We start from the raw sequence: 72,089 nt of genomic DNA on the forward strand, positions 1-72,089 counted from the left end.
TAAATAAATTCGCAAGCTCTGAAAAATGAATCACTGTTTCTGTGTTTTATTTCCCCACTCTAGTTCTAGAAGCACCGTAGAAACTTGCCCCATACTGGTTGATACAATTCTACAGTATACACATCTGAGTTTAGTCATTGGATATGGCAGAAAAAAAACAGAACAGGCAACTTAATACATTCATTTAATTGCAAACTGATGCACTCCTATGCAGTGTTCATGGATAATGATGCAAGTGTAAAGCAGATCTGGGTGACCTTTAAAAAACAAGGCCATATGTAGCAGAACCATTTCCTGCCCCAGACATGAACACCATGGTTCAGACCTGCCAGAGAGACCATTAGTGTTTTATTCAAGGTGCTGTTGCTGCTTTAAGTCACAATATGAACCCTCTTAGCAGATTTGGTTTCTGCCATTTCAAAGGAAGGACGTTTGCAAGGTCATGGCTCACCTTCTCCCTTTACCCTCCCTACCTTAAGACTCATTGAGGTTCTACACTGTCACATTTAATGTGGTATGTGTGTGTCTCATTTCTCAGATGTGTATTATATAAAATTATATTTCTATCTTATTTGAGGACTTGATGGGCTGTCTAAAGCAGTTCTCGCTGCACATTTTCATGTGCCGTTTTGTTGGATGCCTTTTGTGGTTTGATGCTTGTGTGTGATTTTTGTGTGTGACTTTTTTTTAACAGTTATAGAATTGCCTAATTTATGACACCATTATGGATGCTATTTTCAAACGACTGCTTAAATTCCCAACTCCCAAGTGGTCAGTATTTTACAGCAAACATCAATGGTTCTGAAGAAATAGGTGTGGCATTACAGTTGCTTCCTGTCTCAACCATCTCTAAATGACAAGGATAAGACTTTTAAAAGTTTGAAATGCTACACTGCCTGATTCAGGAGCAGCCCAAAATGAAACCAATATGCTCCTATAAATGAAAACATTTGATTTACAACATTGTGGTTGAATCTGGATCCTCACCACACATCTCCCACAAGTTTGCAGACAACGTATTCATTTCCAAAAGAAGGAGGGAGGACTAATTTGGTTTGGCCTGTCTGTAGGTGAAAAACGGCCACTTAATGGATGTCCTATAATGGTCATAGTGCGCAAATGACTGCTGAGAACACAATGAGTCAGCAATTCTGCATAGCTATTTACCACATTAAATACCACAGTCCCACTGAGCCCATAGATGAGGCCGGGTTCTGAAAGCAGAGATTCCAGAGCTTGGTGGAAAGTTACTGGCCCCTGGATCTAGGGTTTGCTCAAACGCAGTCTTGGATAATAAGTCTGAATGGCTGCTACAATCACATGGTGAACCCAACCGAGGGGAAGCTTCTGGTCTGGCACAGTTCACGGGCTATTGACCTCAGACAACTGAATTTCTTGAATTTCTGCGATCAACTAGATCTTAAAAAATAAATAAATAAATAAATAAAAGAAGCTTTTGGAACTTCTTAGGTTTGTGCTCAGGCTAAAGAACACAAAATGCTTGCATGTGATGTTACATAAACAACAATTATGAAACACTTTCTTACCTGTTGGAAAGTCCTTTTAGTAAACAGTTGGGTTTTTCGGGTATAATATGAGAAGCGATGTTTGATTTGTATTACAAGACATGCATAGAGTTTGAGGTAACCCACATTTTCCAAGAGAGTACATGAACTGTCTCAGAGATTTAACACTAATATCAGCCAAAGTGGTCGTTCCTCAGGATTCACAGCTAAGTCATTTTAAGGAAAACATTTCTACACTTCATATGCCTACTTGCAGCTGTGTTTCAGGAATACCTTTAAAACTTTCTAGAGTATTCTAACACCAGATCATGGTTTTTGCAAGTTGGATATTTTAAGACTTGCCTAACAATGACATATCTCACCAGTATTAGTTTCATGCAGAAACTCCATTGCAGGAAGGAAAAGGGGGCATAATCCTGTTTACATGGGGACAAAGTGCTGCTGGTTGTTGTCCCCTGGGAACCACAGGATGTTTAGAAGACACAAATGAAACCATACCATACCAAATGAACAGAGAAAATACAGCCTGACCCGAAATGCCTCGAGCCCTTTTCGAGTGTGGTTACAGGTGTCAAAACATATTTCAACACACTCTTCCAGCTTCTTGTGATATCTACAGGTGACTTGGAGGGGGTTATGTCTAGCATGTGCCTGTGAATGGTGTGTTCTACCACACTGCCTTGGAGAAGGAACAGAGAGGTGTTAGAACACAGTGGATTTGAGTTAAATCATTCTTGGCTTGCCTGTGACCCTGGACCATGTTTTTTTTCATTGGATTGTTATGACGAGGTGAGCGAGTGCATTTGGCACGCTCCTCTGGTAAACTGCCATTCCTCATCAGGGCAGTAGCTATGACTGAGGCACATGTGCTTCAGATGAAGTTAAACAGAGAACTACAGTACGCTGTCTAGTAGTGTGCAGGCATAAAACATGTGGAGACGATTTACAAAACAATCCCATTTCATATGTTTTAACAGGTCTGTGGGACTGACTGCAGTTAGCCTTGAGCTAAACATGAGTGATGTTCACCTTAATGAAAAAAAGAGAGAGGAAAATGATTTGTGTTATCCAGTTTAGTTAAAGCGGACAACATATCACAATTCAAGCAGAGATGGCACAAAACTGTTCCGGCCATGGGTTCATGAACGAGATTTGCCAAATCAGTCTTGTGAATGTCAGGCAAATCATATTTCTCATGAGACGTTGGGATAAGAAAATTCCTGCCAAAGACCTCCTACTTCTGAAGCCTTGCTTGTTCTCCTTAAAGGTTCAGAGCTTGCCGTGAAGATTAGACTACAATCCATATTGAACCCCTACATAGTTGATTATTACCGTACAACTTAATATTCGGTTGAGATACTGAACCCAAAGGCAGTTGAAAGAGGTCAAAAGATACATTTGTGGTGCTGTTATATGTTAGGGTTTAGTTGTGGTCCTCCAAGTTTGTGCATTTGGTTCTGTGTGTACATAAGATACAATCTTATCTTATACAGTCAGTGGGTGACTAGCTCTCCCTGCTGGTGGTTCGTCAGTAGTGAACAGAGCTTTGGTTAAGCAACAGTAACTGACTGCAGAGATGACTGCAGAACACCACACCCCATAAATCATGCTGTGTGTATGTGCCTTTCCCAAAACAAAAACCTTTAATAGTGAATGTCCGTGTAACTTGTCATTTTATGTGTTAGTATTAACATGAGCTCTAGCCTTTGTGGTCAAAGGTTCTGAAGGTGAAATGTTTTTTCCCCAAATGCACCCAATAGGATTTTGCGATAGAAATCCTAAAGCTGTTTATTGTGCATGTGCAAAAAATAAACAGATTATAATAAACAGTATTAAGTCTAAAGAATGGTGCTAAGAATAAATAGCAGTTGCAGGTGATGTGATCTGTTACTCACTGAGTCTTTTGAAGTTTACTTGACTTCTTCTTATCAGATGTCTGGCAAGGGCAGACTAAAGCCTCTATTGCTCTATTCTCCACCCTTCTCACACTGAGCATCAAACGACTCCCATAAGCCTTTTCAGTGTGAAACAAGTTTATTAATGAGAATCCAGGTTCTTTTTTTTTTCATTACAACAGCAGGAAAAGACAAAACTACTTAACTAATGTGCAAAACAATTCTTGTTTGGAGAATACAGCAGCAAGGTTTTCCTATAGCAAAAACAAAAGCTAATACCTGACAAGAAGACATGGCATCCAAGCAGCCTTCACAGTGGTCTTCATACGAGATGAGTTCAACAGGACTTAACACTGACCTTTAAACAAATACGTGAAACCTTGAGGGGCTTTGACATGCTAACTGCGTGGATGAAAGCTTGCAGTGAGTAGTGACTGAACACAAATGCAAATAATCCACATATTACCTTCATCTGATTGTCAGAATACAATTAACAGAAAAACAAATAATGACTGCCATTCAGCTATATGACACTGATCACTGGTATTGTTTACAAAGTACAAGAACAGATCAGAAAATGCTTCTTTTCTTACTTGTTTAAGTCTAAACTACTTTATAGTGTATGACAAAAGACATGGATACATAAATTCATTGTGGGACAATACAAACCCCTATACCTTATAGGATTTTGAAGGGGCTGAGACATGATTGGTTCAAGAGAATAGGGAGATTGCTGTCCAACAGTCCAAAAAAGAAGGTCTTTCTCCCATTCAAGACAATCTTCCATGATACAGTTTTATAAGTTTTCTTTGCAGCACTGTCCCCTGGGATTAAAACATTTGCGTATGTACAAGTACACCTAGTTCAAGTGTGACACCTGGTTGGGCACGTCTAATCGGAGAAGACCATGTTAGCACTTTTTAGGGTCCCATTCTATAAAACACAAACACATAATATTTCAGACCTCTTCAGAGCCTAATGAAGGGGAACGCTCCATAAGCCTTCTCCAAAAGGGAACCTTGAAGGGAACTGCTGTTTCCAGTGAAAGCTCCTGGCTGTGTCCCTGGAAAGAGTCTGTGGAGTGAACAGCTGGTAGTCCAGTCCGGGCCTGAACTCTTCTTCCCTCTGTGAACCGCCCCAGTAAACACACACTCTCGCCTAAGGCCATAGGGAGGAGAACCAGTGCAGGCCCAGAGGGTGCGAGAAGGATGCAGAGGAGTGTTGAAGGAAAAAGGCGCCATTTATTTATTTATTTAATTTTGTAAAGATGCCTTTAGGGGGGAGTCTGTGCAGTGGAGCATCCTTAGGACCATTACAGTTGAAGTATCTTTAGCTGAATGTTCATTAGAGTTCATTTCCTCCCCGGGCGTGTGAGGGGGGAGAGACAACACTGTCAGTTCCACGTCCATCATCATCATCATCATCATGTACACCCCACATCATGTTTCCGTCTTGGTCCTGGGCATGTGGAGAGCCCTCACAGCCTTGGTCCCGCTTTTAGGCTCCGGCTCGGTGCTCTCCGAGGCGCTGTCCTTCGATCCGGCCTTTTTCTGGGCACCAAGAGAACATCATGCATCATGGTCATTGGCTCACAGTGTGTTTTCAGCCAGGAGCTTAAGAACACATACAGGAAAGGAATGACACCCACGGACATGCAAAGGGAGAATCATACCCAGCTTGGGAAGAGGCTCGGAGTATTCTATTTAAATAATACACACATGCTTTAAAAGCAGTCCGTGCTTGTTTTTTTTTTCTCTTTGTGCAAATGTTGTGTCATCTACTGCACACAACTGAAATAAAGAATAGAATCCCAAATAGAATCTCTCTCCAGTGCTCCAGTGTGGAGTTGAGAGGGGAGTGAAAGATACTGGGGCTCGGAGGAGGGGCTTGGAGGGGGAGGTAACTGACCTGTGAGGGGGTGTGGCTTGAGCCTGGGACATCGGCGGTGCGGGTGACAGGAAGGGGAGGGACAAGGTCTGTCCTAGAGCTTTACACGTGAGACAGCGTGGGGGGGGGTGGGGACCAAAACAAAACAAACAGACACAGAATGAAAACAAAAACAATCACAGAAATGAAGAGAGATTCCGAACACAGCGACGACTGCAAACGTGAGGGAGCAAATTCTACGGTAACATCCAGCCAGCTAGAGGGAGAACAGAGGACTTTCTCAGATGACTCACTTGACCTCGGAGAGCACGGACCGTTCGCCGTCTGAACAGTGGGAACGGCGGTATTGACGGTAACTCCTTGGGGAATGTGAGTGACGGAACTTGATCGGGTCACCTTGGGTTCTGCAGTGGAACACACAAATGCACACACACACACACACACACACACACACACACACACACACACACACACACACACACACACACACACACACACACACACACACACACACACACACACACACACACACAAACACACACACACACACAATATATCAGTCTCTCATTGAAAGTGCACACATTTCATTGACAGTCAGGTCTCAAACATCTCTCCATTCTATACCGTGTCCATACAGAAGCCCCAAAGATTCGAACAGAATCATCTTGTGGAACCTCAGATTTCCATAAGGCCTGGAGGGAAGGACTCTGTAGACGCAGCAGCCTAAATAATTAATGATGTCGTGGAACACCTTTGTCTGGGGGAGAATATTAAGTGAGGTGGGGTGGGGAGATGTGGCCCTGACCCAGTTTAGACTATGCAGATCAGGCACACTGGTTTAATCTGAAGAGCAGGGTTCCAGGACTGTGACAAAGTGCACTCTACTTTTGTTTTATTGGTCAGAAGGCGATTCAACGATCCCACAGTGATTTAAGACTGAATCAGTGATAAATAAATGATAGGAATAAATCACCCCGGAACTCACTATCCTGTTAAGTGTAAATTACGACAAAACCAAGGCACTTACTTCACGTTTACTAAAATACACACAATAAAAAACTACAGAAGAACTACTAACCCAGAACTTCTAACCCAGAACTACTAACCCAGAACTACTAACCCAGAGGACACATTAATCCTGACTATGTCACTGGTGCTGCTATCTCTCACACGGTGTTCTGTGACAATTTTTTCTGGGTGATACAAAATATAAACTGCAACAGTTTGCTTGTTGCTTGAAGAGGACCTATCGTGTTCATTTTCAAAGTTATACATTTTATTGTTGGGGTCTACTGGAATAGATTTACATATATTATATATGAATATTCCAAAAATACATTTTTGAGATTTTCTACATTTCTATTCGCCCTATATCTGCTCTGAGTCTGTTCCAACATCACTTTAACAGTTCTAGTCCTGGGAAGAGGAGAGCGAGGAGAAAGAGACTAAGACAGGGACACTCACTCTACTTTTTTATAAGGGATCTCCTTCAGCTGGTCTTCTGAAAGGCCAGATGGATCCACCAGCTCCTTCCTGTACAGACACAAAGGCCACATCAGAAACATAATCATAGCAAGTACTCTTTAAAAGTATCATTCCTTCATGACACTAAAATGACACACTGCAGGATTTCATAAAAGCACAATGGCTTGCATAGCAATGAAGATGATATCCATGTTATGATATCAGATATACTGTAAATATTCATGTCTCAAGTGCTAAGAGGAAATAGAAACATTGCGTACTTGATGTGTTTCCACAACTGTTCCTTTGCCTGCACATCCGGACTTCTCCTGCAAACAAACATAAACATCACCTTTAAACAGGTTTTAATAAACACAGCAGAACAGGGCAGATATGTTCTTGAGGCCTTGTGCTACTCTCTGTGGCTACACTCTTCCTTATTGTTGAAGTCCTCTCTACCGTAGTCTTGAAAAAAGAACACTGAAAATGCCTTTTATTATTATAAACTGTATCTTATCAGTAGTATTGCTCTGTTGTCGAAGGGGCTCCAGCCTAATGATGATGATGATGTTGAGGAGGAGGAGGAGGAGGAGGGATGGGAGGAGGAGAAAGAGTGTTATGCGTACGATCGTGAGCGGTGTCTGGAGCGGCGGTGGTTTGGCTCGTTGTTGGACTTCTCCTTCTGACGGCGCTGCACTGCCTCCCACTGGGGCCCTGAGTCCACCATCTCATTCTCCTGGCGGGACCTACAATACGCACGCACGCAAACACAGACACAGACACACACAGATGCACACACACACAGACATACACACAGACACACACACAGATGTGGCATTTAGACCATTTCCATAAACTAAGGTGCAAAATGCCGTTGAATAATTGTGGTGCAGAATGGGGAATTCCAGTCTTTGAACAGTAAACATGAATCTTGGGAAGCTGTTCTTCCCTGTGACACCTTTAAGTCTTCCTGGAATCTTTATGGCCAGAAGCGGAACCCACCCCCACCCCACCCAACCCCCCGGCATGTCTTCTGTAGCCCCTCATTCTTCAGTGACATCACTCACCAGTTCCTCTTTTTACGGTGTTCCTTGTTGGAATTCTCAGACTCACTGCCACTGCTGGTGTTGCCACGGGAACGCGACCTAAAGGTCAATCAAAGGGGGTTAAAAGTTTAAGAAAGAGCAAAGAGAGACAACTGACACCTGCTGTGTGTGTGTGTGTGTGAGAGAGAGTGTGTCTATGTGTGTGTGTGTGTGTGTGAGTGTGTGTATGTGCGTGTGCATGTGTGTTGAAGACCCCGACAGGATGTGATTGAGATGGCGGACTGTGTGTACTTGGTTAACTAAAAAACGAGACAGACAGTAAGAAGCTTTAGAATAGTTTTGTTATATTTGTTGTTATATTAGGAAATAATATTGCCCTAAAAACCAGTAGCCTTGTAAATACCCTCACAAAAGCTTCCCCACAGGTTCTATCAAACTCTCCAAATAAAACATCTAAGAGCATCACCCTTTATACACAGGAAATAACGGCATCAGCGCCTCAAGCCTTGTAGAATGAATAGTACAGTAAGCACAACCAGCCCCAAGGACAAGTGTGAGAACAGTTAGCGTACCTTCTCCTGTGCTGCTTGCTCTCCGGGTCTTCGTTGCTTTGGCCCCTCCTGTAGAGGAGACATTAGGCAAGAGGCGATTGAGGTCAGGGGTGGTTAAGTGAGGTGGTGACCTGAAGGTGACCGGCGGGGTAGGGGTGAGATTGGCGTTTAATAGCAGGCGTCTGCATGCATATGATCTGCGCTTTAGGAGGGGAGAGGGCGCACCTCTGCTTTCTGGGGCATTATCAGTATTTATTTATTCATAGAGCTCTTTCATCACATAGTCCCAACAGGGTATCTCTCTCTCTCTTTTCTTTCTTTCGTTCTCTCTCTCTCTCTTAAGTAGCTGGAGACTGAAACAGACATACACATATTCATGTATGGCTCTTATCCCTACTCTGTCCAGTCAGTTTGACTCATCATCTTAGTATGGTGCTCCCAGTTTAAATCATCATCTTAGTATGGTGCTCCCAGTTTAAATCATCATCTTAGTATGGTGCTCCCAGTTTAAATCATCATCTTAGTATGGTGCTCCCAGTTTAAATCATCATTTTAGTATGGTGCTCCCAGTTTAAATCATCTTAGTATGGTGCTCCCAGTTTAAATCATCTTAGTATGGTGCTCCCAGTTTAAATCATCATCTTAGTATGGTGCTCCCAGTTTAAATCATCATCTTAGTATGGTGCTCCCAGTTTAAATCATCTTAGTATGGTGCTCCCAGTTTAAATCATCATCTTAGTATGGTGCTCCTAGTTTAAATCATCATCTTAGTATGGTGCTCCCAGTTTAAATCATCTTAGTATGGTGCTCCCAGTTTAAATCATCATCTTAGTATGGTGCTCCCAGTTTAAATCATCTTATTATGGTGCTCCCAGTTTAAATCATCATCTTAGAATGGTGCTCCCAGTTCAAATCGAACTAGACTCAGTGTTTGCTAGCAGAGCTAACAGAACATTTTGATTGACCTTCAATCCTTATCTAAATTGCCCTCATAACAATCAAGGCAGGGGAAATTCTGTTTCTCTGTGGAAACGGCAGTCTAGAAGGACTCTCGCTTTCTGGAAACATATTTTAAGGAATCAGTCGAGAAAGACAGTTTTAACTCGATATACAGTACATCTTCAAAGAAATACATTTAAATGCATTTCCTATTTATTAAAACTAACTGCAACACACTGTTTTCCCACATACCCTAAGGAGGATCTCACTCTCATTGTCATACATTATCAAAACATCTGTCTTGACAGATCCTCATCCTAGTAAAACTCAGCAGAAGCCATCTGTCTTTTGTTGTTTTTAGTTTGTAATTTGAATTATTTATTCTCTGTATTTCTCACTTTATATTAATGGCAAATGTTTGCAGATAACACATGGAATCCGCCTTTGGAACAATGGGGCATTGGCTCCAATATCCATCATATGTGTTTGCTCTGTAAGTTCACAGAGTGCACGGGAGACACGGGTGAGTAGTTAAGACATTTCAGTGTCATTTAAAATCACAGTATATTACTTCATGTAATTGTTTGATATTGGCATTTGCAGTAGCTATGGACCCCATTACAAGATGTCAAATGGACATAACTACACAAATAGTTACAGATCATTATGATTCAATTAAGGCAGTGTAGCGTAGTGGACAACTCCAATGATCTGAGATGAAGATGAGGTGCAATTATCTTGTTTTCCTTGCCACCACTAGGTGGAAACAGTCTCTCATAGATAGTGGGCAGGGGGACACTTGGAGCAGTGTTGCTGAGGTTAGTGTGTCGCTCACTTCATGCCCAAGGAGAGACTCTGAGGAGGACAGCACAGAAACTGAGCCACCCAAGATAAGTAGGGACAAGGCACACACACACAAACACACACACACACACACACACAGACACACACACACACACACACACACACACACACACAGACACAGACACACACACAGACACACACACACACACACACACACACACACACACGTACACACGTACACACGTACACACAGATAAATGCACATAAATACATACACACACAAGCACAGAGATAAACAGATCCATTTGCATATGCGGACACAGGCACACCCTCAAGCCCACATGAGAATACGCACCTGCGTCTGGAAGAGTGATTGGGCTCGTTCTCACTACCGCCCGAAGGGGTGCGTCTGCGGGCATTGGGGAATTTTGGGGACTTATTACGCTCATTAGCGGAATTATACAGACCACTGTGGGAAAGATACAACGAAAAAAAATGAACACCCATATAAAACACTACGGAATTGCCACAGCACAGCCACACAAACACACACACACACACACACACACACACACACACACACACTCACACACACATACGCAGACAGACAGACAGCCACACACACACACGCAAACAGACAGACAGACAGACACACACACACAGCTGATATAGTGGGATATTAGGAATCAGTGGTGAATGATTGAGAACTGGAATTAAAGCGTTACACATCTTCAAAGCTGTTTTACTGTAACTTAACTGTGTTACAGTGCTTGGAATAGAGCAATTTATGTTGCTCAACGTACAGGAATGCAACTTTAAAACACAACAACAGTATTTATGTCTTGCACTCTACAGCAAAACAAAGTACACTATCATTATCAGGATTAAACACAGAGATTCTAGTTCTTTCTTTCACCTCAGCACCTGCTAATCGTACACACGTCAACTCTTCACAGCTACCTGGCACCTCAGTCTGATGGGACTGGAGCATGGTTCGGCACACTCTTCTTTCAATAATTTATCCCCGTGATGGGCTGTATTGGTTGCATTGCTTGTGTCCTCCTAACAGGTCCCTTTAAACAAAAGCGTCTACCAAATGAATCGAATGTAAATACTGAGATGATGCCTGTGTTTTAATCAGACGGCTCAAGTAGGCCAGGCCTCAATGCTATTTTAATATGAATGTGAATAAAGCTTTCTAGGGCTGGTTCATTATCATCTGATCATGCCTGCTGCCTGATCATGCCTGCTGCCTGACCATGCCTGCTGCCTGACCATGCCTGCTGCCTGTGTAAACATTGTGAAGTGAGCAGACATAAGTAAACGGTGTGCTCTGCTCATCAGACGGCCCTCCTGCTGCTCTCCTGGGAGACTGGCACAGGCCTTGATCTCGCTGTGGCTTACAGGTTTTAGACCTTGTCAATCAGAGGGCTTTGAATGCCATTGTTCATTTCTTGAGCGAGGGCGGAGAGTAAATCCAGTTAATACCTGGGATTGAACCCGTCTCACCTCTCTCTCTCTCTCTTGCACGCCCTCTCTCTCAGGCTGCGGGGGTCTCCAGCCAGGAATAATCGATCAGTGCTTAGAGAGCGCAGCCAGACAGGTGTAATCAGTCCAGTATTTGGAGCTAGGGGAATTCAGTAGAGATGCGCTCCCTGACTCTCTGCTTCCCTCAACATAGAGGCTGGTATCACGCTATCAGCTAATGGCTAACATCATTTACACCCACATATTATTAATACGTCCACTGGTCAGTGATAGAAGAGGATTGGAGGTGCTAGTTTGGCAGACCGTGGTGTGAAAAAGGGGACTGCATTTGTGTTTGAGTTGTCGGCCTCGGTGAACAGGTTATGAGTCAGCGGTTACCTCTGTGGAGCGTTCTCGTCCCACGGAGCACCGTCTTTCCCACGAGACTCTTCTGGTTGGTTCTCGACCTTGTTAGCTTTAGAGCTGAAGAGAAAATACATATGGTAAATGACAGAACGTTTTTAGAATGTATATTTAAACATAGCCATACTTTTAATTATTTTCCCCCTCCCTCTTGCTCTCTCTGTCACACACACACACATAAAAACACACCTACCTACATGTTCTCACCCCGACACACACGCACACACAGACACACACACACACACACAGACACACACACAGACACACACGCACACGCACACGCACACGCACACGCACACGCACACGCACACGCACACGCACACACACACACACACACACACACACACACACACACATGCACCGCACACATCAAAAGAGGAAATCTCTATGGTGTCAGTGGACTCCACCTCACCTCTTCAGTGGGCAGGGAACTGTGGTTTTAGCAGTTAGCTCACTCCCAGTGTGCTCTGCTTTCGAGGCAGGCGGGCTCCCATTGGTCAGTTCTGGCAAGGCACAAAAAAAACAAAACACTTCTTGAATCTTCCATATCATCACTATGTGCCTCCATCACAGAGAATTCACTTGGTCTCGGCATTCTGTATCTCTTCCCCTGTCCATCTGGATCCGCTACTCGTCATCGTTAGGTGTCACCTCTGTCACTCTCCATTGTTTGTGAGTGATGGCTGTTTCAGAGCTCTTTCCATGACTAAGTGAAGAGGCATTTGGCTGAAACAATGAGAGGATGGACCAGGTGGGTGGGTCAGGCAGAGACAGCCCCACTGTGGCTACCTTTAAGAGACCTGCCAATACGCCTTGATGCCAGACACAGACTCCTGTGTATGTGTGTGTGTGTGTGTGTGTGTGTGTGTGTGGGGGGGCTGTTGTTATGGCAGAGGGAGGGTGTTAATAAAAATACATAAAAACTGGGGGTACGCAGGTGGGCCACATGCACACTTCCTAAGATATGCACACATGCACATATACACACACACACACACACACACACACACACACACACACACACACACACACACACACACACACACACACACACACACACACACACACACACACCTTTAAGGGACAATGTACCTGGATAAATATATCTAGTCAGACTATTAAGAATATAATACTATGGATATTACATCTAGTGATAGATAAACAAATAAAGACAAATTATGCAGCGAATAAAAAAGATATAAACTAGATTTGAGGGCACAGCTACTCATTTGAAAAACATCTTCTCCAAAAGAGTTGTACCCATCCTTTTCGCTTCTCTCTGTTCCAGCATGTTTGAACTCCTCAGATGCTGAAATGATCAACCCCCTCCAAGTTCAATCAAGGTCAGTCAGCACATAAATGGAGAAGACCTATAGGCTAATGTGCAGCAATGTGAGAGGCCGGGAGTAATACAGCTTCAGATAAAGGCACCGACTGATCATAATTGCTCTAACTTTTGGCTGAAGAGCACAGGTCTGTTTCTTTCGCTCGCAGGACACCTGCCAGGACATTTAAAGAGCAAAAAAAGCCAGTCTGGATAGCCCTGAAGACATGTAACGATAGTGTCGGTATGTTGTGACAACATTGCTTTGTTTCCATGCCAGTGATGGAAGCTGACTATGTTAGTGGATGCCTGCGGAGGTGCAAACTACTGAGGTGAGAGTAATTTGGACAGTGCTATGTAATTAGCGGGAAGGGTTCAGTTCCAAACATGGGAGGCACCTGAGCTCAGAGCACCTGTGCGTGGGACGCTTTGAATCATGCTGGCACTCAGTGTTAACATATTTTGTATAATGTGAGCTATAAGACCTGAAAATGAATCCTTGTACAGTGAGCATTATGCCCATGGTAGGTCACCCCTGTAAGTCTTCTCTGTTCTGTCTTCTCTGGGCATTCATTTTCTACACATCCCCTCCATAAATGGAGCCTGGTTTTAATCTTTCATGCCGCTTTCTAGTACAAAATATATCTACCTCAACTGTCTATAGGTACAGGTAAAACCATTTGATATGGACACAGTTTTTTCGCAATGCCGATTTAAGCCTCTTCCTTCCAAGATGAGAAACCTTCCTTTAGGAAGTAGAACCAGTATGGGGAATGGAACTACTTCCTACTAATACAAGTATACTAAAATTGACCACTAAATAGGAGGAAGTGAAGACATGTGAATCTGCAATGAACAGGTGGTAACAGCGAGCTATAAGAGCTACGCTTATATGGTTCAGTAGGAACTTATTTATTTTATTTCAGCAATACAAAGAATGACTATGTTTAAACTGTAATTAAAACACAAAAGATGAATTTGACTTTGACACACCAGAGGATTGTAAGGGCCAACCAGCAGCTGTTTAACACTGTTTCTAGGTTACAGAGCTTGGAGACAAGACAAAAAATGCTTGACCTGGACTTGAAAAGGGCTGACAGCTTTAAGGGACTGGTAACAGTGAAAAATATCCCCTACCCTATTTCAAGATTGCTTCTTAAAAAAAAAAAAAAAAATCCTGAATATTTCTGGTTTTCCCCAGAGTCATGTTTGATTCCATGGAGAGTGAAAGAGGCAGCCTGGAATGACAAAAAGCTTGGCTAAAAAGTATCAAAAATATGACTGCTGTGTTTTCATATTCCTACTTTTGGATCGAGGGAGCGAAGGTTGTCATTTTGGATCGAGGGAGCTGGGGTTGTCATTTTGGATCGAGGGAGCTGGGGTTGTCATTTTGGATCGAGGGAGCTGGGGTTGTCATTTTGGACTGACTTGCAAGTTTCCGCCAAAGGTAGCTCAAACAAACACACCCAATGATGTAATTGTACATACTTAATGCAGGCTCAACGTGTACCAAGAAGGGTTAGGGTTAGCTAGCTGTGAAACACACAGGAATCAGTACAGAGGATAGAAAGTCAGCCGTTGCCACATTTCAACTCATGTAGCATGTAGCAAGCAGCAAAGGACTCATACAGACATATCTGGATGGATACATAAAGCTCAATACACTTGTTTGGCCTCTCAGCTGGGTGCTAAGCGAGTAGGCAGTTCTGGATGAGATTTAAGTATGTCACCATGACTTACCAGCTGCCTGCTGGGCTCTCTTGGGGTAGGTCTTACTGCGGCTCCGGGCCACTTGCTGGTCTGCCCGGGGCAGGCTGGCAGTCTGCTCCCTCCCCATCTGCACTGCTGTCTTCCCACTAAGAACACAGGCAGTCAGCTTCAGTCATTTTGTTGTTGTTGTTTACATTGTTTGCATTCTTAATCAACAAGGAGGTGCACAGCATTTTTCCTATGAGAGGTCAACCTTTTTGAGGGGACAGCAATTGACTTGCTTGGCTGTTTGTTCACAGATTATTCAACATTAAACACAACAGACAACATTCAACACAACCGAGAACATTCAACACAACTGACAGCATTCAACACAACCGACAACATTCAACACAACCGACAGCATTCAACACAACCGACAGCATTCAACACAACAGACAACATTCAACACAACCAACAACATTCAACACAACCGACAACTTGAAAAGACAGGTCTGACATGTGAGGTGATCACAGGCCAAACGAGCAGCACAGCTAGAATGAGAGCACAGGGATCCTTCCAGCGCAGCACACTCTGACAGGCAAGCGAGTACAAACAAACCCAGAGACTCACTCCAGTGAGCAAGTACTAAGGTGTCCTCCATTCTTTTAGTCTGTCTGACACACTGAATAAACTGAGAACCTTGGACAGTCTAAAGCAGTGGTCGGCAAATAGTGGCCCGCGGGCCAATTTCTGCCCGCCATCTATTCTGTCTGGCCCGCGAGATGACGTTAATTTGATGTAAAAAAAAATATATATATTAAATTTTTTTTCAACCCCATATTTTTTTAAAGAAAAAAAAAAGGCAATCCCATCAATTTCGAAACATTTATTGAGGTATAGATGATAGTCCTAAAGTGACAAAACAACAGGTGGAACATCTGTGCAGTTATCCATGACGCACAGGTCGGAACGGTATTGGCACGCGAGTGCGCGTAATCTTGGGCAAAAAAAAAACCCAAAAGTGTCCTGTCTCTGTTAGGTTCATGGAACTACCTGTTACAGGACCCTTTTTTATGTGTAGTAATGCACTGCGTAAAATACCGTTTACCGTGATCCTGTGTATAACTAAAACTATCAGTAAAGAGTTTATATCTATATTCACCTGCGTGGTTATTCATCTTGTTATAAGTGTAGAAACATAACAATTGGCGACGAGACTGGACTGAATCCATATGTGCAGTGAAAGTATCACGAAGAAAGAAATTGTCGAAATTTTTACCGTCTGTTTTTGCCTACCCTGTGGATGCTAAGCTGAATCAATGGACCAGCAAAGCTATCGTCAACCACGACCGGAGGAGGGAAACAGGACGCATGGAATGAACGAAACAGTGAGTGACAAAGTAAACTACTAAAAGAAGAAAACTTGGACATTGGCTACTGTAAGTTGAAAGAAAAAAAATTGTAACAAGATGGCTGGATGTGTAGGGCAAATGGACAGTTTTGATAGTACTGTGGAAGACTGGGCTTCATACATTGAACGACTTGAGCAGTATTGTGTTGCAAACAAAATAGAGAACGACAGAAAAGTAGCCGTGCTGTTGAGTGTCATGGGTGCAAAAACGTACAATTTGCTGCGCAACTTGTTGGCGACAGATAAACCAGCTTCAAAGGGTTCTTTGTAGGTCCTGCATTCTGAATCAATTTTTCTTTTCAAGGCTTTCGACAACGACATTTTGCATCGATAACTAGCATAGCAATGTTCAGCTAATCATTTTTACACGTCATCTAAAAGAATATTTGTATACGGCAGGTTGCTAGGCAAGCGCCTGTTTCATGAGAGAAGACACGAGATGCAGCAGGCGGCATAAAAACAGCGAACATAAGCAAATAAACGTTTTATTGGAATTAAATTATAATATAATAAAATAAATAATAATTTAAATAGTAGACACCCCCCCCCCCCCCCCCCCCCAAAAAAAAAGCTATGGCCCGCGATGCCATTGTCTGAAAAAAAATTGGCCCGTGTCCAAATGTAATTGCCGACCCCTGGTCTAAAGGCTAAAAAAAATGCCATCACAGAGTTCAGCATGCTCATCTGGAATGCAACGCAACGTTTCACAGTAAAAAAAAAAACAAAAGGGGTAAAAAAGAATATCCTGTTATTCTTCAATTATTCAGGCATTCCAGTGTAAGGGTGATGTTGTCAGCATACTCCTTCAGCTCCTGGGCCACAGCATAAGAAACTCAAATATTAATGCGCTGGCTTAGTTTACCACGAGGCCCACGCTTCCCTCTCATCTCCTCCAAACAGTTGGTTGCACAGTCAGATTAAAATCTATGACATCAAGATTTATAACAGTGTCATTGGGGACATGGATTTTGGTTCTGATCAATATAAAAATGTAAAAATTGACCCAGATTTTCAAACAGATTTTTGCTTTGTTCTCACCATCACTGTTTGTCTGGTGAAAAAACTCACCTGTAACGATGCTTGGAGCCGAGCGCGCTAAATTTAGAAAGCTTTCTCGTCAGTGTATTGGAGTCATTTTCTGGCATTCTGGAAAACAATATTTGGTTTTAATAACAAACAATTAAGTTTTGTGATTTAAATCATGTTTTTGTTTTAATAAGTAGAGGTACATGATGCACAATGTATACCTCAGTCCAACAGAAACAGGTTCTTTATACATTCCTTTAAAAGTAAAAGCTCTAAGGAACTAATCTGCGGGAGAATAGATGTAATGGTACAAAAATAATCCTCGAAGGAGTTCTCCAAAGGATCCATCGTCAGAGGGTTTTACGCAAACCCTTCAAGGGTCCTTAAGAGATAAATGATAAACCCTAAAGATTCTAGATTACTCCTTCTCTTCTCAACAACCGTAAATGTCAGAGATGGCAAACTCATGATAGCATATGCCTCTTCTCACTCCCCACGGTGTACTAGACGTCGCTCTTCACTGGGTAAAAGTGTTTCTGTATAACAGTCTTATTTTTGGCGCCTCCGCCTCAGAAGCTGTATTTTAATGAAGCTCGTTACTACAAAAAACAGCTTTTGCTGTGTTCTTCTTAGAATCCCACAGTTCAAAAGCTCTGGTAGGAAAAGCCAGGACTTACTAATGCACAAAAGAGGCACAAAAAAGACAACTGATCAAAGAGGATTCTGAGACTCAGGTGTGCTACTTAAAATACTTAGTGCTACTCTAGTTCTAGAGCCATGCAATCATTCCACATCAAGTACACAGAATGTGTTGAAACGTATGGTGTTGCATGGAAATATACAGCGCTGTCGTTTGAAGCCCTTACTGCCTCATGGTCTGACCTTAGCAGTCCATTGATACAATTTTCAATTTGAGAGTTGGTGCTATTTATCCTCCTATGGTAGGATACAGCAGTGTTCACTGGCAGAAAGGAGAATGATAGTAGACGGTTCACTTGTACATGAGGGAATTCTGCTTTATGCAGGGAGACCAGCACTACAGGCAATGCTGGTTAAAAGTCATCACAGATGTGCCTCAAATGTATCCAGTTAAGGTAAATCAAAATGACCTCAGTCAAGGCTGCCTCCCAGCATAGCCTGAATGAAACCAACATTGTTGACTGACTGCACAGTCCACTGACCACCGCTCTGCAACCAGAACAGCTTAGTGCATTAACGAGCTAAAGCTTCTCGAGGCTGGTGCTTTCCCCGCAAGGTGTGTATGTTACTGAATCACATTTTCAATCGGCATCTGCCAACCGCTGACCTTCATGACAGGAATTTCTGAAATTCTATGCACCTTAAAAATTGAAAATACCTCAAAATGTGCTCAAGTCTTTTCAATCAGTGCCTGCACAGTAGAGAATATGGACAGAAGCAAGAATGGCAGTTGCAAATGAATAGTCTACACACAAATCCTAAACTTCAATGAAACCTGTTAGCCTTACAATATGCCTGTTAATATTTTTTACAATGTATGCAATGTAATTTGTTTGATAAACTACTTTCAGTAAATACTATCTTTATAGAGGGAATTGTTGAATGACTGAATTCAACATTTAGCTTGAAGGCTCCAGCTGATGCGCCTGTTTCTTTGACACAATAACTTTAGCAGAACCAGCCTGGTGCCAGCGACTGCTGGAGCTCCTCTTTGTGTATCTAATGGACACCTCTCCAAGAGAATGGTTGCCCCTTGGTTTCCTGTCCCTCCCACCCCAGCCTGCCTTCCTGCATCCTGCTCCAGGACCTGAAGGCTGGTGGGTTCACACGAGGATTACCGCCCCCCAATCAGCAGGCGAGCTCCGGTCCACCACGGCCTCTTAGGCTCTTTGGGGCACGGCTCGCTAAAGCCCCTTCTGATTAAACCAACACCAGGGTCGGCCCGGGGGAAAGTACTGCTTGGGCGAGCCTTGTGAGATTTGGGATTTACACTGCAGCCTGTCGAACTCTTTGAGGGGAGATATGGAGAGAGAGAGAGAGAGAGAGAGAGAGAGAGAGAGAGAGAGAGAGAGAGAGAGAGAGAGAGAGAGAGAGAGAGAGAGAGAGACAGGGAAGGCCAGTAGCACATTTACGAGTCAAGGATTTACTTTGGTGGGGCCGAGTGTCATAATTAGACAGAAATTAGAAAGTTAGAGCATAATATGTCAGACAACAAAGTAGGGATCGGAGGTTTCCTGAAATAACCTGCTAGCTCTACTCTGCAATTTTACTGTAGTGTTCCAAATTACACTTCATCAAACTTTACTTTACGTCACAGGACTATTCATATAAAACATGTTTACCTGTGTTTCTACGCTGTTTACAAGTGTTACTGTAAGTGTATCGTGTAAGTGCAGTACAGTAATTCTACAAGTAGGCCCACTTTATGTATTGGTTAATTGGTCTGATTAGGAATGAATAGGGATCCAGTGCCTGAATATTTTGATATGCTGGAATTTAATCAAGTGAAGAGCGGCAGATTCCTCAATGGAGCTTCAATGGAATTTGACTGCAGCAGTGCCAGGTTAAATACTTCAGGCCAGCTGTGTGTACTTGACATAGTTTTGTTCATTGTAGATTTGGACATGTAGATTTGGACGTGTAATTATGCTGGGAGAAGAATAGCATTTTACCTGAAGAAGGTGTGGTGCTCTACACAACATTTCCAAAGGTTTTTACAGGCCGTCTTAGTGGGAGACTCAAAGACAAAGGACGTTTCACTGCACTGGGAACAGAAAAAAACAGAGTGATCTGGATTAATCTTAAGGCACCATTTTATTTTCCATGATGCTTGGTAATTTTTCACGTAAAGGACCTTTGTATGATCAGCTAAGCCTATTCATTTAATGCTAAACCAGAAAATAATGCAAATTATGCAACTTTTATTCCTGTGGGCTTATGCATGCATGGGAAACTGAAAAGCTTTGAATGTTATTTCTTTACAATTCAAAGTTTGAAAGAGACAGATACTTGATCTCTGTGTGGGATGCTAAGCTGTAGTCTGTGTGCACATAAACACATGCATCTTGTTTGTGGTTCATGGATTTCCTATCCTCTGGAGGTTAATCTCTTCAGCCGTGAGGGGCGCCCACCACACATGATCAATAGCGGATTCCTTATTGACCTTTGGGCTTCGCAGCTAACAGGCTGCTAACAGACCTCTCTCCGGCATTTCCCACACATTGTGATAATGAACAGGAAACTAATGAAAGTCGTATGTCATGTATGTCATCTCAGGTCTTTCACACAAGCACACACAGACACACACAGACACAGAGACACAGAGACACACAGACACACACACACTCTCACACACACACACACACACACACACACACACACACACACACACACACACACACACACACACACACACACACACACACACACTCACACAGCAGGAGCTGTAGAAGCAACACAAGGTACATTATCACACTGCTGTGTTGTGTTCTGCTTGAGTGAGTTTTGATGTTGTAAGACTGAACACACAACACTGCACCTCTCTGGCTGATACACCAGAGACGTGCTTTAACTCTAACCCCCTCCTGCCAACACACACACACACACACACACACACACACACACACACACACACACATACACACACACACACACACACACACACACACACACACACACACACACACACACAGGAATGAATGACCTGCTTCATGCCGTGACTCACACTTCTCTTCTAGGATTTAGGTGTACTCTTTTGCAAAAGATAGTAAAAGTCACCCAAGGAGAAAAGAAGGACTCACATCTTTTCCGACGACACGGAGCTCAAATTGTGTTTCCTTAAAATAGACCTTTGTGATCCTTGGCCTGTAAACAAACACAACACACAAGGTATGACAGGTGCATTCTGCTATGGGAGCATGAAATGAAATATTTACTGCCCTGAAGGTCAAGTCCTTCCCTACAGCAAACCCACTTCCTGCTCCATAGCCCCACCTTGTGAGCTTGGTATTTCTCAACAGTCTCTATCTTAGAGACCTGTATCTCAGAAACAATACCCCATGAATTACAGTAAAAAAAGAGTTGTATGTATGATTAGCTGCAAATACAGTATGAATGTAGAGAGATGACACTGATTCAACAGCAGCATCTTAATATATACCCAGTCTCTCTCTGACGTGAACTGAAATCTAAATTTCCACGGTATGTGTTGCCAACTTCACACCTACCAGAAATACTTCCCAACTTGTGTTTTATTCTTGTACACGACCACTCCGACTGGAGTCAACCCCAGGAAATACTCCGAGTGGCTCTCTCCCTGAAAAGCAAAAACAAAGATAACCACAGAATCTTTAACTACAGAAAATAAACCATTTTACATGATGGCAACAATGTGATTGAAGGAGAAAAACTGCTACATGTGTTTCTGCTACATGTTTATCCCAGAATAATATATATTCATCATGTGAAAATACTTACAAATACTGGATGAAGATCAACTCCATACATTTCCAGTGTTTTGGCAATGGCTAAATAATTGAGTTCTGCTTCGGCAGGAACCTGACCCCTGAGAAAGAGAGGTGATCTCATTACTAGCCATGCAGAGATGGCATCTGGTGAACCAATGCATGCACACTGAAACACACACACACACACACACACACACACACACACATACGTGCATGCACACACACAAACACATATACTCACACAAACACATACTCACACACACACACACACACACACACACACACACACACACACACACACACACACAGATCTTTTCTTGCCTGGAGAGTTGCTTTCTACAATCACTGGCTGATTGGATGAGTCTAATGTCTAGTCCGCATTCAAAGCTTTGGTGTAATGCATCTGTGCCACCTGTGTCTTTGCCTCTATCCCCAAGCATGCTCATAATCCTCTCCCTGACCCTTTGGGATTCTTCCTACACCAGGGTAAACATGTCCTATTCACCAGGGGTGAAAAATGGAAAGAGGGCGCTCAGAGTTCTTTTTTATTTAACCAAGGTCTTAATCATTAACTCTCAAAAGCCATCAACTTTCTTTTCTATGTAAACATGGTGAATTCCTAGAATTCCTTTCAAGAACAGACTCAACTGACGGACGGTCTTCAGGTGGGGGGAACATTACTGAGTGACAGAAAGAGTGACAGTAGAGAAGAGCTAGATAGGGATCACGGGTTTCTTTTGCTCTGCTCTTAAGAGACTTAAGAGACTGATCCTGCACCCTGATTACTTTTCCCTTTTCCAAAGCACACAAGTAACATTGATACCGTGCCACCATCGTGACACAAATGTGTGTCGTTTTTTTTTTATAAACATGACAGACAGCTGCGCGCTCTGTGGCAAAAATTACAGATCAGCATGCAGTTAAGCATCTCTAGGTACGCATTGCATTCCTCCTCTTCCTCCTCCTATCCTGATCCATCTATCCTCTGCCCTTCCCTATAGGAGAAAACAACAACAAACAACCATTATTCACTCGTTTCCCCACTTCCATTACCAACTCCCTGCAGACGGCTGCCTGCGCAGGAGTGCCGGGGAAAGAGATGATTGCGAGGCGTCCTGTAACAGACGAAGAGACGAGAGGAGTGTGAGCGCTGGCGGGTTATTTATGATGGTCCCTGGAGAGGCTGCAGATCTCCTGGAGCCAGAGGCTGAGCTCGGTGGGAGACGGAGTCTGAGTGTAAAACGATACTGGCTGTGAGGCTGCAAACCAGTGATGGTCTGGGGATGAATCCGGCCGGCTCGGATTCAAAGCCTGAAGGTGTTTCTGTTCAGCTCTGTACAGTTACAATCAGTGGTAACATCTGGGGCGGGACACCTTCCTGATTCTGTAACCTACATTAGCGACATATTGAAAATGCTCACAAGCTCCGTGAGGAGCAGAGATCAGCTGTCTGTTGGTTTATCCCTTCTATCCTGATAGGCCAGTGGAGGGAGAGGAAACAACGTAGAGAGGTGATGGTGACAAGGTACACAACAAGGCAAAGCACAGATCTGAGGCTCTGGTTCCTGATGCCAGTAACATCACGTTTCTCTGACTGAGATGGTTCTCAATGGCCTCCCCCATTCCCATACTATGATTAATTGCAGTCACTCACACCTCAGTTTGCTTCCTGGTGTCTGTGCACATCCAGTGTGGGGACCTTTCCTTTGTGACCATGATAAGATTACCATTTTGGATATTCTGCTGGCCAACTTCTGGTGGTCACAGCAGCTGCTTGATCATGAATCTTACAATCACCCATAAAGAACATATACAGTGACCATTCCTCGTTCTCACTGGCTTTTTTTCCTCATCTAGCCTATCTGTGTCCCTCCCCTCACTCTGCCATCCATCTTGGCTTCTGTGAGCTTGGCACCTTTCATATCTATCTGTTTTTCTGCTGCCTCACCATGCTTTCCTCGTATGAAACATTCAGACCCCACATCACCACACACACCAACCCAATCCATCCACGTGTCTGTCATCCTAGGATGCTCTCTGTCTCATCCCCCTCCTTTCCCTCTCTCTCCTGTCTTGCTAGCATTTCCAATTTGTGCGGTGATCCCCTCCCTGACTCAACCGTTCTGGCCTGGTCCCCCTAATTTAAAAAACAGGCACCTATCCACTCCTTCACAGCCTTTCCCATCCATCAACCCCTCCATCCCTGAGTGAGAGAGTGTTTTGAGGGGAGCTGGCAGAAGTATGAAGCTATTCCAGCTGATCCCCAATCAGTTCCAGGACAGCTCTCTCCATGACATCACTGGCACCTCCACATGTGAGTTTAACTAATGAAGCAATCCTGAGGCAGGTTTCAGACTTCATACCAGGGCAGTGACATACATTCAAGTAATGACTCTGAGCCCGGGAGTGGATAGAAGGGTGGATGGAAACACTTAGGTAATGACTCAAATCAGACACACTTGTGACTTAACTGGACAGAGACGAGTGAGAAGAAAGGAAAATGAGCTTGACATATTGACACGGTCAGCGAAACATTGGGCTATTTTACTGATTACTCTGATGTCTTATGGATGTGATAATGTGCTTAAAAAAATGCAGCAAGTTGAGAACTAAAAGGGCATTTCTAACTATTATGTTTAACCTGCATAACTCATTAGTGGTGGGTGTATGTATCCCAAAAGCTGAAAAAGATGCTTGATCTGAAAAGTAAATGACAGATGACTTTCAGTAAGTTGCGGACAGTTCTGCGGTTCATCTGTAGCTTCAGGCATGAGGTGTACACTATCAAATTTCAGACGCTGAGCATGAAAGGGAATCTAAAACATCAGGTCTGAGATGTCTACTGAAACTACTGAATTGTGTTAATCATTACTTAAGGAGTGCAACCAGCCTCCGAAAAACAGGAGTATTCTTTCAGATCATTCACTCCCTCTCTTGCTCTCATGCTCCTTTTCCCTGTCACTCTCTCTCTCTCGCTATCTCTCACTTCGACTCCTTCGTTCCCCGTCTCTGTTTCTCTACTTCTCTACTTTCTCTGTTTCTCTCCCCCTCTCACTCTCTGCCCTACTTCCTGCTTGTCAGTCCTGTCTCTTCTGAGGCCCGTCCCCGTCCCTGTCCCCGTCCCTGCGCCTCACTCAGAAGTGTGCCAGACAGGTGAGGGAGACGGCCCAGGACAAAGCCGCCAGCGCCTGACAAGATCCTTTCAAGAGAGCTCGCCTGACGTCTCCCATTACAAAGGTGTGGAGTGCAGCCAGGGGGAAAGAATCCGTATTATCTTTACACAGTATTCCCGAGTCAGTGCAGTATTCCCATGGCTCAGAGGATCCATCTTAGCCCTTAATCTACAGAGAGATCTCCACATAAAGGCTGTGAAGGCACCATGTGCACTCCTGGTCCTGCTCATCCTTAATGGTCCACTGCTAATGCACAGTGGGTCGACAGATGTGTAGGGCAAAGTGAAATATGCATCTGTCTAATGTAATTTTGATGGTAGAGAGCAGACTTTCTTTTACTGTAGGAGAGAGGCACTGCTTCATATGTGAAAGTGGAGTTATGTGTTACTGTCCTGACTGGAGAAGGAGAGGTGAATGTAGACAGCTAGACAGCGGCACGTCTCCCGGGGCTTGTTTCAGCAGCAGCCCTAATCTGTAATCTGTCGCTGGAGTGAGATTAGGGATTAGGGATCGTCAGAAAACGAGCGGAGCAGAAGGTTTTTCTTTCTTACGTTATAGTTTTGTGTACTTGCTCCACAGCGTCTTCCAGCTCCTTCTTCTGGTCAGGGACGAAGCGGTACTCCGACACGTAACCTGCCAGGTGCTTGTAGGGGTCGTAGTCTCCCAGTTCAGCTATGGGGTGAGTGAACGCACAAACACACACACACACACACACACACACACACACACACACACACACACACACACACACACACACACACAAACACACACACACACACACACACACAAACAGCACATGGCAGAAGTTTCAGAGGTTGCTGGGTCACACTTTCATAGACATAATTGTATATTGTAAATGTATCATGTTTTTATTTGCAAAAGTGCATTCAAGGGCACTTTCTCAACAATCACTGAAATCCCTACATGCATATCAATCACTCAACTAGCGTAAAGACCAGAAAATGTAATATCTCAAAAACAAAATGTATACTGTTTACCACCTATAATAATGTCCTTCTTACATGGCATCATCTCATTCTTAATATGTACAGAGTACGACCTTGGTAGATGGCAGTGTGCGTTAACGCTGGTAGGCTCTTACCCTGAATGGCGAGGGCAGATAGCTGAGTGCTGACGTCTAAGGGGCAGGGGAGGCGGCCTTGCAGGACATCCTGTTTCACCTGGAGGAAGAACTGGTATCTGAAGGGGAAAAGAAACGGCACATGAAAGGTCTCATACACACACACACACACACACACACGGGCAAAAAGCAAAAGCTGACAGACCAAATCTAACGTAGAAGCCTATTGTTACCGAACATGCGTTATACACTACAACATATGCTTTATATACAGTACATAACACAACAGCTCCTGACCACTGTGTGTAATAACCTGACTGTTTAAGTGAAACACACACCTGGTGATCTCCTCCTTGAGTTTGCAGGGGTCTTCAGCATAAAACTTGACACCAAAGTAAAGAGTATAGGGAGGCCCTGCTGTAGCAAGAGGAACAGACACATGTTACTAGTTACTGCTTTCTAACCTAATATCCATCCACCCATCCATCTATATATCCATCCATCCATCCATTCATCGATCTATCACGCCATCAAACATTTCAAATAAAATTGAAGGATCTAATAATAAAGCCCCACTAAAAATGTAGCCAAAAGAGGGTAGTTCTTACTTACTTGTAATTAGGTCTTTATGTTCAGCCAGCGTTTTAGAGGAATCCAGCCAGTACTATAAAACACAAAGAAACACAAATAATCATCAAAACGCTTAAACTACTGGCACTGGGCAAGCATTGTGAGGAGATTTACATAGCAATACAACAGGTGCAATGCAGCCCATAAACCTCTTCTCCCGACAGGCTCCGCCAGTGCGGGTGGAGGAGGAGACAAGGCCTTTTATTTCCTTCAGTAGCCTAATCCCTGGTGGAGAACGGGTAGGTGCAGCCATGCTCACAGTCACAATAATGTGTGGCCCATTAAACAGCCCCCTCCTCCTCCTCCTCCTTCTTCTCTACTTCCTATGATGGGCCTGCTCCAAATTTTGTGCGAGAGTCATTACATTTGGCATCCATAAAACATGGAGCTTTAACAGGTCACAGCATGTGGCCCAGTAAAAGACAAAAAAAAAAAGAAAGACATTTCCCACTAGCTTGTAATACATGTAGTTTCCTTCTCTGGGGTAATGTGATTGGTGAAAAATGTGAAGTGTTGAAGTGTGCCAGTTTGCCTGTGCAATGTCTCAGAGACATAACTTTACAATGCCTGCTCCTTCTAACAGTTGTCATAGTTTACAATGAATGGGATCATGGAATTTCTCAATTCCATGGTCTTTCACAGACAAAGAAGTTATGACAATGATCCTCCACGAACCCCAATTTTGACGACAGGAATCATTTGTGACGTTCATCCCCCAAAACTTGACAGTTTCTCCATTTCCCCTTGTGCTATCAGAGATAATAACTTCAGGCCACTAGCCTGCCCCTCCTACACACCAGGAGAAACTAGTCAGCTTTAAATACCATTTGCCTCCCTCTGGGGAGGGAGTCAGTGATAATAATGTTGCCATAATCATCGCAACTAAGCTCAAGTATTCACATGTAGAAAAAAAAACCCTGCACCACCATGACAGCTTTGAGTGAATTCTGTGTTGCCTGCTGGAGGTTCCTCTGCTCCTCCCACAGCACAGTAGAGAGGAAAGCTAAATTTAAAATCGGATGTTGTATATTTCACAGAAACGTTTCCCTGCTAACAGATGCGGCAGGGCCTGTGGTGTTGCTCCCTCTTGCAAACAAACAAACAGCAACAACAAAACAACAACAACAACAACTCACTGTGCTGTTTTCCTTTTCCTGCACTTTTAATAACCAACACAAACAGGATGCTGACATCCTGCTAACATTACGTATGCAAACATTAAAGAATCCACAGACTTCTCAAAGGCATGCCACACACAATCAAGATTCAGAGCCTCTCCTTCTCTCCTGCTCACTCTCTTTCTCTCTCTCTCTGTTTTTTTTTCTCTCTCTCTCTCTCTCTCTCTCACTCTATCTCCCCCTTCTCTCTCCCCTGTCTTGTCTGACTGGAGGGGAGAAGCTGAGTTGGCACCTAGGTTCTGCATATTTCTGTCATAAATTAAAAGGCATACTTCCTCATGCATGTCTTTGGCTCAAAGTGCTGTTTAAAATGCAATTCATGTGTTTTGTATTTTCAAGAACTGAACAAAGGGAAGGAAAGTCAACCGTGGAGATGCTTGTGAAAAACAAGACTCTTGCAGATTGTGGGTGGCTGTCTGCAACGCTTTGAGGCGCTGCAGTAATTATTCAGTTACAGAGTTTTACCGGAGTCCTCTCTTGTGCCGTCAGTTCTACTTACAGGAGTACTTCTATATGTTTGAAGAACCCTTCAATTTAAATCTAAAATAGCTAATCCTGATTAAGCTTTTAAGGCTCATGGAGGTTCATGGAAGCTTTTTCCTGTAAGGACAAGCCAAAGAGCTCATAACTTGTTGTAGCTAGCACTTCTTAGCTCTGCAAGATAATCCTAGGATGAACTACTATACAACAATGGAGAAAACTGAAGTTTAGAACAACTTTTAGGCAAGTTAGGGGGCGACAGTGGTACAGGGGGTAGAGGAGTCGTTTAGTAATTGGAAGGTGGCTAGTTCGATTCCCCAATCCTCCTTACCAAGTGTGTAAGTGTCCTTGAGCAAGACACTGAACCCCTAAACTGCTCCTGATGTATAAATGCAATGTCCTTGTAAGTCGCTTTGGATAAAAGCGTCTGCTAAATGACTAAATGTAAATGTAAGTGTGGCCAGTGAAATACTGGGACATGTGTGTTTGTGGGATTCAATTCCTCTCTGGAGACCCTCCACATAGGGTTTAGAGTGCTGACTAATACTGGTCTACAGGGAGGGTGATTACGGCTGGTCATGACTCGATTAGAATAATTTAATTGAATTGCTGGATCTTATCTAATTTGCCATAATCACAGCGGTGCAGCTGGTGTTCTAGATCTAGACAATGCAAATTAATGCAAATAGGGGCAAGAGGTTAGAGAACACCTACTAGACACCACCTAGATCTCAACAAGGAACAAAAGAAGCTGATTCTTTTACAGGACTATGAAACCATCTTCACTGTTAAAGTTGATAACTGCTTTTTTTTTGTTTGTCCAAAAGCATCATTTTTTTTTCACTCGCTTTCAGTCCTTCTCATCAGACCCACACATTGTCACAGATGGACAAACATCTGGAGGGGGAAATAGCAGGCCTACGATAGGGATTGCTTCATCAGCAGTGTTGAAGAATTTATAGTGCACTATAACTCAACTACAGAAACAAAGACCTCAATTTACAAGTGCTCCATTCATGCTCTGTGCCAAAGCGCTCAGAGGAGAGTGTCATGGGGAGGAGCAGAGATTACCTTGAGGGTATTTTAAACCCGCTCAACACAAACACGATAAAGGCACAGATGATATTATTTTATTGACATCCTTGTGCTGACTGAGAGGAGGATGAGGGGAGAGTGAGCGTTTAAAGTATGATGAGCAGTATGATAAGACTATAAAGGTTTGGAGTGGGCCTGAAAAACAACGGCAGAGCGATTTGCAGGGTGTCTATCGATCAAGATTCACACTACTTTATGAATTCAAATGCATTATACACTGTTACTGTGGCAAACTGTGTTACATTCATATCTGGCAAAACAGTTCAGTTAGAACTGTTCTTGCAACAAAAGAGTATAGTTTTCTCAGCTGCTTGACCTCATTTTTGAGTTACTTTGAACAAAAGCTTTTGCTCGCAGATACATGTAAAATGGACTTGATATAGATGGTCTGAGCTTTTAAAAGGGTAAACCACAGCTTTGACATTTGATTCTAATGTGATCCTTATTATAGTGGTGAATCATAAAGAAAATAGAGATGAGCATGCGTAACACCGTAGGTGATGTCATCTATCAGACCCATTCACTGTTGAAAAATGAGGTGTGATTTTTTTCATCTGTGAGACATGAATGCATACTGTTCCATCTCTCTTTTGTTGCTACGGACCCATTTTCCTTTAAGTGCTGTTCCCTTCCCGTCTCCTCTTAGTCCTTTACAGTGAGTGTCATCTCTGCCATAAATCCAAACAGAGCCGACAAGCCCCAGAAGGTTCTGCTTCAGACTACGCCCATCTGTGTTACCGTCAGAGGGAGTGGGGGATGCTGGGATATCACGGCTCTGCTGTTATGTGGGGCTGTAGATTGCCTCATCCCATCCCAACCTCCCATCCCAAATTGAGCCCAGAGGCAAATGTAATTATATTCTTGCATCCTCCCAAAGCACCTTCTGCTAAGAGGGAGAGCGGCAATGACCCCCTGCTCTACATCATCTCTGGCCAAAAAAAGAGCTTTTCTCAAAAATCCATCCAACACATCAAATCCGCTGTCATAATTTAGTCGGCAGTCCCCTTTTCCCTGTCAGATTGTCAGTGCGCATCACAGCACCATCACTCTCTTTGAGGTAATTACTGCAGTATTGAGCTTGATGCTTCCTCTGCTCACAGGGCGGGAAGAGTGCAGGCATGGTTCCCATGGTGCCCTAACGCAATAGAGGCACTAATGAACAGAACTGACATGACTGCTCAAGATTGGGATCTATGCTGGATGTGTCCAAGGTGAAGAGAGAGGTTTCACTGTTATCGTAAAATACTATCATAAAAAAAAACACTCAAATACGCTGATGCCCCTCAAGTACGATTCCTTATCCACAACATTTCATGTGGTCTATTATAACACTGTCATAATGTAACGCTATGATAATGCTCTTCATAACTTGGGTCTATAAAAATCTTGGGTCCTTAAAAAAGGCGTAAAAAAGATTTATGCTTTTTGTGGGACTCACCGTTTGGTGGCTCCGGTCACAGTAGCGCAGGCCAAAGTAGTCAGTCTCTGCCAGGTTCACATGGCTGAGCACCACATCCAGAACCACAGACCCCTTGGTGGACTTCTATGGGACAGAGATGGAGAATGGGGGAGACATCAGTGTCATTACTGTCTACAAACAAACGGCAACGGCAACATGAATGTGCTGGAACATTTTGCATCATATTGGGATGAGGACAAGTTAAACAAATACACATTGGGGCAGCTTAGCATTTCACTGATGTGCCAAATTGAATGAAGGACAATTGAAATACTTAAATACAGACAACTGCCACTCTTCAACGGCGTAATGCTAAAATCCTTTTTTTAAATGTTGTAAGGAACATAATAAATATAAGCAACAGATCAGCCTCTGATAAACTACTTACACAATATAGTACAAAATAAAAACCTTATTTTAGATAAGCCGTGAGCGTGTATGGCACCCATAAGTCCTCAGGCTATACATAGTTTTAAACATTTATTACATCACAATCCTGCACCACCCGTCAATCACTGTGCAACCTTGTTCAGAATTTTTCAGTCAGGTGGAACACTGAGGACGTTTCACATTTTAAGATCTTAAACCCAATCCCGTCAGGGAACGGGGTTCCAGCACCTAATTGTGCTGCCTGAATATGAACAGATCCCTCAGTTAACCGGAGTATTGCTCCAGGACACAGGATAGAGGAAGCGGGGAAGGCGCAGTGTACTTGACATTGATAGGATCTGACATCCCAACCACATCTCTATGATCACTCTGGTTGTCACTCTTGTGATAAAACTCTACGCCCAAGGAGAAAATTGCCATGCACTCTGCACATACATATCTTTCTGTCAGCTTCCTCTTGCTTTCAATTAACACCACACAGCTCCAGAGAGAGGGAGTCCACACTCTCTCGAGTGAAAAAGTGAGTTCTCTTTCAGGTGTACAACGAAGCTTGCCCTTGGCAGATGCAGACAGACTTCTGTGTATCTGTTTGGACTTGGCAGCCAGGGAATGCAATCTGTGGCTTTGTGATAAGCTATGTTACTGTATACAGCATTTAGTGCTTCACCACAAAACCAGACATCAAATGAGCCACACACACACACACACACACACACACACACACACACACACACACACACACACACACACACACACACACACACACACACACACACACACACACACACACACACACACACACACTGTGATTTGTACCTGCTGTGGCACGAGCATACATGCAGAGTACACACCTCACTCTCACTTTCAGTGTATTACACAGTCTGGTTATTTTCCTTACAGAAAAACCTTTAAGGGCTGAATTCCTGTTGAACGTTGAACTCTGAGCCTCTTCAGCTTGTGGTGCACTGCATTGAGCTGAAGAACACTTTTGGTTGTTAGCATTTAAGGTAAGTTAATCTATTGAAGAACTATTTCTGCCAAGAGAGGGTTTCATGTAAAACCACACAGAATACAAATAATTCTTTGCTACAGCAAGAAAGGTATTCATAGGTGAAAACTTGATGTACCTGTAAACAGGTAAAATCAAATGAAGACACTTAAATGATGAATCTCTTCAAACCAATGAGTGATTATGAATTGAGTGAGAGACTTCCTTAGAATTGCTGCCACGTACTGAGACAGGCAGACTGGTTATAGGGAAAACGATTGTGTCAGTGATAGAGCCTTCCCTCTTTGGCCTGTGACATGATTGCAGTCTCTGCAGTTTTCATCTGGACTGTTCTGACCCTTCCACCCTAAGCTTGATTAAAGGGGATGATAGATCTACTGTCATCCACTGCAGAGAGGGACACATTTTTTCTCTTCTTATTCCCCCAGTTGGTGTGCGAGGTATGGCTTCTTTGAGTTCCTCGGTGATAACAAGTGTGCCGTGACTGACAATGTTCACACAGGTCAGTGGTAGAGGGAAACTTTTAATTCATCGAACATAAGCCTCTCTGATCCTTATCATAACACTAGCAGAAGGGGAAAGGATGCCGTGTTGAAACATCTTAATTTAAATGGCAGTGAATTGGGCTCATCTTTCCGCACCTCGTTAATCATGTCACAAAGAGCCGCCCATCTTTTAAAATGGTTGGGAAATGTAAAAACAGGGAATGATCTTCAGGAGAGCTTTCGGGTGAGGCCTGGATGATAATTATGGCAGGCACTATGCACCTGAGTGCTGAGTGACAGAGTAATAAAACAAGCTAGGCACAAATCCAATTGACAGGAAGAGGCAGAACTATTGAGGCATTTCGTCTTGGTAACAGAACCAAATACTTCCATCTGGATGAAGCAGTGGGAGTCTCTAAAACACATTAAGCAGAGATGCATGGGACTTGTAGTAGAACACAGGATTTTCAGTTACAAGGCAGAGCAAATACCCTTCAATTTTTCCCTTGCATGCACATCTTGTCTAAACAGCACACCACCGATGATCCTGCTCTGTCTTGGCTATGGTGAGGGCAGCGACTACATTAAGCAAAAGAGGCCGAGAGGGACGGACGACTGAGCAATGTGTCACGAAGCGTGCTCTTGATAGTTTATTCCGTTTGACAGTTTCTTTTCACTTGCATGTGGACCTGACCTTTTCACCCACCCGTGACATGAGATCCGTTGAAGACGTGTTTCTATGATGAAACATTTTCTTAGTCTCGTACGTTGCTGTGCCAGCGAGTGCCAACCCCCATCCCTCCCTCACGTCGGCCCACAACTCCAGAACTGTCCTTTGCCCTGTGTCCCCAGATTCCTCTCTCTCAGAGCACTGTGCCCAAGTCTATAGGCACTAACTAGGCTAGGGGAAAGCTACGGGCACGTCCGCTCATATTCTGGTGCTGCTAAGCGCTGCTCGCCTCCGCACCAGGAGCCGGCCCACATGTCATTAGAGTGGCGCGGCAGAGACGTGAAAGAGGCGCCTTTTCAGGTGACTCCTACTGCGGCGTGCAGGAGCCACCCGCTTGGAGTGGGCATTGGTGCAGGATGCCGAGGGAGAAGGGATCGGCTTTGCGTTCGGGCAATATGACTCCAACGTCAGGCTGCAGGAGAAAGAGATGTGGCAGCTATCTTTGGAACCCTGGATTCAGCTGCAGAATGTGTCTGCTTAACCAGGTGAGGCCTAAAACAGGCATCATTCTGGAAGCATATGTTTTAACTGTCTTGGTCTTGCTTGTTGTGTTATCGTTCACATTATTGCTGCCTTCTAGACAACGCTGAGTAAACCAGGTTCATTCACTGTGGCAAGTACAAAGCTTCAGGCTTACAATTCTCTCACAAGCCTACAAACATTAGCACCCCCCCCCCCCCCCCTCCACCCCTTCAAAATTGTGTGGCTAAAGGGAGAATGACATAATTGTGCTGAATAGGTGCTACAAGCGCTGACAGCTGACACTGGCATGACACACGGCTGAAAGCGTGACAGGAACCTCTCCGAAAAGCCTCTGATGGAAACCTGACCTCCGCTGAGCTCGCCACTACCCTGAGGGGGCTTGCCTTCGCCGCGCAGGTTCACACGCACTCGGCTCCTCCAAAAGCCTATAAACAGGGTGGCCATCAGAGTTAGTGAGGTTCAGGTTACACTCTGGAATCACGCAGAAGGATCTGGGGGTGGGGGGCTACTACTCCCTGAGGTCTGTGGGTAACCTGGAGCCAGGCTGTGTTACGTCCTGTGCTGTCCTCCTGATGCAACTCAGCTAAAGCTACCTACAGTGTATCCCTTGTATCTGCACACACTCGTTTGGGTCACATTTGACTGGGATTTATTCACTACTTTTGCTTTACTTTAAAACGGTTTCACAGGTTTCACACTTTTACATATCCCCATATGTCAGAGTGAAAGATTCAGCCTGAACAACTGCTTTATGTTTTGCCAGTACTGGTGATAGTGAATATATTGTCCTTCAACCTTTGTTAACATTAGCCTTTGTTTGTACAGATTAAACAGAATCCTGGTGCTAAAATGATATAAAAAGGCCCCACTCATTAGAGGAGCATTAATACTGGGGACAAGCGTGACACATGTAATGTGTAATGTGGCGTTTAATGTGGTGGATGATGTCTGGGATTGGGAGACACAATCTCGGCTGATGGTGTCCTGACAAGCTAAAACCAAAAGGACAATCAGTGAGAAAGACTGTGTCCTCTGACAAACACCAATCACCTAATCAGGTCAGGTGTCTGCCCAGACCCCTAGAGAGACAGGGAGCAGCTGCTAGAGCATCAGAGCAGGGGGGGAGAGAGAGGAAGAGAGAGGAAGAGGGGACAACAAGTTTATGGATGATGTGTTGATATTGTGAATGTGTCAGATAAAGGCAGCTGGAGAAGAGAGATTAGAAAGAAACATCCTGTTTCTAAAAAAAACCTTGAATCTCTCTCTGCCTCTGTTCTTGTCAACTGTCAATTCAGTTCAATTCAAGAAGTTTATTGGCATGACTCACACACACACACACACACGCACACGCACACGCACACGCACACGCACACGCACACGCACACGCACACGCACACGCACACGCACACGCACACGCACACACACTCTGTTGCCTACTGAGTGGTAGTATATTCTTTGTTGTGACCGCCTCCAGAAAAATCCCCTCAGGTGACTCAGTCTGAAGCTGCCTCCAGCGGTGCCAGTCTCAGATACGGAGAAACCCCACCTACGTAACACCGTTGGTATGAGCGCACACAAGATACTGGAGAGACAGGGGAACGTGAGCACCTTTGGGTCTAGTTGGCAGTGTCTGGGCGCGTTCCCTTGAAGGGCTACTCCTCCCAAGAACATGCTCTCCACATTCCTCTCCTATCACCCCCACTGATAAGGCTTCTGAGCTGGTCAGGGTGGGTTTGCAAGAATAACACCAGGAAACATAACATGAAGAGGAAACGTCTCTTCTAATGGAGTCCAGAGCTCTACTTACCTCTTGACATCCCCAATGGCTATCACCTCAGACATTCTAAGTCTACTCTGTAGTCTCTGTAGTGTATTTTTATTAGTGTATCTTTTATTATTTATATATGTTTATGATGACATTTTGATACCATATCGATTAGACATTATTTAATTACACAAACGCAACTGCTGCAGTGTGATGAATATTCTAACCTAAGGGTTTGCAAAAGGGAAATTGGTAAATTAACCAGACTTGGCTCGTATTCAAACACAAATCGTCTAGTATATAAAGTGTGCCAATGAGTGCTCCTGTAGAATAGATTTGGGCATAATTGAAAAGAGCTAATCAAAAGCATCGTTGCCCATGTGGCCAAAGTTTATTACACTGTTCAAATCTCATTTCCCATTAGGACAATTACGCTATTCACTATTGGCCCGCACACTATATCAATATTGACTTGTGAGAACTAAGATGGATTCCTATTGATTTATAGCCCCTGGCCTTCAGGCCAATGAGCCGCAGCCATGGGGACTAATGGGAGCACTATAATAAGTGTGTGAAGATCTTCAGGATTACCCCCTAGAGTGGCATCTAAGATAAAGGAATGACACATTTTACAACATTCCTCTATGTATTTGTGTGTGTGTGTGTTAGTTTGTGTGAGTGTGTCTGTCTGTCTACACTCAAGTGAAAGAGAGTTTTAATTTGCATTTGAGTGTGACTGTATAAATATACATTTCTTTGTGTGCATCTTTGCATGTCTATGTGTGCCTCTACATATGAGTGTGAGTCTGTACATGTGTATTTTTTCCATGTGAATGCACTTATGTGCATGTTTCTCTGTGTGTGTGCGTCTTTTTAAATGTTTTTGGGGTAGGGGAGTGAAAGTGCTTGCTGTTCTTTGAGACGTATTACTCCCCCTGACATGCCCTCTCTGTCCCCATGGCAACAGGGTCATCACATGACGATCTGGCCATCTGCTGCACTCTGAGTTTTCTAGCCTGATGATGGCTGCTGCTGCTGTTGCTGCGCTGTGTGTGTGTGTGTGTGTGTGTGTGTGTGTGTGTGTGTGTGTGTGTGTGTGTGTGTGTTTGTGTGTGTGTGTGTATGTGTCTGTGTGTGTGTGTATGTGTATGTGGGTGGACAGGCAAGCAGGCAAGAGGACATGGTTGTGTATGACTCAGTGTGGCCTGTGTGTTGCGTGCATATGGGCGGGATGATATGATGCGCTGGATAAAACCCAGAAGCTCTCTCCGGCCAAAGCACATCAACCATCTGGGGCTTTGGGGGTCCATATCAGTCGACAGCCCCCCTCGTCCCAGATGGAACCTTCACATCATCACCACGGAAACCTTTCCCGCCCCTCTCATCCCGTTCTGAAACAAAGGGCTTGAAGGACGTGGTGTTTCTGTAAAACAGATAGCGAACACACACAAAGCACCTCCAGCGCCTCTTCAGTGGCACCGCTCCCTCCAGGGAGAAGGAGGAGGAGGAGGAGAGCAGGTTATATTTCACGCTGGCCTTATTCCTCCACGGTTCCCTTCATCTCCCTGCAGCACCAGAGGAGACTCATCCAGATGCTTCAGTCGCCCATCGAGCTTCCAACCCAGATGCTTCCAGTTGCTATAGTTACATAGCGATAAACTCTCACAATGTGGGACCTCATCCCCCCCCCCCCCCGACTAAATGAGCCTCCGGTTTACTAGGGTCTCCCCATAATGAAATAAGCAGGGACAAAGGGAGGCCAGGTTTCTGACACAGCCCATCTGTCTGAAGGCACTGTCTGTGTCGAGCCACACGCACTCTCCCTTTCTACCATTAAAGCTGCTGTTTGCACCTGAACATCCAAGTGGTAATTCTCTGACAGCAATTAACCAATTAAAACAACCACTTGCTGACTGATTGCTTTGTTGACGTTGATTTATTCATAACGGACACATTTTTTCGTAATTACTGAGAAAAAATTGCTGAGGCCCTAACCTCAACCCTCGTCTTGAACTGCAGAATTTAAGGGCTTAAATGGTACAAGAGAGACGTTTTCAATAATGACTTACATTACTGCTTCAGCAAGAATTCTGTCAGCATAGCAATGTAGAAGTAGAGCTGGGATCAGGGACTCACACGGCTTAAGGGAGAAACATGTATGACCACACAACAAAAATCAGCCCCATTCTGAGGCATGAGATGTAAACCTGGGCACATTATTTCCACTTGGGCCACAGGCAAGGACAGACAAAAGGCTGGCTGAAGCGGACAACCTCCTCCCCGAAGGCGCTCACTCACGGAACTGAATCAAACCAGCCGCGGGGCCACGCTGTAATTTATATAAAAACAACTTCGCTTTATGGTTCAGAGGAGAGATGTACTCCACGGATGCCTGAATCAAAGAGAGAGGCGGGCTGCAATACAAATCCACTCAGCGCCCAGGGTACACACATTTCACAGATAACAAAAAAATGCACACTCACGCGCTGGGAAAATACATCAACCCAAAGCCTGGAGGAGCGGGCATAAATAGAAGCAGAATGCTGACTTTGAGCCAAAACAATGAAAAAACTTCTCTCCCAGATACATTTAAATAGAAAGTGACCTTGTGTAAGTATCATATCGGTCAAAATCTACCAGTGGCAGAAACCATTTAGCCATGCGTCGCTGTTGAGCTCTGGGTTTGGAGTAGAAAACTGCACTTGGGAAATTAATATTTCATAGCCATTTCACTAATGCACTGATGAGTGGGGGCTTCTAATGTTTCATGGTCTAAGTGCCAGTCAGAAGAAAAATGTCTTTGACATATTGTACCTTTAACAGAACAGAGAGGAACCATTATAGAGGCCATTAGTGATGACGTCACCAACGTAACATAACATACAACATAAGACAGAGATTGCTGATCTTGACGAATATAAAAGACGGATCTGAAAATATTCACATTCATAAATCTCAAAAAGAAGTGGTGTATAAACTCCTTGCAGAGGCACTGACATACATACCGGTAAGATGGCTGAGTAAAGTCTAGTAAAGTCTAGACATGGATGTAATGCCATGCAGCAGACACTGTGCCTTTCTGGTCTCTGCACAGCATTCTGTTCACGATAAAACATCCGTATTTTGACCGAGCATGAATTCAGCAACTTGTAAGGGCTCACTGGGGGTCCTACAGCACCAATACATTATAGATGCATATGGATTTGGTGTTTTATTTGGTGTGCACAATATTGGAGTGTTCAATCAAGCTGTCTGGCTGCTAATTGCTCCCTAATGAGAAAATCACTCACAGCTACTACTGAGAGATTTCTCCCAGAACTTGCTAGATTTGTTGATAAAACTGCGGTTTGTGGTTTTGACTCATGGCATTCCGTTTTTCAAAACAAAAGCCCTGATCAGAGGGGTGAAAAGAAAAAGGAAAGGATATTCGGTAGGAAATAAGAGTGGAATGTGGAGGCGGTAAGTCGCGCCATGCGTGTGCATTTAAAGAATGTGCCGCGTATCACAACAGTGTAATCAATGTTAATGCCAGCCTTTGAAAGGGAAGATTACATCCCTAAAGACAGCCAGCCATGCAGAGATTATTGCAGTATTCTTTATCCCATCCCCCTATCGAGTCCCGCTAAAGCCCCTCTCCATCCAGTTCAAGCTCCGGAGGGAGCGAGTAACACTGTGCACACCTCCCCACAGCCCCTCCATCAATAACCTTTTATGAACACATCCTGCACAGGGAAATTAATGATCGTTTCAGCGTGATATGATTGTGTATGGCAGTCATTTGGAATCTGATTTTCATAAAGTTGCTGGTGATGCCAACAGACTGTTCATTAAGGAAGTGAGGGGACCTATAAATAACCTTGTTTTGGCAGATCAATAACACTCTGAATGGATTACATGAGAGGCCCAAAAGGCCACGGAATGGCTGTAATAAAAGTGGCATTTAAAACTAGCATTAGTGAATAATTCACATGTGAACTAATTGCCTGATGTGTTTTGATATTTGGTGCTGGTATAGGGGTGGTCTGACACCACAGGAGAGCTAATGGTTTCAGTCACATTCAATAAAAATTCTGATGTGTTTATATGTACATACCGTAGGTTGATTCAATAGCTCAAGTTTTACGAGTGGGAGGACAATTAAGACTCTTTCTCTCTAAGGTCCACTGTCTGTTAACTCACCTCCAGTCTCTCCCTCTCAGAGCAAAGTGGTAAACTGAGTCAAGGCAGAGACAGCTCTGATGGAAGACAAGTGGTGTTTGTTTTCATGATGACAGGTAGTTGGTATTTCCTGGGGTATGAGAGCAGAGATATTCTCAGGGAGTACACAACTAATCCTCTGTGATCTGTTACAAAGGCAGGTCTGGGGAATGTAGTGCCTGTCTCCAGCAGGTCCTTCAAACCAAACTCTTAAATCTCTCCCTCTCCCTGTCTGTCTGTCTCTCTCTCTCTCTCTCAAGCACACACACACCCTCTCTCTCTCTCTCTCGTACACCCCCCCCCCACACACACACACACACACACTCACACACATACACACACAAAGACACACTCACACACACAAACACTCACACATGAATGGACTCCGGCATACACTGCAAGACAAAGTCCGGTGACCTTTTTTGCCCCTGGATTTATGACTGGGTCAAAACATGACATGACTGAAAAAACACTTGTGGTGCATGGTGACCAACACACACTGTCAATAAAAACACATACAAAATGTTACTGATGTAAAAGTCCATTTGAGGGTATGTGGATAACTAAAGGTTGTTTAATAAATGATAAATGGGTGGATGAAGAAGGAGGGGCCACAGCTGAGTGAGAGCTGATGACCGTGAAGCCTTTAACGTGCCGTCATGGGCGATCCTTTCCACCCCATCACACCCTCACTGCAGCGGGATTCCTGGCCCTTTGTGTGCGCGGCCAGCGCTTGCGGGCAGCCAGCCGTAGGCACACACCCAAACCCAACACTGCCCTCAGCCCCACTCAAGAAGAGAGGTGGGGTGGGGTGGGGCGAGAGAGAGTGAGAAAGAGAGGGGAGTGGGATCAGGAGTAGAGTGAGAAGAGAGAAAAGGTTTGGATGAGCGTGGGAGGGACACATAGACGGAGAAGCTGGAAAGAGTGTGAATAGAGTTAGAAAGATAGGAGGAGCTGGAAAGAGAGGGGGAGCTGCGAAAAAGTTTTTAAGGACAGGATTCAGGAAAATGAGAGGGAGAAATGAGGGGTGGTAAGAGAATGGGAGGAGCGAGGAGAGAAAGCGAGAGAGTAAAGAGATTTGGGGCTGAACGGTAATCTGTAATCTTTAATCCCCTAATTTTCCTCTATGTTCACCTTCTCATTACACTCCTCATCACCACACCCTGATGACATCACAGCAAAGGCAGTGGCTACTTAACCAGATGCTTGAAATTACACTTGCCGTTTTTTCCAGATATTTCACTATTTCTCAAATCAAATGAAACAGTGCTTTTTTTCACAACTCCTGTTTAGAGTACAAATTTAACTTGGTGTATTTTATCAGCAATATTTGATTGCACTATTTTAGAAGCTTTGTCTTATATACATAAAGACTGAAACAGTTTGTACAACCGCACATGCCCATGCAGATGGTCACCAGCTGACATAAAGTGTCTGTCTCGTTCCCTGACACCGTGGTTGACCCCACAAAAGCATACCTCACATACCTGCACACCTGCAAACTACCACATTATACCCATTACAGACTGACTCATACTCTTCAGAAAAGAATGTTTGAACTTTGGCTAGCTTTTGGACTTGAAAACAAACCCACCAGTTGACCGTCTACTTATATTTGTTTGTTTCCTCGATAAGAATCTTGCTTTAACTGCTTGACAAGGAAGTGGACAAAAGGTTAATGGTTAAAACTGCTGTGGTTGTGTGTCCATGTTTATTGGAATACTGTACATAGAACCACTGTACACTGCAAAATAGCTGCCTAAAATAAAAACAGACTCTCTCGAGGGTCTCCTCTGTAATACAAAATACAATACATTTATTTCATAGCACAATTTGCGGTTTGGGGTCTCTAAAGATTGTTGTATTTGTGTTTGTTGTATTCAGCAGCTTCAATGGGGGTTTCAGGCCCAGGGCTCTGTAAAGTGAACTTGAGACTATAATATTGTTTTGGCGCTATATAAATAAAATTTAACTGAACTGAATTGAATTGAATTTTGATTAGAGATGGGAAGACAAACTGAGAAGAAATCTGGATCCAGGTGCCTGGAGTAAAGCAGTGGGTTAGAACTGACTATTTTATGACTCTGACCCTGAACCAAGTTCTCTCTCTCTCTCTCTCTGCCACTTCTCTCTTCCCCTAAGCTATGTGCTGAAGGCCTCATGCAGGAAGATCTTAGCACTGGGATGAATTCCATACTCATTCTCTGTGCTTCGCCCCTCTCTCTGAAGACGACCAACCTGTGGTAAGGACTGAGTTATGGCAGTAAGAGAGACCTGAGAACTCACAAGGAAACAAATCATGGTGCTGGGGCACAGGCTGTCAAGTGTGCACACACACACGCACACAGATACTCACACACGCACAGATACACACACACACACGCACAGATATGCACACGGCAAACAAATCCACTGACATTTGTGTTGTTAATTATTAGAGAGTCAAGAGGCCAGAGTCTCTGTAGACTTTACAAAAATACTGACACACTCACTGACCCCAACACACACATACAGTATACACACTCACACCAACACACACATACACTCCCAGTCAGAGCCAATATCTTTGGGTCATCTTGTTGTGGCCGTCCAAACACGTGAGCATTTCTGTTCAATCATGCAAAATCCCACACAGCCCTGTGGGAAAACTCAATGGAGCCTTTGTGTGTGTGTGTGTGTGTGTGTGTGTGTGTGTGTGTGTGTGTGTGTGTGTGTGTGTGTGTGTGTGTGTGTGTGTGTGTGTGAAAGAGTGTGTGTTTGTGTATTTGTGTGGGTGTGCATGTGTGTGTAGGAGTTAGATAGCCTCCTCTTCTGCTACTTGTGACCACATACTCCCAAATTCCCCATTTGCTCATCACTGTTGGTACAATGACAAACAGTACTAATGTCCATCAAACGGAAGAAACAAACAATAGGGATCCTGGAGCCCATTTTCTTGGACCCTCTATATCTGAACCTACTGATGAAAGACATGCTGGAGCTGGAATAAAACAGAACAAAAAGGGTATGTGTGTGTGGATGTTGGTGTGGGTGTGAGTGTATGTGTGTGTGGCTGTGTGGGTGTGTCATGTGTTTGGAGGGGGACAGCTGTACTGCTCTGTCAGGAGTGAAAAAAATCACCAAGGTTACACTCTGAGGTATGCCTCTTTTCATGTCACTTCCTGTCTTAAAACAGACACAAAGAAAAAGAGAGGAATTTAAAAAGTGTTTCCCTAGAGACATCTATACGCCCTATTCAAATGTTTTTAACCCCATGACCTCTGCTTCACCGCTGGACAAAGAACAACAATCCCAAGCACATTCAATGTCCTTTTCATCTGTTTATTTCCAACTTCTGTATGTCAGAGGTTCTGGCTGAGGTTGCAGCACCTCTCAGCCAATAAGCACCAAAGACGTGTTGCGTCATTAAAGCACTAAATCTTATCTAATTGGCACTGAAGCAGGCAGTGCAAATAAGATCACAAGCGGGATTAATTCTCACTTGTTTATTCAACTTCACCCAACAACTGTAAGAACTCCTGGGAAAATTCTAATGCCCTCTGAAATCCCTCCTACTGTACCAGCTGACGTTGCATTCCCCTTGGCCGTTAATTTCTTTGAATGACACATGGGGTTACACCTCTAAAATCTATGTGGTGGAACCCTGGTTGTTGTTTTATATAAAAAAATGCATTTCATTGATGTTTAAGTTCCACAGAAACTATCACAGTGATTATACAGATAAGAGAACACAACATCCATTAGACAATTTTAACAGCAAGATTTATGTCTGCTTGTCTGACCATCAGATAGGCTCAGATTTTGAAACGTGTGTTCTTGTTAAGCAGATGGACGTTTGTTCTTAAACATGTTGTACTTGGGTACTGTATTCTAGTGGGAGCATCTTTAAAGATGAAATCAGTAATGCCTACAAGGTGTTTAGCTTGTCTTAGACTCTTCAAACGACCAAGTTGAAGAACACCCTAAAAAGAAAGAGTGAAGAACACCTTGTAGTAGCTTGTCTCTCACAACCTCAGCCACACACCCTCAATTGGCATGGAGCTGCCCTGAGCTCAGAAGTGGCCCAGTGGCCCACCTGCACTGCCACGGTCTCCTCTGTAACCATTAAAAACAGATGAGCAACTTGATCTCTCCCGCCTGCAGTACTAGGGGCACAATGCCTCACAACGAAGAATCTCAGAGGTTTTCCCCCTTTGTGTTGGTGTGTGTGTGCGTGTGTGTATAAACAAAGGGTGTGTTTATAAATAATCTGTATGGTGCCCATTAGTGTGAGCGTGTCTTTGACTATGTATGCAAATGGATGTTGAAAATGCATAAAACAAATCCCTAGAGGATTCAGGGAACACCCTCTTTTGCAAGCCTATTCCATCACCATCCATGGCACTCACTGTACTCTCACCACCACCTCTTTCACAATCATTCTTCAATCGCGAGATTTACAACCTTTCGATTAATTGGAGAAAAAGCAATCCAACGTCCAAGTAAAGGAGCTTAAGTCAAATCAGTAGTCTATTGTATTCAGTATGCGTCACGCTGACAGGACTCCACGCGGCCCCGAGGAGGAGAAACGAGAGAAGAGACACTTCTGATATTGATACATTCAGTCTTTGTTCCACACACGAGGAAGAATTCTAACCATGTATTCGGTGCCTCTGAGGTAAGGTCATGGTATCCACTTGGAGAGTTACTGTAATGCCACTTTCTACTCAGAGGAATATTTGGGAGAAGTTAGAGTAAAGAGTAACGAAGTGTAGCCTACAGTGGCTTTCGAGACTTACATAAAGATTGTGTATTACTCAGTTATATGGCCACAAGGGCCAAATTCGTCTTGCGTGTATGTGAGAAAAACAACATATAATCTTCGTAATTTCATTAAATCGGATAATCGGATTGATACAATTCCAGTTAGTTATTTGCGAAATTGCCTCAAGTTTTCCCACAATCACTTCTCAATACACAATCAATCGTACATCAACAGGGCATCACACACCCTGTGGGTTTAACTTAATGAGTGGATTGAAACAAATTGACAAACAGAAAGGGAAAAACCAGTGTTTTACCTTGATTCCTTGTTGCTGAGTGGTCAACGCAAGTTTAGTTTCGTCCAAGAGGAGCACTTCGCAATAAAACTCCTCTTGGACTGCACAGAAGCAACTCATCTCTCCGGGTTTGACAAGCGAGCCTCACACAACTTGCAGATGTCTCAGCTCCTACAACATGGATTTTGCGGGTTTAAAGACTTTGCATACAGATTAAGACATACTAATTCATTAATTATACACGTGCATAACAGGAATCACTACAGAACCACACGCCCAGTTAGCAAGAGTAGGCAAATGTTTATCAATGCAATACGACCTGGATTTTGGCATAACATCGCATTTATTGAAACCCTTCAGAAAGATAGTCAGTTATGAAGCAAATTCATCAGCTTTTTCAATGTCTATGCATCACCTTAGTTGTGGTCGAAATATTAGCCGTCTTTGTCACAGTTCTTCACCCACGATGTCTTCATTTGGGATGGACGTGTCTACAAACAAGTTTTGTCCACATGTTACGACTACTTTTGTGCTTGATATAGCCCTACGTCCAGTTGGCACATCGATTGTGCGTTTTCATCCACTTCTTAAAGGCAACTTTTATTCTTCACGCTTCCCGAACCCCCCAAATCCTTCAGAGGCTATACTATTTCCAAAATAATTCCTATCTTTTGCATTTAAGATGTCCTCTGAAAAGAGAAAAAGTCACACATCTCTAGAGCGTTTTGGCAAGAGGAACGCAGAGTTGGTGTATCTATCCGGCAGTGCACTGTGCGTTGCTAGGGAGCTGGCTCGGTGTGACGGTGTCTCCACCACAGTAGATCCTTCAGTCCAGTGACTCCGCCCTTACCATCTCCCCAAACCGGACCCGTAGCACCACGCGACGTTCCTGCCACCTGTCGGGAAAAAAATAGGATGCGCGCTTCGTCCTCTTCTCAGTTTTACGGTATCCGAACTTTCTCTCTCTCTGTTTCTCTATTATTTTAAACCTTTTTCAATGAATGACTCACACACCGGTGACGAAAACTGCATCAATGTCTGCGTTCCTTCAGACCTTGACATCTCCTCTAAACTCACCCAAATTCAAATAGATTTTTTTTTCTGGTTTTGTACTGACCTCTGGTGTTCAGACTTATATTGGTCACTCAGAAATGTATACACGGAGGTAATTCAGTCAGAACAGCAGAGGGGTTAAAGTGACCTTATAGCCTACATGTGTTATCAGTAAAATAGCCTATATTAGTAAACCGTAAGACGTCCTTTACTCTGCTCAGTTTTGGATTCCCTAAGCCCCTTGTGCATGCCCCCGAGCATTGCCTGAAATGGTCCAGAGCAGGCTGAAGCAAGCCTACAAAAAAATTAAGATGAAAATTGTCTGCGATCTGCAGTATTCTCAATAATGAAACAAGTGAGTGCACTCTTCTTACCCGTTGCTGTTATGAATAATGGAAAACATTGCCTATAGTCTGCAGGTTGTATAAACAGGACCAAATATTAGTAACAACCACAAATAACACCATAATAGTTAGGTATTATTGTCATTATTAGTCTTGTTTTTAATTGTAGCTAGTTCAACACTGAGGCTACTGGAAGGGACAGAGCAGACTCTAGGCTACTTCTTGGGGAAGCTTAGATGTGCAGCAATAAGTTGCATATATACAGCCGCGGAAAAAATTAAGAGACCACTTCAAAATTATCAGTTTCTCTGGTTTTACTATTTATTGGTACGTGTTAAAGTAAAATGTACATTTTTGTTTTATTCTATAACCTACTGGCAACATTCCTACCAAATTTCAAATAAAAATATTGTCATTTAGATCATTTATTTGCAGAAAAATGACAATTGGTCAAAATAGCAAAAATGATGCAGTGTCTTCAGATCTCGAATAATGCAAAGAAAACAAGCTCATATTCATTTTTAAACTACACAATACTAATGCTTTAACTTAGGAAGAGTTCAGAAATCAATATTTGGTGGAATAACCTTGATTTAAAATCACAACTTTCATGTGTCTTGGCATGCTCTCCACCAGTCTTTCTCATTGCCGTTGGGTGACTTTATGCTACTCCTGGCGCAATAATTCAAGCAGCTCGGCTTCTTTTCATGGCTTGTGACCATCCATCTTCCTCTTGATCACATTTCAGAGGTTTTTTTATGGGATTCAGGTCTCGAAATTGGGCTGGCCATGACAGGGTCCTGATCTGGTGGTACTCCATCCACACCTTTACCGGCCTGGCTGTGTGGCATGGATCATTGCCCTGCTGGAAAAAACACTTCTCAGAGTTGAGGAACATTGTCAGAGCAAAAGGAAGCAAGTTTTTCTGCCGGGACAACGTTGTACTTTGCCTGGCTGAGGTTTGTAAAAGACCATAAGGATTGAACCAAAGCGGACTGGAGGTCATCTTCTAAGTTCATCTTCTCTGAGTCCAATTTTTAGCTTTGCCCAACACATGGACGTCTGATGGTTAGACGGAGACCTGGAGAGGCTACAAGCCACAGAGTCTTGCACCTACTGTGAAATTGGACTCATCAGAGAAGACGAACTTAGAAGACCCTCCAGTCCGCTTTTTCAATTCTTATGGTCTTTTACAAACCTCAGCCAGGCAAAGTACAACGTTGTCCCGGGAGAAAAACTTGCTTCCTTTTGCTCTGACAATGTTCCCCAACTCTGAGAAGTGTTTTTTCCAGCAGGGCAATGCTCCATGCCACACAGCCAGGCCAGCAAATGTGTGGATGGAGTACCACCAGATCAGGACCCTGTCATGGCCAGCCCAATTTCGAGACCTGAATCCCATAAAAAAACCTCTGAAATGTGATCAAGAGGAAGATGGATGGTCACAAGCCATGAAAAGAAGCTGAGCTGCTTGAATTATTGCGCCAGGAGTAGCATAAAGTCACCCAACGGCAATGTGAAAGACTGGTGGAGAGCATGCCAAGACACATGAAAGTTGTGATTTTAAATCAAGGTTATTCCACCAAATATTGATTTCTGAACTCTTCCTAAGTTAAAGCATTAGTATTGTGTAGTTTAAAAATGACTATGAGCTTGTTTTCTTTGCATTATTCGAGATCTGAAGACACTGCATCATTTTTGCTATTTTGACCAATTGTCATTTTTCTGCAAATAAATGATCTAAATGACAATATTTTTATTTGAAATTTGGTAGGAATGTTGCCAGTAGGTTATAGAATAAAACTAAAATGTACATTTTACTTTAACACATACCAATAAATAGTAAAACCAGAGAAACTGATAATTTTGAAGTGGTCTCTTAATTTTTTCCGCGGCTGTATATATTTTTTTTTACCAGTCTGTTGTTGCAAGTTCAATTTTCTTTGCACCCATTTGTTGGGGCAGCAGCATAAGTCTGAGCCAGTAGAAACTGAACAAGCTGCTAAAGAAGGCTGGCTCTGTGCTGGGGATTGCTCTGGAGAGGGATGTTGCACAAACTGTTCAACATAATTGACAACAACATCAGAATCCCTGCATAACCTACTGGCTCCTAACAGGGACTGCTACAGGAAATCATTCCTGCCCGAGAACAATATAGAATGATTCCACTCTATGCCAGGAGAGAGGACCTAGCCTATCCTCTGAGTGGTAATGCACAATGCACATTCTACATTTAATTTGCACAGTTATAGCTAGGCTATATCTATCTATCTATCTATCTATCTATCTATCTATCTATCTATCTATCTATCTATCTATCTCTCTCTCTATATATATCTATCTATCTCTCTCTCTCTCTCTCTCTCTCTCTCTCTCTCTATATATATATATATATATATATATATATATCTATCTATCTATCTATCTATCTATCTATCTATATCTATCTATCTATCTAGCTCTCTCTATATATATATATATATTTAGTTAACGTGATAATTTTGACTTTTTGTGCGCTAGTAATGTGAGGAACAAGCGTTGATATTGCAATGTGGTCATATTGCCTGTGGTAGTGCGCGCGCGACCTGCGCTGTTGGACGCAGCTTCCGCATATGAGGATCAAGCATGCGCGCGAGCCTACGGAACACACAACATGGCGTAACGGGGAGGTAGACGCTGTCCGAGGGAGAAAAAAATCGGACACAAAAGAAAAAGTTTGTTCGCATCTTCAAGAGCTGATTAAGTTTTAAGGGAGGTATATGCCTTCTTAGTCCTTACGACCAGTGAAGTTTACCACTGGTCAGCGACCCCCCAAGAGTAATAGTCGGATCAACTTGGAGAGGAAGGCGAATGTTTTGTGCAGGTAAGAATTTACCTAATGTTACAGTGGTTAGCAATCGAGCAAGCTACTACTAGGAAAGTCCGATAGCAAGCTAGCCCCGTTTAGGCTACCCCCTTGTTTACAAGACAGTGGGTAGACATATTCGTCTCGCAAACCAAAAATGATCACTTCTGGTATAATAACATGCCCAGTTACACTATTTTAAGGACAGTGGTGTGGCACTGAGCTGGCGTTAAGTTATCCAGCAAAGCGGGTAAGTTAGCACATCCAGCAGCAGCTATATCTGGAACGCAGACAGTCCTAGGGACGCTACTTTGGCCAGCTTCCCATGTTTGTGGTTGGGGAAACTTGAACATTGACGTTAGCTAACTGGCTAACTAGCAAGCAAGCCAGTGTTGTCACTGAACATAAGTGAACGTAGTACCATGCTCCCTTTCTCACCCCAACAATAGGGTCGATGGTTGTGAGAATAATAGGCCTGTTATAAGTTCAGGACTCAAGCTGATATTGTTCTCACTATCTCCTCATAGTATAGAACGTTTTCTGTGCAAAATGAGTAGAGGATTTGGGTAACAGTGTAACCATTTACAGTTACTGTTAGCTCGCTAAGCATCATTATTCTCAACTTTTGTATCAACGTGAATACATACTATCGTGAACTGCTAACACCTTCCAAACTAACAGTATCCTATTAAAAACCCCTATCTTTACAACAGTAGCTAATTCTTATTCATGTGCAATAATTAGACTAGACGAGACTATTTTGCCATCTATTTGGCTGTGCTTTGAAGGCAGATAGTATTTACAAGTTGGGAACAAGAGTCTCAGATGCTGACTTGCGTTGTTGTTGAAACTACTTAAACCGCGTAGGGAAATCTGCCTTATTTGGGCTGAATTGTGCTGTCTGTTTGTTTAAACTTTGTATTGCAAGACGTTTGAATGGCAAGTACCATTTGGGTTGGACAAAAGGCTATAGCACCAGGGTATACCTACCTTTCCATGTGTAAGTGTTTTTACTTGAGATGGTCTTCTTCTAAGGCAAACAGAATTGACCTTCTTTAGATGTAGGCTAAACTCTCTAGATTTGGCAGTGAAGAAACTGTGATTCAGTGTTGGGCAGCTGCTAAGGCACAGAAGGTGCTCGCTTACTTAATCTCTTAGTATCTCGGTTAGTGAGGTTAAGACGACTTGTGCAGCGACAATGATTAGTCCTTGGCAGTGGTCTTATTTTGGATAAGTTCAGCTGCAGGTAGACTGTGTGTGACAGTTCTTATCTCTCCCCTTGTCCAGCTCTTGGACGGGTGATGAAGTCCCGTTAAGTAAGGAGGAAATGCCAGGACATTGTCTCAGCTTAAGTAGGTCGTGGAATAAGTCCTCTACTGGAGAGCAGACACACTCAAAGCTGTTTGTGGATAAGCAGGATTGGATCAAGTTTTGTATGCTGAACTAACATTTTAGCTTTGGAGTTGGATATTTGGAATTGGGAGGAGGAAGTGAACCTTTTTCGAGGAAAAATATCAGAAACTGTGTGCTTTCCTAGTCGATGGAAATATGTCACTCGCAGTCTTTGTTTTGATAGATTTTGAATTTGTTCAGATTTTTTCAAATCAGATTTTTGGATGTGATGGTTTAAGATATCCTAAAAAAAAAAATAATAATAATTCAGCATTAGGTGTGCTGTTATTGTTATCTTCTGTGACTTCTTAAATTCTCTGTTGCTTTGCTTGCTGAGTTAGTTTCAGGCCCAGGTGTTAAAATGCTGTCTGAGAAGTCGGAAAGCTTCTCAATAGATGACTGAGTCATCTTAATACCACAAGCCATTCCTATATTTTAACATGTTACAACAAGAAAACCATGCGTCTCTGGGAAATACTGGCAGACTTTTTTGTTGCTTGTTGCTTGTTGATTTAGAGACAGTTCACTGTGAAAATGGAAATTCTTCCATTATCAAACATCCTGTCAGTAATCATCCATAGTTTGGCTTGTCAGTATAGTGCACAGGGATTTATATATAAAAAAAGCCCTTAGATAGAGAGAACAGACCCACACTGACTCAACCAGTATAAAAAGACAGATAGGCCTATGCAGTCATCTAATGGCCACTCTTGTTGTCTGGTTCCTTTTTTGTTTCACAAAATTGAAAACCTGGTAGATTATTTATGAAGGATGAGTTGATAAAGGTGATGTTCTTAGTGAACTTTTCTTCTGTGTGCTTCATGCCCCATGTTCCAAGGTAGCACTGGGCCTATGTGTCACTGTTGAAACAGACCATAATATTCTGTATCCATTCAAAACCCCAAAACGTTCTGAGTGCCCTGTCATGGTCAGGTATAACATGCTAGGAAGTAGCATTATATAGTGAATTATATAGTGGATCTAAATCTGGTCATTCTTGGTGGGGTATTTGAGACCTCAGGGTATGTATGCCCTTGTGATACTTTAATATCCTCAATAGCCTTGTGTTCAGGGTATATGATATGTCACAAATCTTTGTCGGTGTCCATCATCATACCGATAACTCATAGCAGTAGACTATAACTTGCTATTAATATAACATCTAATAATGTAGTAGGCTATTCTCCAAAAGTGCTCCATCTAAAGCAGTCCCTGGGTTTTATATCTAAATTATATTTAATGGATCTTTGCCACCTATTTTGGCTTCTTTCGCTGCTCTCTTTTCTTGAACCAAGTTTCAGTCCCCAGCTTTCCCACCAGTTAGGAGAATGTGTGAGAAGAGGCACAGGGAGCGATGCTGAACTGGCCAACAAGAGTCCCTGCCAAAGGCTTTCAACCTACCCCCCCAACTAATTTGCATTCAAAAACATCCAGAATCACTATTTCGACATCCCGGATACAGGCCATCCTTTCAAACCCCCCATCTTTGGGAATCACCAGCAGTAGGACTGTGTATGATATAGGCCAAGGCTTAGCCTTAACAAGAGCTCTTTCACATAACCCTGTTTTATTCCTAACTGAGTTAGGAAAATTCTTTGGGCCTGTTAATGAGTCACTGGGAGAAGGAGCAAGTGGGGGGACATCCTCAGTTCCCTTGTTGAGAGACTAATGAATTGTATAAAATCTGATTTATTCATTGTGAATACCCCTGCCATATAGTAGTCACCTTGAATGGCATTGACCCATCCATGATGAAAGAGCAGACTGTGGTCAAAGCAAAGTTTTTTAGTTTTACAGTCTTACAGTTAGGTTTCATTTTCGTAGGTAAGTTGATTTTTTTAACTTCAGCAAATTCATTTTGATAGTGGGATCGGCATATGAGGGAGAGACGACACCAGGCACTTGCAGGGGATATTGAAATGATGCAGGTCTTTACTTTCATGTTAGGAGAGGACTACGTCATGTCCAAAGAAAAAGACGAACAGTGGCAGTGTGCTGAAATATTGCTTTAGGTTTAAAAGCTTGACTTCTTTTTCTGCATTTCTGTTGAATTATTTGGGCTTGCTGCCATGAGCTGGTGTTTTCATCTGCGTCACCATTGTTCCTCTACCTGGTGATCGATGAAGGTGCTGCAGCCTTATGCATTTCTTCGTGACCTTACTGCAGTAAGCAAATAACATTGGCAGTAACCACAAGGAAGTATTGAAGCAAGCATTACGCAGTGAGGCAGACCATTTCAATGGTAAACATAACAGACTAGAAAATTATGATCATGTACAGGCACTGTGTGTGCATTTTACAGTACCAAATAATTATTTTTACCGGCTTTATTTCGATGATTTATTGAGGAATTGATAGTACTTCCTGGGTTTACATATCTGTCCATTTTATGTTGAGAGCACAAGTCTAGATGGTGATGCCTGATAAATGGGATAAAAGAACAACGTGAAGCATTCATGGAAGATTTAAGGCATGTGTACTTGTGTTGCCTAACTTGTGTTCATGAATCAGCTGATTATCACACCCATATACTCCTGACTGTCAGGGTTGTGCTGAGCACCACATTTATTCCTGCTTCTGTCACAAGGTTATGTGACTGTGTCTTATCAAGTTGGAAAAGATCTTGCAGGAAAAATCATGTTCTTCTTTGTTTTGCCTTTGGTATTGTGGGTCATGTGAAGATTACCAGGGTCGGCGTCAGTAAAGAGGGTGGGGCGGTCTGCCCCAGCCTTTTTTTATACTTTATGGGTGAGGTCATTTTTCCCCCTTTGGGCATGTGTGTTGAGGGTTCTCGTTAAGTTTGAATATGAAATTCTGGCGTTGTGTTGATCTCTGAGCTCTCTCGGTTGGTGGTCTGACCTTCCAGCATTCTGACCTGCTGCCTCCACCCAACCACTACCTCCCTCCCCTCATCTATATGCTGTCTGAGAGTAAGGGGAGTAGGGGGGCTTCTACCCGGTCCTCTGTGTCCCATCTCCCACCTCCCCAGTCCCCCCTGGAGCAGTAATGAGCCGGGGGAAGCAGCTGGGTACCGGTTTGGAAGCAGGCCAGCCAGCGTCAGCCACTGCACCACCGGCCAGACTTCCTCATCCTCTGATTGGCCGCTGTCTTGGTCATGTGACCAGGCAGGCAGGGATGTGCTGTTGCGACTGACACGGTTGAGGGGGAGATGGGATGGAGGCTGTCACTGGTACCGTCATGGGGTAGGCTGTGTGATTTCTCTCTCTTCTATTTTGTCATTGCGTGTAAAAAAAAAATGCTTAAAAACCAAGGCGAGAGGTTTTTTGTGCTTTGTCTCGGGTGTGGATTAGGGTGCCGGTCTGGGGAAAGGGAAGAATAATGGTGTGTTTGTGTGAAAGGAGAGGCGCTGCGGATAAGCCTTTTGTTTTGATGGTTGGCTGGTGAGAGGAGAGTAGAGAGGGAGAGAGATGGGGAGGGTGTGTGTGTGTAGAGGAGGGGGATGTGCATGGATCCGCTGGCTTCTCTTTCTTTTGCTTCATCATTCGTGAGACTTGTCAAGGTTGCACAAAAAAGAGGGCGGCATTGTTGCTGCAAAGGAGCAGTGCAAAGGCGAGAAGAAGAAGAAAAGCTGTTGTGGAAGGCTGTGGGGTTAAAGCAAGCGTTAGGCAGACAGGGGGGACAAAATGAGAGTGCTGATGTCCTCGTTAAAGATGGAGGCAGGAGAGGGGCTGGTCTTCGGGTTGACGGTTGTCTGGTTGTTAGCCGGTGATGCTCAGACAAAAGCAGATGTGTCATGGTGGCCACGGTGACCGAGTGAGCGTCTCCGAGGGTAACGGGCGGGGGGTGAGAGAGAGGCGGTGCTTTTGTGTCGGCTGGTGGACGAGATCGTTAGTGCCTGCGTGAGTAGTCGAGTGGAAGGGGCTCTGGGAGAGGGGGGTAAATGGAGGGGGTGAAAAGCTGCCCACTGTGCCATTGTGGAGTTGGGAAGGTCAGTGGTGGACCTGGGAGCAGCTGACTGCAGGGCTTTTCAGGCTTTGGGCAGAACTGGGTGAGGTAGAAAAGCACCCACTTCCACACACATACACTGCCGCACTGGCAAAGTCATGACCACACCAAAAGCTCACCCTTTTTCTTGTGCAGCACGATGGGAGATGATGGGGGTTTTTTGGTGCTGGATGGTGGAAGAAGCAGTCGACAGCATTTAGAGCAAGTACAGAAATCTCTCGCAGTTGTTGTGTTGTGATGGCGGCGAGATGCCAGGTTTTGGGAGGAAAGAAAGGGTTTTGGTGTTTCCATTTCTGGGAACCTTAATGCAATATTCATAAGGCACCCCTCCTCCCTGCCAGTCTGTCTGTCAGTCCCTTCCTTCTTATCTTCGCCCTCCACCTCCCAAGCCTTTTTTTTTGGCCAGAGGCAAAATGTAGAGCATTTTAATTGATGACAGTAGGCAATGGCATTGCTCAAGCTGCTTCATCTTTATCTTCTTTAGGGTGGTTCACATTTTCTGCGCTGGTCATGTTAACAGTTCACAAGCATCTAGGCTGCGATTGTATTTTATATTCAGCTCTTTCAACAACCAGAGATCAAAGTGTGTGTGTGTGTGTGTGTGTTTGTGTGTGTGGTCGTTAAAAAAGCATTGATTTGCCAGGATGGAATTGGCTGCTGTATGCATCGTGATTTTGAACCTAGCTGTGATGAAATTATATGCACACTGGCCTAATTGATAATGTGATAGGGAGAATATGCATGGATTGATGTTATTGTTAATATAATTATGTGGAACCTGGCATATCTGTTCACTGGATGAAGCTACATTTAGCACATGCTCACAAACATGCTTGCCATTGCTGTAGCTTCTGTGCTGTGGCACAGTGTCTGTAACCTTAACCTACATTTTATGCGCACAGTACCCCTAGACTTCCACTGAAAACGCCGGCTGAAGAATTTGCTTAGAGCCCAAATGTGAGATGACCATGAAAATGGCGGGCCATATTGAGCATAGGTGCATAATGGTGGACATAAGCAGCAGCCTCCATCTGTGGGGGAAGAAGCCACGCAGAGGAAGGCACTCCAGGGCAGTTTAATCAGATTTCCGCAATTCCTTTCCAAATCTTTCCAGCACTCTTCCTTCCCCTCTCTCCACAGCCTGTATCCGTGTGAGTCCCAGTGTCCCTCATGGCGTTGCTTTTATAGCCATGGTATGCCTGCTCTGGATCCCAAGCCCTTAACCATACCCCAGATGAGGGGTGGGCATTATTGATTGGGATCATGCTGTCAAATTAGCTGTGCCAGATTGAGTTTTTTTAATTAATTTTTTTATAACCAAGTCCAGGTCAATCATTCTTTTGTTAGCCTGGTCTTAGACTTTCTGATAAATGATACCAAAGCTCACAAACTAATAGGCTAATTTAGGCCTCCAGCCCATCCCCCGACCCTCCCTTCAAACCTGGTTCTATGAAAGGTTTTTTTCTGGCCATTGATTTTAGAGCCTCTTTGATAATTTAGGCCTCGGTACTGTTAAACCACTTACAGAACAACGTCCATGGCTAATAATGAGTTGAATTCAGAGCTCCAAAAGGATGTCACAGACGAGAACACAGCGTCAAGTAGCCTCTGGTCTCATGTCACTGGTGATTTCTTGACGGCAGGGTGAGCGAGTTTTCTGTCCACGCGACCGGGCAGGCTTCTAAAAATAAATGCTCCTATTTTCTCGAGCGGATTCGCGTCCCGTGCTCCTCTGTCACTCTGAGTTTTCCTCATGTGGTCCCTGGCATCTCCTGGCTCCACTTGGATCAGTTTGGGTCCTTGAAGAGGACTGGGGGAAAAAGGAGAGAAGAGGAGGCGAGTTGTCGTCTCTGGGTTTGGAGACACGTGAGTCACAGACGCCCTGCAATGGCACGGCCTATCCCGGGTTTGAGTGGCCTGCCGTCTAATGAAATATGAGTCCCACACACTCCTCGAGGACTCAGAGCGACAGAAAGTAGCAGAGAGGAAAAACCACTTTCACCGTCAGAAACAGGGAGCCGGGTAGCTGCTGGCGGTGTGGAGGGAAAGAGCCATTAGAGGAACATCTTCAGTGCTCTTGGTTAGACGTTCTTTTCATGTTCTGTCAAATTTCTGCTTCAGGCGTGGTTACATTAAGGTTGGGGGAGAAAATAAAACAGTTTCACTTAACCAACACAAACTAAGGTTGTGTGAATCTGCTGTGACATTTATTATTTAGGGGCCTGGCAAGTTGAAATTCTGTGTTGACTGAGTGGGCCAGAGTGTGCTGAAGCAAGACATGCCATGCTTATCCCAGAGCTGTGGATGATTTAAGTGTTTGTCCATCCTGTTGGTGCCCTACTTCATGTGACAGTCATTTGACTCCTTAAGTTTCTGTTCTCGTGAAGCCTTCCGGCTGTCAGCAGACCTATGAGAAGACATGATCAGTTGGCTTCATGAGATCTAAATCTGTTTGCTCTAAATTTGGTGGATGTAATGTAGAATGTTCATCGATCTGCTCTCTGGCCTCTGTGACTTCACATCCTATGAAACTAGTACTCTTGAATTAGAATAATTGTATTAACATTTGTTCACAATTTCTAAATCGACTCAAATTGTTGTGGTGATCTTCTCTTCTCATTAGGCTGTAGAGCTGCATTGGCATAGGCAAAGCCTGTGTGCGCTAATTTTGGTAACCATAGCAATATTTATATTGAGGTTCCATCAATGTTTTCTTCCCCCCAGGTCAGGAGGTAGTGCAAGATGGCTGCTGCGTCTTACGATCAGCTGCTAATGCAAGTGGAGGCCTTGAAGATGGAGAACTCCAACCTGCGACAGGAGCTAGAAGACAACTCCAACCACCTAACCAAACTGGAGACGGAGGCATCTAATATGAAAGTGAGTTGGAGAGAAATGAACGCTGTGTGATAGTGTGGCTCAAATGAAGACACACGTTTGGTGTGACGGCATCATGGTGTTTGAAACGCTAGCCTAATTAAAGTACATAGCTTCCATGTCGGCTGTTCATGGTGTGCTGTAAACGTCTCGTGCCTGGATATCGTGGAATGTCACTTACTTGTCACTAAGTCATTTTTTTTGGTCATGAATCACAAACAATTACAACTGTAATGCCTTACAGTCATCATAGACTATCCCACCATAGGCCTTTCTGGATGATATTTTGTAAATGTCATGTCTATGCACAGGCAGTGCTGGCAGCTGTGGCCTCTCTAGATTGTCACTTGTGTTTGCTGCTGTGTTGGGCTACAGTAACACATGTTTAATTAGCACTTGGCATGGTGTGCATGTTTGTAGTTTGCTATGATATGCTATGCTATGATATGCTATGCTGCGAGTGGCCTTCACCTAAATTAGAAGGGGGAGCTGTGATGTAAGGTGGATTAGTGGAGAGGGGGGCCATTAACGTCTGCCTGGGACGGAAATTCTCTCTCCTCTGTGATGTTTAAATAACCGCCGGCTGGCTTCACCAGATACCCACCGCCTCCACCCTCTCCTGTCACAAAACCACACACACACACACACACACACACACACACACACACACACTATGGCTCCAGGCATCCTCTTGCTCACACCAGCCGCTCTCATTCAGATATGCCCCCCACTCCCACCCCCGTCTTCATCTCTACCCATACCCATCCTCCAACACCAAATCCTCTGCCCCTCTGAATCACTCTGTCCTTTTATTTGTTTTCTCCTCCAGTCTGTCTTCATTTTTTTGGCATATTCCTTCCTTTTATCTGTTAATTTCTGTCTTTGCTTGCTGTTTTGAATGGACACACACACACACAAACCTCCTTCATCTTTATTCTGTGTGCACTCCTGCTCTCTCTCGTCTCTTAGAGCTGTGTGTTTGGGGTTCAGGCGGCCGTGCTGCATGCTTGGCAATGTGGCACTGGATTTAGCTGGCTTGGCTTGCATAGGTGTGTGTGTGTCTGTCTGTGTGCCTGTGTGTGTGCCTTTGTGCGTGTGTGTGTGTGTGTGTGTACATGTGCAGCTTTCGGGAGGTTGTCTTAGGCAGAGTGAGGCACAGGGGCATGGTGGGTTCAGCTCAGGGTTTTTGAAGGCAACCCCATGGTGCTGTGTGGTAGACAACACTGCCACCTTAGATGAAGGGAGGGATGTCAGCCCATCCCTTAGAGAGATGCTGAGCACCCTCAGAGGTGGAAGACGAACCTTCAGAGGGGGAGAGAAGGGATTTGGAGGGGGGAGGCTGGGGGGGGCTGCAGCTGCAGTGGTGGCGGCCTGGCACAACCCCTTGTTCTCACTGGCGGCATCAGAATGACATTTTTTCCAGCTCCTTCCGTGAAGTTAAGAGGTTCTTTTTTTCTCCTCTGTCTCCTTTCGTGAGGTTGAGATTTGTTCGATTCGCTCTGTTGTCGAGATGTGGGATTGGTGTTGCTAGGGGCCAGGCTTTGAAGCGGAAGCGCATGCATGCGATGCCTGTTCACACGGCAACCAATCACGGTACAGAGACGGCAGTCAGGATGCAGAGGAGAGATCTTTTACCTAAAATGGCATCAGAATGATCTTTAAGCAAAATGGCAAATGTTGTATCTATTGTCAAATATGGATGACTGATTTTAGTGGTTGAGACTGCGGTCTTGTGTGATGATGAATATACCATCTTACTAATGATGTCTGCAAAATGATCAGCACATCTTGCAGAAAAGGGGGTTTCAGGGGTAATATCAGAATTATCACTTAAAATTGTTTACCTTAACAGAAAATATTGTGTACAAACAGTAGGCCTATATGCTAGGCAAAATTATCTTGAATGATCAGTGAGTGTTTTTGTCTCTCTGCTTAAACATGCAGCTTGGCTTCCCTCTCACTTTAAGATCCTCAGATGGCATAGTATGCTGCTTGGGGCTTGCTTGGGCGCCTGATGCCGCTTGTCTGCTGCAGAAACCTAAAATGACCGCGTCTGCACCGCGCAGAAGGACCGCCCGCAGTGTCTTCATGCATTATTAAGGGCTGATTTTACGCTCCTGCCTGTGATTCACCCAGGAGCAGCTCTGTAGAGGATACCATTCACCAGCGGGCTGCTCCCTTACCCACTAATATATGGAAGAAGAGGGAGACGCACACAAACCCAGAGCATGGGGAGAATTAGGTAATGAGGAGGGAGGGTGGAGGACTGGATCTGAAGGGGTGGGGCAGGCCGAGAGCATGTGATGGCCCCAGAACGATAGGAATCGGTGAGTGAGCTGGAGAGAGAGAGAATTGCGGACAGAAAAAAGAAATGGGAAGAGATTTGTAACCGATGGAACAGATGCAGGAGGGAGGGGCATTGGTTGTAAAGGTGTGAAAGGTAGTATTCACAACAATTAGTGTGAAGTGGCAGTTGTAAATGAGTGTGTGAAACAAGAGTGTGTGAGAAAAGCGTGACACAGAGTTGGAGTGAGTGCGAGCGAGGGGGCCCTGGAACAGTGTCTCTGGTCTCCAGGGGCTCCGTGGGCTGGCCAGACCCTGGCTGCTGCGTTGACTCTGGCTACCGCCTCATCTCCTGGGAGCCACAGCACTCCTCCTGCCTGCTAATGTGCTGAGGGGCCTAGCAGGGGTACCAAGGGCCTGGCAGGGAGCACAGAAATCAGCACAAGGCATTTGTGTATTGTGTGCTCCATGTATGTGTGAGCATGTGTGAACGTGCACTGCAAAAAAAATCAGCTTTCAAAAGCGAGAAAAAAAAAGAAATAAAATGGTGTGTAAAGTTATCTGCAAACAGAATAGGAAAATAAGATTTTATTTAAAAAAAATAACCTGAATATATCTTAAAACTAGTGTGGCCAGTCTTAAAACAAGTAATTTGTCTTGATTCTGACTTTGACAAAGCAGTTTTGTACTCGTCAGTGGTGATCAAACTAGTTTCAAGCATTAAGCAATGTTTGCAGAGTGTGCGGGTCTGTCTTTTTGAGTCTGCATTTTGATGCTAGATTTTAGTGGACATACACACACACACACACACACACCCCCACACACACACACACACACACACAGTATGTTGTGGTTTTGCGCTTGTGTTCATTGTGTGTGCCAATATTTCTTGTGGTCTGTAAATCAGACATGCATCTTCCGTGCAAGATCTAATCTTAGTGTGACTTGGCGTGTATGTAAGCATTTGCATTCTGTTGATACGTCTAGTTTGAGGCTCACTCCAGTGTGGACACTAGCTGGAGGCCTCCTCCACCATATGTGGGCCAATCCCAAGTGACCCAGATGAGGCTAACACTAGCGGTCAGCTCCCCATCACTCTCAGAGCAGCGGTCATGAGACAGTGGAGTGATGCAGCTGAAGGCCACCCTCTATCTTCGTGTGGAATATCCGTGGCGATGACCTATAAACAAGCACAAACGCTTTAGCATTTGATTGCTTGTTCCACCCATTATTTATTATGTTTTTTTTATTTGTATCGCCTCATAACGCATTACCTTTTTGGCAGGTAATGTTTTGAAGTAATGGTAGTGCGATATTTATCTTTCAGTTTTACTTTGATGGTTGGTGTACCTGGCAAGCCAGCAACCATTTTGTATAACACTTCTTTTTTTTTCTTTCTCCCCTCCCCTCCTCTCCTCTTTTCTTCTCCATCACTGGGCAGATATGGGGGTCGTGTTACTGGGGAGCTCTGCTGCCCTCTGCTGGTAGCAAATCCCATGTGCTGATTGGTGGAGGTGGCAGCAGTGACATCAGTGAAGCCATTTAAAAGGGCCAGATCTGTGTCAGCTCGCTGAATTCAATCGTTTTTTTGTCCCTAGAGTTTGACTGGACACTTTGAGCTCTTCATTTGGCAAGATAACTATATTGCTTGTAGTGGATAAAGCCTGATTGAAATGATCTTCCTTATGTTGTGTTTTGAGTGGTTGTTTTGTTTGAGGTTGAAGGAGTGTTGGGACTTCTCCTGTCTGATTGTCTCCCCCCTGGGAATGGTGGCGCTCATTTTTGAGAAGCTTCCTTCCTCCCTTTGTGCCTGATGAATGTGGCTGACTTCCATCCTGCTGCCATTTCCTGAACCCACCCACTTCTCCCCAACACACACACTCTCACTCTCTCTCTCACACACTCACCCTCTCTCTCTCTCTCTCCCTCTCTCTCTCTCTCTCTCTCTCTCTCTCTCTTTCTCTCCCTTTCCATCTCGCTCACAAACAGCTGCAGGCAGGATGTCAACAACACAAACACGTCCCTCTGTTGGCATCCCCCTTCCCACTTAATTGCCGGGTTTCACTTCAGATGAGGTCAAAGCTGAAAAGTCCACTTGCCTGTGATGGATAGTAGGCTGTAGATATAAGCACCATTTTCCTTACGGATCTACTGTCTAGTGTTTATAATAGCTGGTTGGAACAGCATGCAAGACACCATAGCAATAATATAGACTAGGCCCAGAGGTCACAGCTCACTGACCTTGCTTGTCCGAATGTATCAAATTTGTATTACAGCTTCCTATTTCCACCCGGCCGTCCTCAGGCAGATGGGTCCCCCCTTATGTACCGTGGTTCTGCTTAAGGTTCCTTCCTGACTTAACAGGGAGTTTTTTTTTCTTGCCCTTTTTATGGTGCTATATAAATACAATTTAATTTAATTATTATGATAAGTGACTGAAGATCACAGTGCTGTATGTTGTACGCTCTTCTACATAGCAGCCCAACCTTGTTGATGGTTTGTGTAATGCTGTGTGATGCTGGGGGGATGGTGATGAAGGCCTGACTAATTGACTGATTTAGTGAGCGCATTGGCTAACTCACATGGCTCCTGTGCGTCTGAGATGCAGGGTCTGTGTGTGTGACACATGCGACCTCCACGTCCAGTCCATGAGGCCTGGGAGAGGGTCCCATTGTGTGTTCCGTGGTGGTTTCCACTGGGAAAACAAGCGCAGCCATTGATGCCCGATGTTCCACAAGCAATCGGTTCGATAACCGCCACGTTCCCTCTGACGCACGTCATGTCAGGAAATTTGGCGCTCTGAAAACATCTGACTGACTTGTTTTGAACCTCCATGGTGATCATTCTCAGTAGTGCACTGTACTGTAGGGAGGGTGACCTTCAAACCAGTTTGGGTCACAATTGAACCTGATAGGGTCTGACTATGAGGAAACTCACTGATCTCTAAATTTGGGTATTATGGGTGTTGGGCCACTGTTGTGTTGTGTAAAATAGGTTGGCTCCTTTCGCTGTTTGAGAGTGGTCTGGAGGGCTTTAAATGTGCTTGTTTTTCTCCTTGGTGTGTTCCACATGTGTGTCATGTAATTATTTTTTTTTTTTTTCTTCACCACACTGCAAGGACATTCTAAAATCCTTTAAATAGCAGGAGAGCACAAAAGCAGGACATGGCCCCTTAGTCTGTGTCACACACAAACACACACACACACACACTCACACGCATGCACACACATGCTTGCACACACACACCCAAGCCCTGGGGGTCTGGTCAGATGAAACATGCGCTGGATTAGAATGAGATCCCCCTGGAGAGGACTTTTAAAGCATTGATTTCCACCCAGGGCAGAATTGTATGACATTTTAAGAGGTGTGTGTGTGTGTGTTTGTAAGTTTGAGTGCTTTTTTGACTTGAGTGAGAGTGTGTATGCATGTTGGCAGTTGAGTCAGATCAAAGACATTGTGTCTGTGTTAATTGTTTGTGCGTGCATGCGAGACAAAGTGATAGTGTGTGTGTGTGTGTGTGTGTGTGTGTGTGTGAGAAAGAAGTGAGACAGAATGAGAGAAAGTGATGGCGTGTGTCGTTGTGTAGTTGTAGAGGTCGGTGTGTGTGTGTAGGTGAGAGAGAGAGAGGGGGGAAGTTGGAGCTCTGCTGCAGTCCCCTGAGAGCTGTCTGTAACTGGACACTCGTGCAGCTCTGCGGAAGGGCTGTGGACGGAGCAGAACTGCCCCCCCACCCTACCCCACCCGGCTGCAACCTGAGCAACCTGAACCGATAAAAGCCTTTCATCGATCCACTCCAACAAAGACCAAAGCACCATGAGGGCCAACCGAGTTGATACAGTATTTATTCATATCATATCTAAAGAGGAGCTCGGAGTCGCTCTACATCTAATCTACAAAAAGATGTTTCCATTCCATTTCTTGTATACCATATGATGATGCCAGTGTGACTGCCATTTCATTTTCATTTGGCCATTTGGTAATATAGTTTACCCATTTTTTAGACCATTTGTAGACTATTGTGCTAGGATTTTTGATCTCCTTTTTTGTTTAGTGTCTGTACATGGTTCTGGTATCATGACCAGAATTTTATCATTGTGATAAATGGAGATGATGAATATGATGATGTAGTCTACGTTCAGCTGTGGGTTGTGACTCAGGATACTTGAGGGATGGGTAGTCACATGCCTACCACCCCCCCCCACCCCTACATTAATGGAGCTGTTGTTCCGGTTTTGGGAGTAGGCGGGCCACAGATGGAAGCATGAGTGTGGAGGTCCACGCTTAAGCCTATATTAAGACTGATGTTCCATCATATGTCCCGCCTGACCTCTGCATGTTCAGACAGAAGGTCAAAGGCCGTGTGAGGAAGAGAGATCTGCAAGGATGTGTCTGTGTTTACATCTGTGTCAATGAGAGCGGTGAGCTGGACTGTGTGTGTGTGTGTGTGTGTGTGTGTGTGTGTGTGTGTGTGTGTGTGTGTGTGTGTGTGTGTGTGTGTGTGTGTAGATGATGATGATGCAGAGGGGTAAACAGACGACTCGTGTGTGTGTGTGTGTGTGTGCGCTTGTAGGGGTGTGTGTTAGGAGGCGAGAGAGACAGACTGGTTGATTGTGTATGTGGATGGCCAGTGGAAAGGCACAATATGCCTGCTCATGAATCATGCAGCTGTGTTGACAGGAAGTTGGTGTTTCCTCTCTGCAGAAGAGAGTGATCCATGTAGATCCTGTCTCCAACACCACTGTGTGTGTGTGTTCGTGTGTTTGCAGCAAGTTTACATGTTGGGGCTGAACGGTGGATTTGATTAAGTATCTTCGTATGCGATTACGCAAAATGGATTCCTCGTCGTCAGCACATACTCTCTGGCTCCTCTGAAATCATCTAGGTGAGATCTCCTTCTCTGATCGCCTGTGAGAGGTAGCTCTAACATGAGCATACGGACGTAAAGATACATGTAACCAGTGGTCTGTAGTTTTTTTTTCTGTGTTGATTTTGGTAGAAGTGATCCTTGTTATGGCAGTCCCTCAAATCAATATAAATAGAATCTCTCACCTCTCTCCTTTTGGTTTTTCTCAGCTCTCTCTCTCTCACTAATACACAGTCTTTCTGACACACACACACACACACACACACACAGATACAATTTCCATCTGCTGTTGAGGAAACTGTGTCTCTTCCCCTTCATTGTGTAATTGTGCGTTTTCAGCTAACACTCCCCATAATGTATCTCTAAGAGCCCACTTACAAATATTGCACATCACTGACCGTAACACTGAGCTGTGCGGGAACCACCCGGCCTCAGGGGTGATGTCATGGTCCCCTATAAGCTTACCTTGGTGACTATTTCTCTTTTGGTGATTTGATTGGTCGGAGGCCAACATTGGCTTTCCTATAGGATTTGTTTTGCCTCTGGCTTCCATTGAAAGGCTGAGTTCGATGTGGTACAGAAATGTGGCTAGTTTACAGTCACGGTAGATTGCCCAGTATATTAGCATCACACAAAATGCTTTCAACATCACTCAGTGCTCCTAAAACAGTTGTAATTTAACATTCTGGAGCTAGACCTAGGCTATGTGATCTGAATCTGAAGAAAAATAGATTGAGATAAAAAATGTAAGCACGACAAGTGCGCCTGTATTAGTGAGGATAGGCTTTGCGTGAAGTAGTGCTGTGAATAATCAGACTGCGTTTCTATTTTTAACTCATCTCCTATTTAGCGGTCTTTGCCTCTCATCGTCAGGTGAAGTCTGAGGGATAGGTGAATGGTGTGAGCATGGTGTGAAGCAGGGACATATCTCGTTACTACGGAACTGAGGAATGCTGGGATTTGATGCAGTTATAAGTCAAAGATGAGCTTGTGAGTTGATTTATAAGCAATGCTTAAGTGTTTTTGAGGCTGTATTTTTTTTTTTTCATTGTTATCAGTTATTCTCGGCTGGTCTATGACATGTTGATTATTGTCAAATGACAAGAAGAAAGAAAACCAACAGCCACAGAAACATTTGAGGCATGTGGGTACTAACAGTGGTTGTGTAAGCAAACTTGCATGCTTAGGAGTATGCGTAGGTAGGTGGGGGCTATATTAAGAATGGATGGGCGTCGTTCTGCACTGCACTACACCCTGACAACATGTTTGGGGACACAAAAGAGAACTGAAGGAGGAGGAGAGACGAGGGAGATTGGGTCTGCTTCCCGAGCAGGATCAAAAGCATGCTCTGGAGATTAAAGGGGCACAGGAAGCCGTCTATCTCGGCTTCAGAGGCGCTTTTGCTTTTGTCAGCGAGGCTGTTTTTGATGGGACTTCAAAGGCCTCGATGCTCCTCGTCGCTCCTCGCCGCTCTCCAGATCAGCCACACGCAAGCCAGCGGCTCGCCAGGAACTGGAACCAAAAATATGATTCTCTCCTGACTTCTGTTGAAACGGTTTAAAAGTGTTTGGTTACAAAGGCTGGCTGAAAATGTCTTATCTGAGACGGCAGCCTATATTCCTCAATGTATGTTGAGTGTGTCTGAGTGTGTTTTTTTTTCTTGACTTCCTTTGTTACCTGTCCATATGTTATCATATTTTATTTGTGTGGTTAGGGACCTATGAGGCACATGTATGCCATATCCTGTTGTGTGGTATGGTATGAAGTGGATGTAAATAAATCATTATTTTCTTGTCTCCTCCCTGTTGTGCTCATGTCATGCAGGAGGTGTTGAAGCATCTGCAAGGAAGCATTGAAGAAGAAACCCCAGATTCCCAAGGACAGATTGAAATCCTAGAGAGACTCAAAGGTACAGTTAGTTTCAAAGCCTGGCATTTTTTATTTTTTAAGCGGCGCCAGTACTACTGGCATGCATTTATCATTCTGCTCTACAGCTACTACAACTGCTAACTACTACTAGTGCTACGACTGCTAACTACTACCAATACTACTGCTAACTACTACAAGTACTACTGCTTAGTACTACTAGTGATTATTAACAAGTAACACTAAATTCAATGTTTGGTGCTTATGTGTCAATTGCAGTCATAATGCATGATTAAGGTTAAGTGAAAATGATAATTTGCTGATATTATAGTTCATGTATAGTTCAGTATGATTACATTGAATCACTGTGTAATTAAATCCAAAATGCTGCATAACTGCCAGGCCTTCACCCCTCACCCCTGTCCTGGTGTGCAGAGATGAGCCTGGACCCGAGCAACTTTCCCGGGGTGAAGCTGCGGCCCAAGCCCGGTATGCAGGCCTCTGGATCGGGCTGCTCCGCCGACAGCAGCCCCAGCCCCAGCCCCATGGGCTCCTTCTCCAGGAGAGGAGCTCCCTCAGCGGGCAGAGACAGTGCTGGATACCTGGAGGAGATGGAGAAGGAAAGGTAAATATAACTGGGAAGCATTTTGAGCTCTCATTGGTTATTGGGCTGAGGGTTTGGGCTTGGATATTGAATAGGGGTTCGTTTTCTCATTTGTTATTCTACCCCTCTCAGGTCACTCTTGATGGCTGAGCTGGAGAAGGAGGAGAAGGAAAAGGACTGGTATTACGCCCAGTTGCAAAACCTTACCAAAAGAATCGACAGTTTGCCCTTAACTGAGAATGTAAGTTTCTGTGTGTCGTGTGCATGTGCATGGCTATGAATTGACATACATAAATGATGGACTTTATGCACAAGCAGTTAAAGTACGATTTGGACTCTCAAAATGTATTATAATTATGACGTGTAAATTAAGTTGATGCATTTTACATTTTTAGCTCTTGTAGAGCTGTGAAATGTATTATAATTATGAATTGTGTATTGAGCTGATGCATACATTTTGAGCTCTTGTAGAGCTGCGATCTTTGTGTGTTTAGCCGGTTCAACCCGTAGTCTGACTGGTGCTGTCCTCTCTGGTCCAGTTCTCCCTGCAGACAGACATGACCCGGAGACAGCTGGAGTACGAAGCACGGCAGATCCGAGCCGCCATGGAGCAGCAGCTGGGCACATGCCAGGACATGGAGAAGAGGGCTCAGGTGAGGGGCTGCCTCCCAGCGTGGCCCTGGAGAAGGGGGGGGGGGAAGAGACAGAGAGATGAGAGCTTTGTGGCTGCTGTATGGTCAGGAAGTCCTTGTTTTGTGGGGCGAAGGAGGAGATGCCATGGTGAAAAGGCTAAACCTTATGAAACAAAGATCAGACAAACCTCTGCATTAAAAATGATCAGCCACAAGATGTAGACTTTCCCCATGCACAGTCATGCGCATGTTTTTGCAGTAAGTGCAGCTGTAGATAAATTATTCTTGCGATGAGGAGAGAAATAAATGAACGCTGTAAGCATAATAGTGGGTCCGGGTGAAATATTTAGTGGTTTGCTCTGTAAGTAATGTGTGTGTGTGTGTCTGTCCATCTCATAGGGGCGGGTGGCACGTATCCAGCAGATCGAGAAAGACATGCTGATGATTCGCCAGCACCTGCAGTCCCAGCCAACAGAGCCTGAGGTACGTCCTTTTGCACATATGTGCTCCCTGCCTCCCTCCCTCTCTCCCTTTCTGTCTCTCTTTCACACACACTCACACAGCGTCTGTCACACTCTCTGCACATATAGAGATTGTCTGGCGCACACACACACACACACACACACACACACACACACACACACACACACACCGAACAGACAGACAGACAGACACACACAGACACACACACACACACACACACAGACACAGACACACACACACACACACACACACACACACACTCAGACAGAGAATCTGTCGCATGTTTAAACTGTTGTTTTCCCCCCCATCATAAAAGATTAGCGATAGCAAACAAAGTCTCAAAATAAGCTTCCTGAACAGTGATTCATACTGGTGCAAGATAATGAGGAAAAGGGTTGTTTATTCTAGAGATATTTGCTATTTGCTGGCGTAGATATGTGTTTGAGATATGGATTGAGGTATGCACTATACTAGATAAGCACAGGGAATTCAGTATTTAGTGAATTGTACAGGAATATGAATCATTCCAGAAATTCTACAGCAAAAGCCAATTTTCTGTTGCAATGGGGGGGGGGGGGGGGGGGGGATCAGCAATTTGTGGGGAAAAACCAAAATCTCCGTGGACTTTTTTGTCCACCAAGTTAGAGAAAAGGCCCCCATCCCCATCTCTTTATCTCGATCTATCTCTTTATTTTGATCTATCTCAAACATGTGAACTCTCCGGGGGCCTGTGCCGCAGCCGCTGTCCGACGGGGGTCAGAGGATCTCTGCGTGTGTCCAGCGGAGGACAGTGGCCCAGCGGCCATGACGGGGAGGCTTTTAAGTCCTCTTGCTCATCCCTAAGCCGCTTAGTCACAAGTATTTGGTTTTCCTGATGTTTTGTTTTTTTCTTCCTATCTTTAATCCAGCGCACTCTACTTTTGATTCCAGAAAGCAGTGCGCCTCTCCTATCACAGTGTTTATCATTCTAGTAACCACCCCGTCCCAAAAAAAAGCCTTTTCGTATCAGCCCTGATGAGATTTGTGACAATTTCGTCGTTTGCAGCATTATATCATAGCCTTACATCCACATGTATGATTTGTGTCTGTAGCCAGTCGTGCCTGTGAACCAAATCCGCTTTCAAATCCACTATAGCATCATCTAATATAATGAATTCTTTATAGTGCAAGGCTGAAATCTGTTGCTATATCACGTGACAAAAGGAGAGTACAGAACAAGTGACCTACCTTCTGAATGCACAGATGAAAAGCCATAAGGCCTGGTGTGTGTGCTTCTCATGTGTTTATAGTGTGTGTGTGTGTTACTGGATATACATTTGAGCACAGGATTATGGGTGTATGTGATTAATGCCAGAGGAGTGTTGGTATTTCTGTGCACTTGGTTGTGCACCCAGACCCCCCCCCCCAGATGCATGTGCGCACTGCATATGAGTTGAACTCTCATCGGACATATTTAATTCAACCTCCCAACCCCTAATCCTGCTGGCAGAAGAGAGGTTTATGTAGGTCAGGCAGGGACTGATGCTTCAGCAGCTGCTGCAGTCTACCAAGTCGATCTCTCTCATATTTATATGTTTTCACATTGCTCGTGTCTTTTTTTTTATTTTTATTTTTTACTGCCAAGTCTCTATTTTTCCCCCTTCTCTTTTTCTGTCTAAATTGCACACACACACTCTTTTCAGTCTTCATCCGTTTGGCACTCTTTACCCCCACCACGCCGCCCCCCCCCACAAACACTCTTTCATTCCAGTGTTCGCTCTGATTCTCCTCCCTTCCCCCTATTCAGAGCAACTGAATAGCTCCTCTTCAAGCGTTTTCACAAATCCTCTCCTTATTCCATCCCTGTTTCCATCTTCGCTCATCCTTCCAGGTGACTAACTCTCTCTCTCTCTCTCTCTCTCTCTCTCTCTCTCTCTCTCTCTCTCTTCCCTCGTCTCCCCTCGGCATGAATCTGTCTCTTTCTGCTTCTCTGCTTTATTCTGACTGTGTCCTCTCCTCCGTCATGGTCCTCTGAGGTGCTTTTTCTCTCTCTCTCTCTCTCTCTCTTTCTCTCTCTCTCCCCCTTTCCTCCTTCTCTCTCATCTTCCATCTTTGTAACTTGTCTCTCTCTCTTTTGCCCTTTCACTCTCTCCTTTCCGTCCCCCCTCTTTCTCTATCGGTCTCTCCTCTCCCTCCCTCCTTCCCTCACTCCTCCTGACGTTATGCCTTTCTCCTCCTCAGGTCAAGCATGAGACGGTCGGCCCTGGAGAAGGAGCGCAAACATCAGCTGATTCCGGGGCTGGGAATGCAGGCTGCGCTCAGGTAAGCATCTCGACCCATTCGTATGGTTTCATTCAGGAAGAAAATTATATACGTTTTGTTTGCTGAAAGATGCTGTCAGTTTTGAATCTCGTGTTTGACATTTAATGAAAAGCTGAGATGTGCGTTGCACCTGAAATTCTGAAGTAATTTTTCACTGTTGTTTATCGACGAGCGAATAGACCTGTGTAGTATGTTACATTTTTCTCTGCTTTAAGTATGGGGTCATTCGCAGCGTTTACTTGGCTTGGCGGATGAGCACCCTGATACTGCTTTTATCCATGTTGTCAGTTAATATGCTCTTACCTTGTAAAGGTTCCTGCAGTATTACATAAGAGAGGGCAAGTTACTGCAGGGACTGACATTTATTTGTTTTGTTTGTATGTTTGTTCTCCTCCCAGGCCTCTAGCTCTCGGCTGGACCACGAGTCGGGCAGTGAAATGAGCTGTGGGGGAAGCTACTCGGTCCCCCGCCGCCTGACGAGCCATCTGGGCACCAAGGTAAAGCCTCTTCTCGCTGTCAGTTTACAGTGCGGAATCCAAACTGATCCCTTTAAGGGGTTTAAACACATGTGGGGGGGTCATGTGCTTGACTGTTATTTATGCATTGACCTGCTGTTGAAATGAGCCTGGCGTTACTGTTTAGTGTAGTGGCTGTTGTGTTTACATTTGCCTGCGATGAGGCAATCGAATCAATTCACATTAGTAGAATTTCAAAATACCAATGAAAGTCATTTGCGATGTGTCTCGAAAGAATTAGATCACCTGCATACCAATTAAGCATGCCGTTGTCAGTTTAATGCTAGACCTGTCACTGATTTTCATGACCATAGCCTTGAACATGTTCAAATATTTCTCAGGTGGAGATGGTATACTCGCTGCTCTCCATGTTGGGTACGCATGATAAGGACGACATGTCGCGGACACTCCTGGCCATGTCTAGCTCCCAGGACAGCTGCATCGCCATGCGCCAGTCCGGCTGCCTGCCGCTGCTCATCCAGCTCCTCCACGGCAATGATAAGGACTCGGTGTTGCTGGGCAACTCTCGAGGCAGCAAGGAGGCGCGGGCGCGAGCCAGCGCGGCACTGCACAACATCATCCACTCGCAGCCAGACGACAAGCGCGGGCGGCGGGAGATCCGCGTGCTGCACCTCCTGGAGCAGATACGTGCCTACTGCGAGACCTGCTGGGAGTGGCAGGAGATCCACGAGCGCGGCGTCGACCAGGACAAGAACCCCAGTGAGTGCCCCAGGCCATCGCACTCCGACTCCTGCTCTAACAAAAGCAAAATACTCAGTGTTCATGGAGCACAGAGAGCCCGCTGGTTGCTTTTAGTACGGCCCAGAACATTGGCTTTAGTTTGTCTTATAAATCTCCTATTGTTTTTTTACTTTTCTATGTTTATACTGTAGTCTTTTCTTTGCTTTTGCCATGACTATGTGTTTTCACATAATATGTCATAAAAAAAAAACAACAACAGATGATAATGTATGA

General features: G+C 44.2%; 2 protein-coding genes across 3 annotated transcripts in view; one reads left to right on the top strand and one right to left on the bottom strand.

The window, feature by feature from the left end:
• Positions 1-4,860: 4,860 nt before the first annotated feature.
• On the bottom strand, positions 4,861-45,215 carry epb41l4a (erythrocyte membrane protein band 4.1 like 4A; the record flags this gene model as incomplete). Its single annotated transcript, XM_080834704.1, has 23 exons — positions 4,861-4,971; positions 5,330-5,408; positions 5,602-5,712; positions 6,773-6,841; positions 7,054-7,101; positions 7,399-7,518; positions 7,840-7,917; positions 8,391-8,438; positions 10,468-10,581; positions 11,979-12,062; positions 12,415-12,505; positions 15,067-15,182; positions 17,499-17,576; positions 20,108-20,199; positions 21,236-21,299; positions 21,662-21,750; positions 21,912-21,999; positions 25,626-25,746; positions 26,177-26,274; positions 26,494-26,572; positions 26,768-26,819; positions 30,977-31,081; positions 45,117-45,215. The coding sequence occupies 23 exons, from the start codon at positions 45,213-45,215 to the stop codon at positions 4,861-4,863; spliced, it is 2,034 nt and encodes a 677-aa protein (XP_080690830.1).
• A 3,929-nt stretch (positions 45,216-49,144) lies between these two features.
• Positions 49,145-72,089, top strand: part of apc (APC regulator of WNT signaling pathway) — a 32,582-nt gene continuing 9,637 nt past the window's right edge. Inside the window, exons 1-10 of one of the 2 annotated variants that reach the window (XM_080834649.1) lie at positions 49,145-49,352; positions 57,417-57,569; positions 66,538-66,622; positions 66,982-67,204; positions 67,316-67,424; positions 67,723-67,836; positions 68,215-68,298; positions 70,519-70,599; positions 70,998-71,096; positions 71,456-71,834. In XM_080834649.1, coding sequence (XP_080690775.1) covers positions 57,435-57,569; positions 66,538-66,622; positions 66,982-67,204; positions 67,316-67,424; positions 67,723-67,836; positions 68,215-68,298; positions 70,519-70,599; positions 70,998-71,096; positions 71,456-71,834 — 1,309 coding nt within the window. In that variant the 5' untranslated portion in view covers positions 49,145-49,352; positions 57,417-57,434. The remainder of the gene's footprint in view (positions 49,353-57,416; positions 57,570-66,537; positions 66,623-66,981; positions 67,205-67,315; positions 67,425-67,722; positions 67,837-68,214; positions 68,299-70,518; positions 70,600-70,997; positions 71,097-71,455; positions 71,835-72,089) is intronic. The other variant, XM_080834650.1, reaches the window with a different exon arrangement.

This window comes from Sprattus sprattus (assembly GCF_963457725.1).
Source record: "Sprattus sprattus genome assembly, chromosome: 3".
NCBI classification, from domain to species: Eukaryota; Metazoa; Chordata; class Actinopteri; order Clupeiformes; family Clupeidae; genus Sprattus; species Sprattus sprattus.